This window comes from Pezoporus wallicus, unplaced genomic scaffold, assembly GCF_028554395.1.
Source record: "Pezoporus wallicus isolate ANWC-B61680 ecotype Strahan unplaced genomic scaffold, APGP_CSIRO_Pwel_v1 contig_6354, whole genome shotgun sequence".
NCBI lineage: Eukaryota > Metazoa > Chordata > Aves > Psittaciformes > Psittacidae > Pezoporus > Pezoporus wallicus.
Window position 1 is genome coordinate 1 of NW_026638688.1, and position 69,962 is coordinate 69,962.

General features: G+C 45.3%; 3 protein-coding genes across 7 annotated transcripts; 2 read left to right on the top strand and 1 right to left on the bottom strand.

The window, feature by feature from the left end:
• Positions 1–6: 6 nt before the first annotated feature.
• Positions 7–26,144, top strand: CREBRF (CREB3 regulatory factor). Of its 4 annotated transcripts, none has more exons than XM_057412079.1 (10): positions 7–90; positions 9,503–9,680; positions 10,672–10,797; positions 11,647–12,730; positions 13,256–13,357; positions 16,743–16,937; positions 18,657–18,846; positions 19,288–19,361; positions 19,776–19,898; positions 20,130–26,144. In XM_057412079.1, the coding sequence occupies exons 2-10, from the start codon at positions 9,672–9,674 to the stop codon at positions 20,222–20,224; spliced, it is 1,998 nt and encodes a 665-aa protein (XP_057268062.1). In that variant the 5' UTR covers positions 7–90; positions 9,503–9,671; the 3' UTR covers positions 20,225–26,144. The 4 variants fall into 4 exon arrangements, with proteins under 4 accessions (XP_057268062.1, XP_057268063.1, XP_057268064.1 ...); XM_057412080.1 differs by having other exon boundaries at positions 13,259–13,357; XM_057412081.1 differs by lacking the exon at positions 13,256–13,357.
• Positions 26,145–26,877: 733 nt separating this feature from the next.
• Positions 26,878–31,624, top strand: BNIP1 (BCL2 interacting protein 1). Of its 2 annotated transcripts, XM_057411977.1 has the most exons (6): positions 26,878–27,037; positions 27,178–27,270; positions 27,461–27,552; positions 28,007–28,108; positions 28,802–28,920; positions 30,975–31,624. In XM_057411977.1, the coding sequence occupies exons 1-6, from the start codon at positions 26,954–26,956 to the stop codon at positions 31,169–31,171; spliced, it is 687 nt and encodes a 228-aa protein (XP_057267960.1). In that variant the 5' UTR covers positions 26,878–26,953; the 3' UTR covers positions 31,172–31,624. The 2 variants fall into 2 exon arrangements, with proteins under 2 accessions (XP_057267960.1, XP_057267961.1); XM_057411978.1 differs by lacking the exon at positions 27,178–27,270 and having other exon boundaries at positions 26,905–27,037.
• A 21,519-nt stretch (positions 31,625–53,143) lies between these two features.
• Positions 53,144–55,395, bottom strand: NKX2-5 (NK2 homeobox 5). Its single transcript, XM_057411961.1, has 2 exons — positions 54,896–55,395; positions 53,144–54,253 (listed from the first exon to the last, which is right to left on the bottom strand). Exons 1-2 carry the CDS (start codon positions 55,176–55,178, stop codon positions 53,646–53,648), a joined length of 891 nt encoding a protein of 296 aa, XP_057267944.1. The 5' UTR covers positions 55,179–55,395; the 3' UTR covers positions 53,144–53,645.
• Positions 55,396–69,962: the final 14,567 nt, after the last annotated feature.

A 69,962-nucleotide genomic window follows, 5' to 3' on the forward strand; every position in this document is an offset into this window, starting at 1 on the left:
AGGGACATAAACAAAACAAACCCGCAGCCGCATGGAGGGTCCGGGCCCGAGCGCGCGGGGCGGCGCCCCCTGCTGAGCCCCGGCCGCGCGGTGAGTGCGGGACGCGGGGGGCGGCCGCGGCCTGGCGGGAGGGGGGTGCTGCGGGGCGCAGCGAGGACGCGGCTGCCGGCCCAATGCCCCGCTGCGGGGGGAGGCGGCGGAGGGGCGTCGCGGCGGGGGGGCAGGCGGTGTTAGCGGGTGCGCGCAGGGCAGGGGGCTGCAGGGCGCGGGGAGGGCCGGGGCAGCCCGGCTGCGGGGCGCCCCGGGGCAGGCGGCGGGGATGGTGCCCGGTTCCCACCGCTCGGCTGCGCTGGGGGGTGTGGCAGCTGGGGCTGCGGGAGAGCGGTGGTGCGCGGGGGGTGTCCGGCTCATGGGGCTGAGGTGGCGCGCCGGGGGGGACAGCAGTGATGTGGTTTAAGGGCGCGGTGAGGGGCTGCGGGGGGACGCGGGTTCAGCAGGGACCTGTCGGTGTCCCTTCCAACCTCCGTCCGTAAGGAGCGGCCCGTGCCTCCACAAGGAAAAGTGACTCTCGCAACCAGCGCCAGGGAGACGAAAGCGCTGGGGAGACCGGTCGCGCTGGCTGTGCGGGTGGAGGGACGGCTCGTCTGCCCGGGCGTACGGTGCCGGGTGCAGAAGGGCTCGGCTGTTCCGCGCTCTGTTGCTTTTCAGGCTCGGAGTCCCCTCCTCCGCTTTCGACCTGTTCGAGTGCTCGGGGGGTGGCTGGTGGGAACGGGGGGGTTCCCTGCCTGAGGCGCGTTGGTGTCCAGCGGGACGGCCCCGGGCCGTAGGGAGGAGGCGGAGAGGGGTCCCGGGCCGGTGCGAGTGGCGGGGCAAGGCGGCGGGAAGGACTCTCCCCGCTCTGACACTACTTTTATGTAACTGCCTGGGACGGGGGGTGCAGAGCTTCCCCTGCTGGCGGCAGCCCCGGCCGCTTGAGAAGGGGCTTCCCCAGGCAGCAGGGGGTCCGTTCGGAGGGAGGCCGCGGGGGCAGCGGGGCGGGGGAGCCCTCCGCTCCCTTCTCGCTGCGCGGGGACCCTGTGGGGGAGGCCGGGGCTGGCTCTCAGTGCCCCGCAGGCGGGCGGGCGCTCGGCGGAAGGGGTCCCGCGGCCGGCCCGGCCCGGCGCGGCGGAAGGGGGTTTGTTTACATGTCGCCTCACCCTAGCTTGAAAGGGCCGCTGGGCGGGTGAGCGGCGGGGGCGGCGGCGAATGGGAGCGAGCGTGGCTGGGGAGCGAGCCACTGAGCGGGCGGGGAGGGCGGGGCGGCGCGGCGCGGCGGTGGCCGGGCTAGGCTGCGCTCCGCGGTGGCTGGCGGGGCGGCCATGTTGGCTGGGAGGTGTGTTAGTGGGTCAGGGGCGGGGGCCGCCCCCCCGGTACCTGCCCGCGGGTGGAACGGGGGGGCTCGGAGCGGCGCCGCTGGCTGAGGAGGGTGCCCGCGGAACCGTCCCCACGGAGCGCTGTGCCTCAGGGGGTCTCTTGTTTCTGGGGGTCGCGCCACTGGGGTCTGCAGAGCGGGCGATCCCGGCCGGCAGCCGCGGCACAGTCCGGGGCGAGTATGGCCGCTCACTGGTGGTCCCGTTCCCCGTCTTTGAGGGGAGGATCCTGCCGTGAGACGGTTCCCACAAACTTTACTTATAAAACACCGGTAACTTCCTCGGGCCGTCTCCCGTGTGTCTCTGGTGTCTCCCCGCACGGGTCTTGGACACCTTTCCGGGTCTCGATGAAGTTCAGTCCTGGTTTGAATCAGGGCAGCTTGCCCAAAGCCCCTCATGTCACCAAGGAGACAAGCTTGAACTTTATTTCCCCTCCATCCAGAAGGCCCACGGCTTGGGCGTTATTTCATATAATGATGCGTATGGTATTCCCGGCATGCCCAAATCTCATCCCTGTAACGTGCAGCATGGCCAGCGCAGCCCACAGGGCATCATCTGGTGTCACTGATCAGATATCAAAGATAATTTAATGACCAGAATTCACTGTGTCACACTCCAGTATAAACACATGGCATTTTCCAAGCCTCTACCCAACAGTTTCAATCATCAGCTGTGCCAGCTGAAATGTTACCTTCGTGTTTAAAGAAAGCATCGTCTTTGTGGTGTTGCTGTTCAAGGATAGCTTGTTGAAATCATGCCACATGTAACCTGCAAAACATCGATTCTGACATCTTTCAAACACTTCAAAGTATTGTAAAGACATTGATAAAAAGGCTCTTTTCCTAAGGTCGCTTAACCAAGTGCTTTTAAGCAGACTTGTGGGGAGGGTTAATTATTGTTATTACACATATGTGTTCATAGTAAGGATAATAAAGAGCAGACACGGGTGCTTTAGAAACTTGGTTGATTTTTATTGTTGGCAACTTAAATGAGAAGTCAGATTTTCTATAGCAAATATATTGGGTGGTTGCTTTAGCAGGCAAGGCTTTTTGTAGAGATATCAGTGTTCAGTGATAGTACTTTTTAGAAGCATGAATAATAACTCAGGGACCCCCATACAGTAGTAGCTGGTAGTTTACCTGAGCGAAGAAAGGATTGCTTTGTGATGGGAGTATTAACTGATGAGAGAAACCTTCAGCAGAGGCATTAAGCCGTTGACCATCCTTGCCATGTTGGGTTTTATTTTTTAACTAATGAGAGTGGCAAAGAGCTTTCTGAAGGACAAAGGTTTGAAGTCCCTTCCGCATTAGCAGGAATTAATTGGGAATAAATAGAAGCTTCTGGCTGACCAGTAGACTGATAGCATGGTATAAATAAGGGAACCGGTTTAGATTTCCATGACTTGCGTGTCCATGCCGTGTGGTTTGTGAAGCCTAATTAAAATGTGGTTTAAAATAGAAGTTTGATAAAGGTATTTGGCACTGCGTAAGAATGCTTGAAAGTCAGCATTGGCTAGAAAGATAAGCCAAAAATTTTATGAAAATTGTGGATTTAAGGTTTAGACCTTGCTCTGATCATTTCCCTGCTTACAGAATTATATTAAAAACAACCCAAACCCTTCTGGTTTTGAAATCTGCTGGGGTTTGGGGTTTTTTTTTGGGGGGGAGTGTTTGATTTTGCTTTTTGGACTATTTTGACTGATGCGTTTTTCTGATGTGTTGCTGGTTTTGAAGCATGCTGTGCTGATAACCTGGGATGAAGAGTAGGCTAGATTGTACCATTCCCTTCATCATAAGAGATTTTTTTCCCCTGTGAACTATAGAATTATTTCTTACCCTGAAAGAATCTGCACTGTCAGAAAAAATACAGAAACAACCTTCCTGTAGGAATGTAGAATATTGCTGGAGATTGTCAGCTAAATGGCTGTCTGGTTTTGCTTTTGTTTTCTGTTTCCTTTGGCTGCATTCTGCTTCAGGGGAAATCCCTGGCTCAAGAAAATTCTGAATCTTAGTCTTGCTGCTGATTGTCTTGTGCAAACAACTCTCTTAACTTCACAGTGGTACTTTAATAAAAACTCATATTTTCACGGTAAAAAGTTTTTTTAAGTGATTTGAAGTACGTTCATATAGTTCTAACAAGTTCTAACATGCTGCACATCCCACTCCTGGCACTAGAACATTAAGAAAATCACAGTCTTTGTTTCAGAATGTACAGAAAAGCGATTGCTTCTAATAGGAGTACATTATGCTCTGTCCCTGCCAGTATTCAAGGCCAGGTTGGACAGAGCCTTCGGCGACACGGTTTAGTGTGAGGTGTCCCTGCTCCTGGTAGGGGGTTTGGAACTGGATGATCTTAAGGTCCTTTCCAGCCCAAACTGTTCTGTGGTTCTATTGTTATTTCTGGGCATAATTGTTATAAAACACGTAGATGCAATATGTTTGTTGGGTTAAAAGGGATAAAGGGATCACTTTTGTTCTTCATCATCTTGCATGTTGAACAGTTACTGGCATGTGCCTATTTGTTTATGCGGTTGTGTTGAAGTGGAATAACCCTCCGAAGTTGGGCAGCTGGCGTTGACACGTAGGGGTATTAACTCAAACAGAGAATGTAGTGCTGTAATTCATCGGCTCCATTACCAGAGACCAGAGCTTCTGTTTAGTGGTATCACTTAAAGATCTTGAAGTCTGTCTGCTGTGGGCAAGTAGGATTAGAAAAATAATACTGGGCAGGAAGGGGAGGTCAGCAGAGGAAAAGGGACAAAGACGGTGAAGTAGCAGTTTCCCTCTCCTGAAGGGAAGAGGCTTAGAAGAAGTGAAACAGTTTTTGTATCTTTAGTTCTTCTAACTGGCAATGCTCCATCAGACTTAGGATCTGAGCGTCTTAAACAGATTGTTGTTTGCGCTCCGCGACAGTGGAAGCAAAGGGCGTCATGTCTTGGATGCTTATGCTGGTATTTTAATACAAATACATCACTGCGAAGGTAGAGGGACATGGCTGCTTTGGATGAGCAGGTGAATGAGGCTGTGGTGGGTGGAAGCAGAAGATGACTTTTTGTAAGAGAGTCTTTGCTCATCTGCTAGGAGAAAAAAAAAAAAACAACTTAGTGCCATTGTAGTGGGGGAGAAAAGTGAACGATTTTTTGTAATCTGGCTAATAATTGAAGAATCATGTAAAAAGAAGGGGGAAAAACCTAAACAAAAAACATTGCACTCAGAAACCAAACTAAGAAAAGTAGGTTCTATGCTTGAAGACTGCGCTGAGCAGACTGTGTTCTCTAATAGGAGACAAATTGGCACAAACTGTGGAAGGGGAAAAAGTTTTAAGAGAAGTGTAGGAGAACGTCTTGCATCTTTATCTGTACTTTGTAAAATGTCTAGATAAAGCAAACACTGCATAGCACATAATAGTTCTTTTAAAGTACCTGGCATAGTGCGTTCTCTAAATTTCAAAGTTCGGTGTATTTAATGTTTTACCCTGAGCTTGTAGGTTTAGCATTGACAGCCTCTGGTGACTTGCAGGTTATTTATCTGCATCAAAAATGTAACTTGGACAAACTGTGCTGCATAATGCAGTCACCATCATGAAAAGTGTAATTGTTCATGTAGTGTATTTAGAACAGGCATTTAGCTGCTGTGATAATAAGCACTGTACAATCAGCAAAACAGTGTAGCCACGCTCTGTGTGCCTTTCAGATTGAACAAAATGCACATCTGAATTGAGACCGAAATAGCAACTTTAGTTATAACTACAGTACAAGTGATTCATGCAGGTGACTGAGGAAGACTTTCAGGGTTGTCAAGCTGAAAGATTGGATTTCTCTTATGGGGGCTTATAATAAATTGTGGCAGAAGCGGGTTTTACTGGTCTGGGGTGGTGGCACAGGAGCTGCCGTGTGTCTCCTTAATGTTGCATTTTTTGGGTTTAGGTACTACTCTGCCAGTTTAAACGTACTGCTGCATCAGTGATGTCATGTAATAGCCCACCATTACATTGTTTGAAGTTCAGTCTCCTTGGGTGTCTTGGGAGCACTATTAAACCATTCTAAATGTGCATTTTTCAAAAAGTACATATAAATGCAGAGGGTTGTGGGGTTTTTTATTAGGATTTGTCATTAGATTAATGAATTATTAACTCTATAGGACAGGTTTTGGTTACTTACTGATGAGGATTTTAACCAGCGTGTATACGCATGCCTCCATCAGTACCCCAGATTCTTAAATATTAGAACCACAGCAGTTCCTGAGATGTCTTGCCTTCCTCACGCCCAGTGAAGGAGCAAGCCTTCTCCTGGGAGCACAGCTTTGCACTGCTGTCACTCAAGAATCTGCAAACACAGAAGCAAACCCAGGGACTGGCTCCTTAATCACCTTAATCTGATTTCACTGCAGGCTGCTGCCAAAAGGCGGGTGGCACCCTGCCCAGTGCCTGCGGCTGCGTATTCCAGCTACTGTTCTTGTGAAGTAGCTACAGGATTTCACCTCTGTGTCTCCTCGTTTGGGAAGTGCTGATGTAAGGCATCAATGAAAATTGTCCTGAAGTAGAAATTTCTGCTGTATTTATCTTCAGGAATTCTCAATCTGCTATTCTTGAGGTCTGCCGTAGATCTTTCAGTTCATTCAAATCTGTATTCATTATAGATAACAACTGTACTTGTTCTGTTCTAACTCAGTCTTGAGCTGAGAGTGGCAATAATGATAAATTCTGTAGAAATGGGACTTGAACTGCAGTATACAAAGTTATTTTCCTTCACAGCAAGTTCAGATTTTACATCTGTGCTTCCATATGTCATTGATTTCTACCATACATCTTTATTTACCATTGCATGAAAAAATACTGGTAGCTAAGTGTGAACACTGGGAGGCTTTTAATGAAGAACTTGATGATCCTCGGGAATTAAGAAAGCAGTTGGAAGTAGGTCTGCTTTGCAGGGAGCATGAAGCATGCCTAGATTGTGCAGCTTCCCGAGTCTTTCTTTTTATGGACTCAATGAGTTTCCTTCATCCGTAGAGCTACCAAGAAAGATCTTATGCTGTAAAATACTTGAATAGATCCTAATGGGATTCAAAACACATTTAAATATTAATATTAGAAAATGTCAAGAATGAAATCTAAAGAGAATTACGGGAACAGTTAGATTAGCTGATACACTGTTTTGACCTGGGAGGAATACACTGTCATTCTTAGATGGTGCTGTAAGTTTATAGCTAAAAGATTACTCCAGTCTTTAAGACATTAAAAGCATTTTGAACATTTAATGCCTGTTTTGAGGGTTTATAAATGATCCAGAAGCTCCCTCGTCCTGACACTTGGAAGTGTCAGTCGGTTGTTGATGAAATCAGTGTCAGTACAGTAAGTTTCACCACCACACCTTTCCTAGTTGTGTATGAAACGCAGTGGAGTGGCTTCAGGTTCATGTTTAGCAAAAACATAGTAAAGGGTAATTGGTAAAGGAGAAGCAAACATCTCCTTTCTTGCCCCTTTATACCATGCAGTGGCAGAACTTCCACAGTCTCTGGTTGCAGATGGTGGTGGTGCTGTTCTGGTGTTGACATCAAAGTATTAATCTGATATTCTATTGAAAAAAGGCATCAATCTCTCTCACTGTACATGGAAAGAGAGTAAGATACTACTAGGGTATAGACTGGTATTAAAGATTATCTCTTTCTTGCCTCTTTCTTTGCATATGAGGACAGCATTTATTTGTGTCAAAGAACAGGCCCTTTCTCCTAGATCAGGCCATGTTGAAAAGTAAGTCATTCATGCCACATTGAACAGCAGAGGAAGGACTAGTTCTGCTGTGTTGTGGCTTTTGCTGGGTGAAAGGGGATGTGAATTGTTGAAGCACATTGCACTGAGACAGAAACATAACTTTAAATGTCACTTCAAGATAAGTGAATAGCGCTCCCTGGAAGTCTTAGAGTGGAAAGAAAATGTTCTCAGAAGGAACTGGCTCTTACTTGACACAGGGCCCTACAAGGAGTGGCTTGCTTTGGCAGTGGTAGCATGGTTTTACTGACAGCTTGCGTATAACTGCACTTGTAACTGTGGTTCTTTATGTTTTGCTTTGGTAAGTAAAGTCTTTTTTGCATAATGTCTGTTTTTACCACAGTCTGATGGTATATATGTTGAGGCGTTGCTATTCAGCCTATATTTAACAAAATAGCTGAGATACTATCTGAAAGTAGGAATAATCACGGGGATGCTGTCATGTGCTGGTGGGAGGAGGGTTCTGAGCGTAGCTTTGCTGTAGGAGAGCACTTTTACTTTACTATTTGTTTTTCAAAGCAGGAGAATAAGTAGCCTGAGCAGACTGCACAAAGTCTGACTTAGGAGCAATGCTGAGTGAAGAGCTCAAAGAAGGAAATCTGTTTTAACTGATGTCACAATTTAACCCCAACCAGCCACTGTGCAGCACCCCAGGCACTTGCTCACTTCCCTCACAGATGGATGGGGAAGAGCATTGGAAGGGCAAAAGTTGGAAGACTTGTGAGTTGAGATAAAGACACTTTAATAAGTAAAGCAAAAGCCACACACACAAGCAAAGCAAACCAAGGAATTCATTCACCATTTCCTATCCAAGGCGGGTGTTCAGCCACCTCAAGGAAAGCAGGGCTCTATCACATGTAATGGTGACGTGCAAAGACAAAGGCTGCCACTCCCAACATTTTCCCTTCCTCCTTCTTCCACCAGATTTGTGTGTTGAGCATGATGCCATGTGTCATGGAATATCCACTGGATCAGCTGGGGTCCCTTCAGTTATTGCACACCCCCCAGCCTGCTCGCTGGAGGTGTAGGATCAGAAAAGGCCTTGGCTCTGTTTAAGTGCTGCTCATCAGTAACTAGAAGATCCTTGTGTTATCAACGCTGTTTCCATCACAAATCCAAACCATAGCCCCTTACTAGCTACTATGATGAGAATTAACTCTACCCCAGACAAAACCAGCACAAGTGATAATGCTGAAGAACTGTACAAGTGTGATGGTTCAGGGGTTTGATTATGCTCCTCTAATGCTGCTTTTATGTTAAAGAGACTTTATATAAGGGTAGGGTTTATGCAGGCAGGCAAGAGAGTAAGCAAGCAGCAGCCTTGAAGACAGTGTAGTTACATTACATACTAAGGTTTGATACCATGGATGATTTTTTTATTACTGCATTTGGTATAACATTGTTCTTTTTTACTTCCTATTACTCATGAGTCTTCTGTTATGCTTTAGTGTAGATACAGTTACTGATGTTTGTGCTAAGGCGCTTGCTTTTCTACAGTTCAGTTTTTCCTTAATGTTGCTAAAAATGCAAAGATACAAAACTTGGAAGAGTCTTTAGATATTCATCTGAAGTAGCAGCAGGTCTGTAGAAACTACTAAACTGGTAAAATTACTGATAGGTAAATTGGACCAATTTCAACATGCACCTTACTTGAAATCAATCGAGAAGAATCGTGAAGAGCTCATTATTAGGCAACTCTGAATTTGACACAATTTTCACTTTGTTCTGTCGGGGAGGTCTGTCTCTCCCCTTCCTCTGCCGCTGGCCGGGGAGCACGCTTGCTGTAATCCTCTGCCACTAGATGTTGCTGTGTGAGTGATTGATAGAATCTTATCTGATGCTGGAAGGATTCATCTCTTAAGAGGAGGAGATATCGCCGAAACAGTATTAGTGCCTGCTCTGAAATTATTCTGAAATTGCGAGACGTTTGCCTGAGACATTTTTAGCATTTATTGGCTCTGTTCTATTAGTCATAAAGATTGTTTCTCTCCTGAACACCCAGCAGTGTGCTAGTCATTATTTCCAATTAGGCAGGCTTTTCTTTTCATGTGTCTATAGAGCTCCTGGTCTCCGCATGGAGGAAAAAAGGCAACAAAATGTAACTCAGCCAAAAAGGGTTTTGCAGGAGCTCTGTTCTGTAGCATCTGTGGCTTTTCATTCGATGAAAGGTGGCAAGAGAAGAAAATTGCTACACATTCCAGCATGAGGAATAACCACTTTTCAGGGGAAATTTTTGTCTTTACTTCACTTTGGCTGGTTTTAAGCAGTACCTTTTTGGTGAAGGCTTACTTACCTCCTTGGGGGTTTGCTGTGTTTATTCTACACAGAAGTCTACAAATAAAAGAGCTCCATCAGGGTGAACTGAAGTTACCCTAAGGAAAAATTTCATTACATGGATTGTGTAAACTCACTGAGACTGAAGTAAAGCTGGAAAGGAATCTACAAGTGAATAAACCAAGAAGTTTGGAATTGGATTTGGGGAATCTGGGCTTGGAAATGCCTCAGGTAAGTCGGTTACGGTTTTACTTGCTTCTGGACATAATTTTGCTTCCTTATTTACAGGGAAAAAAGGGGGGGGGGGTGGGAAGAAAGTTTAAGAGCAAATTTGACTGGCATTAGAAGGCAGAATTTAGAAGAGATTAAATGGTGTACACTTTTTAGGATCCCATTAGTGTCTATGCTTGGAAGCTGTGCTCTTCGTGCTGTGTTTGTTCACACAGCAAGACTGAGCGAAGTTGTTGCCTTGATGAGGGTGGATGCCTGGAGAGCAGCCTTTTATTACTGCAGTGATTCACACATCAGCACACCAAATGACTTTCTGCAGAACAGTGTTTCTCTCTTCCCAACCCTCGGGGCGAGTGTGTCTAGAAGAGAAAGAGGTCTGGAATTCAATGTAGCAGAAAGCCTTGCTGCCCATTCCCTGCATGCCCAGTCATCCTGTATAATGTTTGTTTGCAAAGTTCCACTTTGCTCTCAAGAGGTACAACACTCTTGATTGAGTTGAAATAAATCTTACTTTTTTTACAACCTCAGGTGGAAATGTTATGAGTTCCAATGGTTTTACAGTCAATGCTGTTTTAGTACAAAATAGCTTGTACTAGGGTCAAGGCCCTGCAAGCGTGTAGTGCCTATTGATACTCGCACATCTTGCCAGTACTCTCTCTCCTCTTCTACGAATGCTAACAGATCCCTAAACTTGGCAAATGCATGAGAATTTCAAACCCACAAAAAAGAATGAATGAGCAATGGTCTTGCAGCTATATGATGAATACAAATGTGTCCTTTGATTAAAGAGCCGCGTGTTGTTAGCTGCTCTTAAAGCATTCTCTTGCTCTGAGAAATGACATGCTTATCTGGAAGGTAAAAACCTTCCAGTTGCAAGTATAGCACAAGGTCAGAGTCTTGGATGAAATGGCAATGCTGTCTGTGTTTTGTTGAAGAAAATATTACGGCTTTTTATATCATGCTTCAAATGTCAGTATCAATTCTGTTGCAGCCCAGTGTGAGTGGAATGGACCCTCCTTTTGGGGATGCCTTTCGGAGCCATGTGTTTTCAGAGCAGACTCTGATGAGCACAGATCTCTTGGCAAGCAGTTCAGATCCAGACTTCATGTATGAACTGGTAGGTCATCTTTCTGTGTGTCTATATAACTTCCTCTCCTTCATTAATACCTTGAGTTTGTGTAGTAATAAAGGGGTATTTGTTCAAGAATGCTAGAAGATTATTCATTATTGCTAGCTGCTGATGAGGGGAGAGCCTAACTGCTTGTCCAACTAATGTCATGCTTCCTCAATAAGTGCTTGTTAAAGCTGGCCGTCAGGAGAGGCTTGATAAGTCTCAAATAGAGCTGTGTTGACCTTAGTCATGGCGCTTGAGACTCTTCCTTACAGTATTTTCTGTGAGAGCAGTTATGTGCTAGTTCACCCAAGCTGTGAGTGCAGGGGAAGGAGAATAAAAATTTACTCATGAGATACTTATACTAGCAACCTTTTTCTTTTCTTTCTTCCCTATATCAGTAGCTCATGGTTGTTAATTGACCATGTTAGAATGAGCTTTTCCAGGGATTGGTAAACTTCAGCATATTTTGTTAAACACACAGCAGAGATTGACCTAGGTTAATAGAGACTAGAACAGCTTGCCCGTGATGCCTTTCATGGATATTTGTACTAGTCTAGTTCCTGATGGCCAGAGGAATTTGCAATAGCAGAAAAAGAAGCCAGCAGCAATTGGCTTGTATCTTTTGCAATCTCTTCAGAAGGATCTGCTGCTGAAGCATTGAAGCTAGACTTCACTCTGACCCTCAAAAGAATCTTTCAGTAGCTTTTTAAAAGTGAAGTTGAGGTATCTTCATATGTTAGCACTGCTTTGCGCTTCACTGGAATTCAACTCACCGTACTAGATTAAGTAGAGGACAGAGATGATTGATGCTTTTTTTTTGTAATAATGTTTAACTTGTCTTATTATGCACAGGACAGAGAAATGGACTATCAGCAAAGCTCCAGAGACAACTTACTTTCAATGGAGGACTGCAAAGACCTTGAGAACTTGGAGTCTTTTACAGACATCCTGGACAAAGAAGCTGCTCTCACCTCAAAATGGGAGCAGTGGGACACCTACTGTGAAGACTTAACGAAGTACACTAAATTAACCAGCTGTGACATCTGGGGAACAAAAGAGGTGGATTACCTGGGCCTTGATGACTTTTCAAGCCCATACCAAGATGAAGAGGTGATAAGCAAAACACCAACACTGGCTCAGCTTAACAGTGAGGACTCCCAGCCTGTTTCTGATTCACTCTATTACCCTGATTTGCTCTTTAGTGTAAAACAAAACCCTTTAAATCCTTTGTTACCTGGGAAAAAAATTGCAACCAGGGCAGCAGCCCCAGTCTGTTCCTCCAAGAATGTTCAGGCTGAGGCACCTTTGTCAGACTGTGTTCAGAAGGCAAGCAAACCTGCAACTCAGCCTGCTTCCAGTACACAAATCATGGTGAAGACCAATGTGTACAATAACGAAAAGGTTAACATTCATGTTGAATGTAAAGACTATGTCAAAAAGGCAAAAGTAAAGATCAATCCTTTACCACAGAGCAGACCAGTGCTGAGCCAGACACATACTGATGCAGCAAAGGAAAACACCTGCTATTGTGGTGCTGTAGCAAAGAGACAAGAAAGAAAAGGAATAGAGTCCCCGCACAGTCACAGTACAACTCCTATTTTGCCTTTTAAAGAGACTCAAGAACTGCTCCTCAGCCCACCCCAGGAAACCCCAGGGCTCATTGTTGGGGAGAGCAGTCTTTCTGCCAGCACATCGGTATCAGATTCTTCACAGAAGAAAGAAGAGCACAACTATTCTCTTTTTGTAACAGACAGTTTGGGTGAACAGTCAGCCAAAGGAGACCCTGAGGAAGATGAGGATGATGAGGATGATATTGAAGATGAGGACCATGATGAAGGATTCGGCAGTGAGCATGAGCTCTCTGAAAATGATGATGAGGAAGAAGATTATGAGGATGATAAAGATGATGACATCAGCGATACTTTCTCAGAACCAGGTACCAGCAGTGTCAGGTTTTGTTAACACAGAGGTTACTGGATTTGTCTGCCAAGTGGGAAAGAATGCTTTTGAATGCTGTATTGTTACAGATGAGCAACACTGACCTTAAATTAGGAACTTCCATCCCAGATTTTCTAAGTGTTTGCAAAATACAGTTAACAAAAACTAGACAAGGTCTCTATATTGCCCTATTTCAAGAAAAACTCTGTAAGCTGTGGTCATGCACAAAAATAATAGCAGAGAATACAGGAAACCTGGGTTGTAGCCTAAGGTTGTAGGACAACTCCCTGTAGTTTTTATCTTCTTTTTTTTTTTGTGGCTTAATGATGGGAAGTGTGGAGCTTTCTAGTGCTTGTTGCTTTGAATTTATCTAGACTTGTGCCTGTTGATAGCTGGTATGAAACCATAGCCTGAGTGAAATAATTTCATCATTACTTAAGTCCTACTGTAGGTATAGTTTTCCGCAGAATCCAGAGAATACCTACTACTGAAACTAATTGAACCATTTCTTGGTGGTTTTCAGCAGTAACACTTAGTGGGTCTTCAAAGGATACTGAAATCCTCTCTTCTGCATGTAGAAATGGAGCCTTAACAACAGAAATAAGAACTAACCTTCACCTAGAAGGTAACAAAGCGGTAATGTTGTGTGAAAAGAAAATATAAAGGGAAAGGGACAGGACTGTAACCAAGTATTAGTTTCATTGTAGAAAGTGTTATAAATGCTTTGTTTTGGAGCATAAGAATTAAGGTATTCAGACATTTGGCAATATGTAACTTCAGGGGGGAAAGCAGCTGAAATTTTGCCTTTTTTAAGAACAGCAGCTTCCCTAAAGCTTGTCACTGTTTGTCATAATGAACTCTCAGATTAAATTATTTTCTAAGTAGCTTTCCTGAGTTGGCATTAAACTTATTAAGCATTATACCCTTTGTGTTATTTTTACATGTACATTACACATTTTTGTTAGCATTTTAAAACCCCTTCCTCCCTTCTTCTGAGTTCAACTCCCTCTACTTTTTGGGGCTTTGAATAGCTATTAGAGCTCTGTAATGATTGCTGTGCTGCAGAGTGCTTTGCAGCCCACGGAGGCACGTTGCACAGGAAGCCTGGTAACCTTGAGAAAGAGATGTCGTATTAAAAGGCTGGATTTCAGTTGGTGGAATTACATTAACTGTTTGTCACTTGTTCAGATTTTACTGCCAAGCTCTCTTTCTAAATACATCTACATCATGCAGTAACAGAGGAACTTGGCTTATACCAGCTTGCTAGGACTTGAAATGAAGCTATTCACCTGGAGTAAGGTGATACTAAAAGTTTCACCATATATTTTGATTCTATTAGAAGGTAATGTCTTCAGCTGTTTTAATTATGTCACTCTTGTACTTTGTGTTGTTTTTTTACCTTTAGAGTAAAGGTAAACACCGTGGATAAAGTTTCTAAAAATAGGCATGGCACAGGAAGATTTAACCTTCCATAGTGCTGAAACCAAAATCAGTTGATAAATTTAGACTTAATTCACTGAAAGGACAAAAACTCTTAGTTACTGCTGCCTCTCTGATGTATTTTATGCACAGTTGGCTTTTGTTTATTCTTCTTTGAATATGTTTTTGGAGTCCATGAAGTGCATTCTTAAAGTATTAGTGTTGTCTGAGGAGACAGTGAACTTCAGGACTTGGAGAAATAGCTGGCTGTCAAGCAAGTTTGGGGAATAGACTTTTTTATTATCATGATGATACCAATTTAGCAGTTTTGGTCATCTGCAAAGGTAATTTTTATGTGAATTATCAGCCCAGGCCTTTTCTAATAGTTAAACTTTTCTTTCCATTACTGGTATATTTTACCTACCTCATTTAATAGAAATATTTATAAATGACTGCTTCTCCCCTCAAGAAGTCAAAAGATTGCAGAAATGGGAGATGCAGCAACTGATTCAGTTTTCAGTAGCACTGGAGAAGAAAAGGCAAAAGTGTGTGTAGAGACACGGGGATTGTTTAAAGAAGCTGCGTTGCATCTATTCTGAGCACCTGGACCATCAGCTGGAGGAAAAAGACTCATAAGTAGTTTGACACAAGTCAGTATGACTAAGTGCTAAAGAGAAAGGTTTTTCTGGTTTAGTTTTGGTGGGGCTATTTTTGCTTTTAATGTGGTAAGATGCAGAAGTTGTGTCTGTTCTGTTCTCTGTTTTACTTAATTTAACCCTTGTGAATTTAAACCTAAAACCATAGTAAGAGATGTGAACAAAGACTTTTAGGAGGGAATAATGAAGGGCTTGAAAGGTACATACAAGAACTAGATTATTCTATGTAACTTTAAAATTATAGCAGGTCAATGTTAGTGTTGCAAGGCAGGACGCATTAAGTCAACGTAATTTAACTTGCTAACTTAATTATAGCTTAAATAAGCAAACAGGAAGTCTTGGGTTTAACCTTGTACATTTGTACACATCAGCTTTTCAAGAGATTTGTTTTCATCAGTTGGCTTAATTCTGTGTTATGAAGATGGGCTAAATTTATACACATCTATATAAATAAGTTACATAGCTTGACATGTTTTTTCAAGTGGAAAGTAACTGGGGGTTTTAAGAGTTTTGATACTTATGTCAAACAGCATTTGAGTAAAATGGAAATACAGTAGAAATATTTATGGTATTTGAAACTATATTGAATGTAAATTGTCATAATCATTTTGGCTGTACAAGAAAAAATGTTTCATAAACCATGCTTCATTGTTTGATTTGCTTTTAAAATGCTGCCTTTTTACTAAACTAGAGAATCAAAGTGAGGGAGTTGATGAAATTATTAGAAACAGAACTTTAGAGCTGGTTTCATCCTTCTGGGCACCTAACTTTTAATCATACTTTTGGTTATGAGGCGAGAGTCGGACCAAAGCAAGAAAGTTTGTTTTTTCTCTTTCAACTGTTTTTTCAAGTGCAAACATACTAATTGAACGGTCTGTTTTAAAAAGAAGAAAGTCTTCTTTGTCCTACTGTTAAAGGACGAAGGCAGGGGTCAAGGCTTGTTACACTTACAGTCCCTTCAGTGGTTGGCTTTAACCTTGTTTTTAAGCTTCATCGGTGTATGTGTTTTTTTTTAACGTAAACTATTATATAGGATTTTAGCGCACAAGGTGATGCAATGATTTGAGGTTTCTTAACCTTAATATACATTGCCTTTATTTTCTGAAACTCACATTGGATTTTAAAAGCTGTGGTTTGTGTTTACATAATTATGGTATAATATTTATGCAGTGTGGATAGTGGCATTGCAGTGTCCATGCGTTTCATGACCAGTGCATCATATCAGATGCGTCATAATGTACCTCTAAAGTTTCGTGTAGCTTTACTGTGGATCATTTCATCCCACTTAAAGAGGTGAGGAAGAGATTGAACAGCTTGTGTCCAGATACCTTCAATTTAGATGGTCTTTTCTTAAAGGCTTTAGGTCATTGTCCTGATAACACAGCCCCCTTTCTCTAGTCTGACAGAGAGGGGTGATCTGATTTATTTCCCAAAAGTATTCAGACTCAAGGAAGAGCAGGAGTTGGGCTTAATAAGCCTAATAGGTCCCTTCCAACTCAGAATATTCTATGATTGAATAATTTTGCTTTCTTTATTAGTCGTTTGCTAATTCATCTTTATTATCTGCTTCTCTTCCATACTTTTTGATTAGAGATTAATTAAAATGGAAGAACACTCTCCAACAGCTGTTGTCTGTACTCTGCAGTGGTGGGATTGTGGGGGAGAACAGCAATAGAGCTTAAGGGGTCAGAGAACATAAAGGGCCTTTCAATGCATAAATAATTTGTCTCTTTTCAACTAATGAAGCAACATCACTGGCTCAATGTCTGTCTCTGGATTTAAGGCAAATACCCGATGATGAAAACCAAGTCTGTTAGATAATGTAAAACAGGCCTTGTATGTGGTTTTGCTTTTAACTTGAATACTCAGTCCACAGTTAAAGGGCTAGAAACAGTTTTGTCAACTTTATATAAACAATGCAATGCATCCTTTTAGGGTATGAAAATGATTCTGTGGAGGATTTAAAAGAAATGACTGCAATATCCTCCCGGAAAAGAGGCAAGCGAAGATATTTCTGGGAGTACAGTGAGCAACTAACACCATTGCAGCAAGAAAGAATGCTGAGGCCATCTGAGTGGAATCGAGATACATTACCAAGTAACATGTATCAGAAGAATGGTCTCCATGATGGTAAGAATAGAGTCCTAGTTACAAGTGAACGTCTTTCGTTCTGACACCTTCAGTAGCCCAACTCCCATACTTGCAATTGCTGAGAAGTTGTATTTTGGCCATGAAAATAAATCATTAAAACACTGGAAGTCTGTTGCTCGATTAGCAGAGCTCTGCAAAGTGTCCAAGGAAGGTACAGTTAACATACAGTAGTAACTTTCAGTGTGGTTTCTTCACAGGAAGGTCAATGAATTGAAAATTGTAACTTCCAAGGGCTTTCAGTGGAAACCCCAAAAGTTGGCAATTTTCTCAGTACAATACTGTAAACATATTGGGAGGGTCGCTTGACTGGGATTTGTTCCTCATAGCTGTTAGTTTAAGTCTTGCTTGAGTTAGAAGTAAGCTGGAAGTGATCTGAAATGCAAAATTCATGTTAACCGCAGTATGACCCAAAGGACAAGCAATAAGGCATGACTGTCTCTTTTTGCTCCTCCCTACTTGTTTCTCCTACCTATGTGAATGCAGCACAGTGAAGCAGTTACTCTTCTGTGAATAAACTATTTCTTTAAAATACCCCCTTAGAAACTTGAACCAATTGGTCTAATAACTGTGTTTTATTCCCGTAACTTTTTGATTAGCAATTTGCTAACCACAGACATGACTAATATCACCCAGAACAAACCACTCTTAGGAGTAATGTTTGCTTTTTTGTCACAGGACCTCTTTGGTAGGCTGCTCCATTTGATTTTGGCTTTGAAGGAGAAAATGAAAGCAGCTTTCCTGGTTGTAATGTTAACATTCCCTTACAGTTGTAAATTACTGTCTTTAACGTGGCAGTTTACCTTCTGTTCAACCAAAGGATTTTTTTGTTGCTGTTACTTGTAGATCTATTCAGGGAATAAAACTTGGGATTTTTTTAAAGTCTCCATAGTTTTTATATTCTTATTTATCTTGTAGTGAAATATCAGTACCTAAAGTCATGTTACTACTCCTTCTTCTGAAGGCTTATATCTATACAAATAGCCAGACGTGCCTTGAGGACTCAGTCCCACCAGATACTTGGAGGAGCAAGTGACCTTTAAGTCAGGTGCATATGGAAGAGATTTTTAGGATCAGTCGCTAGAAAAAGACACACAGGAGTGGCAGAGAATCTTAAGAAATAAAGATTTGGTCTTGAATACTTGTATTTCTGTAGGAAAACCAGGCCTTAAATAGATTCAGATACACACAGAAGGGGTTAACTAACCTTTGTGTGGATCATTTAAGCTCAGTATCACTGAAGATCATTTCAATACCAGGCCTCAACACTATTTCTTAGTACAGAACTTTAGCAATAAGATTATTGAGGCATTTCATAACCTGAGTCTGCAAGAGGATATATTGGCTGAACATGTAAGTTAGCAAGTTACAGTTGGGGCAAAACAACTGCATTTGAACTTGTGACATATGTTCTTCAGCAGAGTTGTGTGTGAATACTGTCTGTGACATCCAGTAGCTTGTCCAGCAGTATTTTCTCTTATCTGATCTGGATACAATATGAATTGTACAGAGCAGTTTGTCTGGAAATGTTCTTTCCATTGTGAAAGGCCATAGGGATCACATGATTCCAGTGCATTCTCTTGCAATGAACAAAGGAACTTCAGCTGCACCCAAAAAACTACGTATTTAAGAATGTTTTTCCACAGGTTTGTGTATGTATTGTGTCACTTCCCAACTCAATTTCCTGCATATTTAAAACAGGAAAATATGCAGCAAAGAAGTCACGGAGGACTGATGTAGAAGATCTGACTCCCAACCCCAGAAAACTTCTACAGATTGGTAATGAACTGAGGAAACTGAATAAGGTGATCAGTGACCTGACGCCAGTCAGTGAACTTCCCTTAACTGCCAGACCAAGGTCAAGAAAAGAAAAAAACAAGCTGGCTTCCAGGTATGTATTAGATAATGCTACACGGATGAGTAAATTTTGATTACTGCAACTGTACAATTAAGATCTAACTAATTTTTGGCTCAAGAGATCCTGCTTCATCATGGCAGTTCCTGCAATGGGATAATTACCAAGTTACCAAAAAGCAGGGAGACTGGCACTTTGGAGATGTAATTTGCCTGTTTCCTAAATAATGTGTTTCCACTGGAAGCTGGCTTGCTTAGCTGCAAGGCAAATGATTGATACAGTGATAAAATCCACTAGTGTGAAGTGTAAGCAAATACAGGTAGCAGAGTGCTTTCAGTGAAGCTGAGTGAGTAGATAGATGATTTTGTACGTCACAGCTCTAGGAGTGCTGGTTGATAAGTTCGTATGGCAAACAGATGCTCTTAGTATTCTGGAATTTTTGTTAGTGTTCTAATTCTTCCCCTCTTCTTACTATAGGGCTTGTAGACTAAAAAAGAAAGCCCAGTATGAAGCCAATAAAGTAAAACTCTGGGGTCTCAACACGGAATATGGTAAATACAACTCTTCACATCTTAATTTTTCTTTTGTTCAGACAAGTCTGTGTTTTGCCATCATGTAACTTCGGTCATACCTGGCAGTTTACAGAGAAAACAGGGTTGGTACAAACCAAACAGTTTTGTTGGTACAAAACCACTCACTCCATGAAGTATATGTAGATTGGGTTACCTGCAGTGTTGAGCTACTTTACAGATGTAAATTATGTAAATGTATATGTGTAATGTCATAGAGTCATATAAATCTTTGTGAAAATATGTTTACAGATGTAAATTATTGCATCTTAGTTTTACAGTAAGTGTGATGTGACACCTTTGGCACTTTCAGATAGTAGTGTGTGGAGAACTGTGGATCTCTTTTCCTCCAGGAGGGATGTGCTGTAAATCTAATCCAGGTTTTCTTCTTTGCAGATAATTTACTGTTTGTGATCAACTCCATTAAACAAGAAATAGTTAACCGGATGCAGGTACCTAAAGATGATAGAGGAGTCAACATGGAACAAAAATTGAACATACTTATTAAAGACACTCTTGGTAAGATGTAAACTTAATGTATTTGCATGTATGTGAAGAGACAAATAGTCTATGATACTTTAGATTGCTATTTCTGGAATAGAGAAGAAAAAGCAGCTTCCTGATTTCAGTTATTTGTGCCTTTTGTTGGTTACTAACCAAAGCATTCATTGGCTTTGTATCACATATAGGAATGCATGAGTACATGCCGTGAGTAGCACCCTTACAGCACATTTTCTTACCCTTTCTTAGGACTGCCTGTAGCTGGACAGACATCAGAATTTGTGAATCAAGTTTTAGAGAAGACTGCAGAAGGAGACCCCACCGGTGGCCTTGTAGGGCTATGAATACTGATGTCAAAAGTTTAAAGACACGACTTCAGCTGTTCTCATCGGTCAGATTCTACCTGTGTTGTCAATTACTTCATTGTAAATTGCATTCTGGTCTGCATGTCAGTTTAGCATTACGTACGCACTTACAATTAGGTTCCATTGGTTTTCAATAACAAAGTAGTAAACCAAATCAAAGCATGATATAAAATGCTTAATAGCATTTTTGGACCATAAACCAGGTAGTTTCAAAGCTGCTTTAAACTTAAATACAGAGATGAGGATTCTTTTGAAAATTAAGTTCTTTAGGACCAGAATATATCACTTTTGATTTAGAAGCAAAAACATGGGGTTGCTAGTAAAAAATGTTAGCATATGCCAGATATTCTGACAGGTTTATGCTCCAAGTAAAATGAGAGGAAGCGTTTTTCTGGTAAAGCTGTCAATTTAGGGAGGTTTTTGTTCCTTTTTTTTTTGTTTTGGTGTTTTTTTTTTAATAATTGGATTTTCATTTGTTCTTCTTACAAACCAGTAAGCTTTCTTTGCAACCATTAACTTGTACATAGCACACATGGCAATAGAGCTAGTGTGCCATAGAAGACTTTAATTTTCTGAGCTTAATAGAGTATTTAAATGTCTGTGCAAGCAAGAGAAAAAAAGTATATTCTTTGTGCCTTGTATTTTGGGGGGAGAGCTATCAGTATAAGCTGGTAAAGTTTTGTATGAAGAAAACCCTGAGGGGAAAAACCAAGATGTATAGATGGTAAGATTATAGGTTTTAATGTATTTGTTCCAGCTCTTACAATTTTTTGAATGTATATAGGAATATGTTGAAAATGTAGATATATGCCACAGAGTCTATGTATTGTATAAAAGATGGCTCTAGAAAACTCAATTTCGGTACTTTGGCCGGAAGAAAACAAATACTTGCACATTAATGCGATTGTTTATTTTTGTACCAAAGACAAATGCAACTGATATGGCGAACTGCCAGTCTAAGTAAAGTTTTGCACAGCTTATATGATACTGTACTGAATGTAAAAACACATGAAAAAAAAAGAAAAAAATTTAAAGGTCAGGGTTAGGGATCTTACTGAACTGTGAATTTTTTTGTTTGGGTCCAATTATCTACAGAAGGAGCATTCATACATAACGATATTATTTTGCTGTTCTTGTAGTTCGCTTCCATGGTAGATAAGTTGGTGGCCATCTCGGAGTCTTTAAATCTTTTTTCTCTGCACTTACTGTAGGAGATTTTAATATATTTGGATTTTAGTAAGCTATTGGTAAAATAGTTTTCAACTTTGAGAATTTAAAAAGAAAAAGATTATTTAGCTTGTTGTAGTATACTTCCACCAAACAACCAAAATAAAATTATTTTTATTGTAACATGTATATATGTAAAGAGAAAAAAAGAGCTACAGATATCTAATTCCTTAGTTGCCACTTTTCCAGTTGATGTATTATTATGCATGTGATGTTTCCAAGGATCAACACAGGCTTCAAACAAAACGAAACAAAAAGAAATTTATAGACTTTTATATTTTTGTACAGGTATTTCGAAACTAGCTTCTTCAAACTTCTATGTGACTTATTCTTGTTGATTCAGTAGTTTCTATGATTGAGGAATATTAACACACAGTTCTTATTTGCTCTTCTGCTAATAAGACTTGGCTTTGTAGTCAGTGTTAACGTACAGATTAAAAGCTTTAGCCTTTGATGAGAAAGTCCTTTATCTCAAGGCAAGATCATTCTCTGGTTTCATGGACCCCCTTCCTTTTCCTCCCTGTTCTTTCTCTCCCTATTTAAAGATGACAAAACACTGTTTACTGAAAATAGAAATACCAAATATTTTCAAATGTAGCTGCTGAAAAGAAAAATGCAAAGTCCATGAAGGCTTTTTCCCCGCTCCCTTTGGGGAATTTCTCCACTTCATTTCTAGTTTGTCTGAGTTTGTATTGTACTGTGATTCCTTTTTGTTTATAAGTAGATTATTTTTATATCCAAGCTAGTACTATAAAAACAAAGTCTGGATCGGTAATAGCGCAGTAAGAGTGGCCGATGAAGGTGGCACTCCTGCCACATACTTGTGAGCGTGCACACAGCTTACTTTATGTCTAAATATTTTGGAAGACTCAAAAGGGAGGAGGAGGCCAAAATACCACTACTGAGCTGTAGAGAAAGTTTTTCCTACAAGAGACTAAACAAATACCCAGGGCAATTTAGGCAAAACTTTGTAAATCCACTTAAGACTTGCAAAATCTGAGTGGAATGTGGGTGGTTTTGTTTCAGGTGTTTTTGTTGTTGTTGTTGTTGTCGTCGTTGTTGTCAAGGTGAGGTGAGAGTTGGCTGCTGCTTTACACAGTGGGTCAGATGTATTCCTATTGTAATTATTGCTGATGTTGCAGTTATTCTGGAGATACATACGGCCCATAAAACCCCGACAAAGAATGTCTCTTGTGAAGTTAAGGCCATGTCTGTACCAAGATTTGAATACTGTTGTTCCTTTCTGATGAATGGTGTTGCCGCACTGCTCAGATATGAGAGTTCCTTACACTATATCCAAACAGTGTAGGCAAGGCAGTATTTCTAAATGTTGAGAGCAGTTTTGCAATCAGGTGAAAACTTCTGTGACAAATTAAACTGACAAGGTATTAAAAAAGCCCCTTTTTTACTGCTCAGAAGTACTGGGCAAATACAACTTTATAGCTTTTTATTTTTGTCTGAAAACCAGAATATGATTTTGGTCTAGCATTTCAAAGTAGTCTTTGAATCTTTAGTGAGTTCCATACCTTTGCATTTCGTGTTTTCTATGTATTATTTTAAGTTAAAAGCTTTTAAATAGTTGAGCTTTTTAATGTTGACACTTTATTTTGTAACTATTTATATGTATGTATATCTTAGAAAAGCACTTTGTTTAAAAAAAAATACAAAAAAGAAAAAAAGGAGAAAAAAGCAAAAAAAAAGAAAACTGCGTTTTATATGATTCCTGCCACTTGCTGCTAACTCTGGGCTGGTCAGAATGCTGCAGCGATACTTGATATAAATAAAACCTGGCAGTAAAATGTAGAGTAAAGATAAGACCTTTTGCTGGTTTAACTTTATCATAAAGGTGACATAGGCAAGCTGTGCAGCTTTACATTTTAACCAGGGGACTCTGTGGCATTTAAACCGTCTAGAAATGGTTGTACTTTAATGCCAGTAACAATCTGCTTCCTCTAGTGTCATTAAAATATATACATTTAGTGTATACTTATCACAAACAAAAATCTTATAAGGGTATAAAAACCAACAAATGTACATGTTCTGTTTTTTGGCAATTGTGGCATGCATTTTTGGATGATCTTTAGAGAAGACCATTTTCTAAAGATGTTCAGTGTTCATACATGGTATGTGGATCTTAATGAAGTCCTGGATTTTTTGTTTGTTTTTGAGTGTAGGCATTGTGAGTATTCACTTTTAATCCTATATCCAAAAGCAATTATATATTTTTGATTTAATATAAACAAAAGCTCTTCCTTTTTCTGATACACTGGATTCTCTAGAATTTGTTTCCATATTAAAAGCATGCTGTCATAACTGCTCTTGTTGAGATCTCGTCAGTCTGAACTTAGGTGCCACACTTTGAATTGATGGACTGCTTGTTCTACTGTACCATGTATGATTCTTGTCCTTTCCTACTTCCTTCATAACAGATGATGATGTGGCTTTATATTGTGCCTTACTTGTACATCTAGAACTAAATGTTTTTCATTCCCTCTGAACTCCTCAAACCTAACCCTTCTGAAATTGAATCAGAACTCATAAAAGCATCCTGAAGAAAGTCTGGATAGATCTGATTTCAGTTTCTCTCAGTAGTAGTCCTTTTCTATTTCTATGGGAGACCAGTTTTTGAACGGCCTTGCAAAATGTGGGGGTGCTCGTGAAGGGTGTTTTTTTAGCCCGAAGCCGTTTTTGCTAACGCTTCCTTTTATGGTTTATTGAACACATACACTGATACCTGGTGAGTACTTCTTTTTGGATGAGAGAGACTTACTACTAAAGCTATGTTTACGTGTGGATGGGCTGGATTTTCTTACCATACCAGTTGAAATCATTGTGATTTGATGAAGTTGCATTGCTGTAAAGCTGATGTGAGAGTTGGGCTCCGCTGTGTTGAGTTCCTAATCTTTATAGATAGATGTTTTTTCCATACTGAAAGGGCCAGGAAAAAGTGTTTTTTAAAGGAAACAAACAAAAAACTTAAAATGGGTAAAGGGTATTTTGACTCATCTAGAAGCAACCAGATACTTCTGAAATACAGTGGTGTCAGTTTTGATTTTATTTTAGAAAGTCCCCTCCCCCAATATTTATCTGATATTTGCCTTCATTAATAAGACATGTAGCTTATTCACAAAATAGACTGGATGTGCTTTTCTTCTCGATAAATCATTTAAACATAGCTATTTTTTTAAAGCTCTAAAAGACTTTATCAGGAGAATTTCAAAGGGTTGTATACAAGTTGCCTTCAGCAGAAATAGTAGATGCAATTCTGTTCCTCAAACGTGCTTGCAAGTCTTCCTGAACGTCTGTTGAGGCATAACCCAATTATGTACCGTGAATGTTAGGATCTGGTTTTGGCCTTGAGACCTGAATTTCAAGGATGCATCTAATCATGATTTTCTTTTCGAGTCGGAGGCTTCAGTTGGAATCATCTAGTTAAGTGTGCTGCTAGATGTAGTCTTGGCTTATTGACACAGCCTTGCACATAGCTGAGGTTTATTTTGCTTACCCCAGGGATTGTGTGAAGTACATTTCAAACAGTTACTGCTTCAGTGACTGATTCTTTGTGTAACTGTATTAAGGGCATTAGTATGTTGAGAAAACACCACTCTTTAATATCTCCCAATATAAATTGGGATTCTTCAGTGTCATTAATGAAAGATGGCACTTTTAGGTTGTATCTTCTTTGCAGCATACAAAAATGTCTCTAACCTTCTACAATTTACATTTCACAATATGCCATGTTTTTTCCCCTAATGCTTCTAGCATGATAAGAAGGTGTGTGTGCGCACTGAATTATAATCCTCAGCCTCTTAGACATTCATGAACTTCCACAAGAGCAAATACTGACTATGCATTTATTGTCTTTCTAATGAGCTGTGGAGCTAAAAGTGGAGCCAGAGCTATTTTAAGCCACACTTTCTTCTTTTTCCCATTAAAAAAGAAAACCAAACCACCTCCAAGCTTTTTAGAGCACATCAGTCATGTTCAGACTTCTTAAGAATATTTTGCAGTTGGGTGTAAATCAAATTTGGGTGAGTTAACTAGCTGCTGTGAGGAAATCTGGATTGGATTTGTTACTGGCAAGAGCATGTTCTGCCCTACCAAAATCTTCTGATTAAGAAGCAAAACCTAGTAGCAACACTTAATTTTTACTAATGTTTCTTATAATGATGCAGATTCATACATTCTGATTGGAATCACCGGTCCTTGCAGAACATCATGTCCAAGTAAAATTTGTTGCTCCGTATTTGTGGTTGGGTGAACTCTGAAGGCTGATGACACGTGCAGGTGTAGGTGGTTGACAGGTAAAAAGATAAAAGCATTTGAAAACAAAACATGGCATCCTATTCTGCCTGTGCTTGGGGTCATGATTGTAATGCTGTCCTTGCTATTCTATAATCAACTTCCAACTGGAGCTCAGAAACACTTACTGAAAGTCTTGTCTCTGTTAGCAAATAAATTTACCTTGTTAAAAGCATGATCTGTTAAAGAGTTGCAATGTTAAATGTTGGTTAATAGTTGTGCAGTTATTTTTTTTCAAAGAGGCACAATTAAACTCTTGACTTTGTTTACTCTGTCACCCCCCATCCCTAGCACTTCTATTCAGATACGGATTCATCAATGTATGCAACATCCTTTGTAATTTAAAATAAAAATTGTGGAGGAAATGCCATCTCGAATCATTGTGTGACCTGACAGCGGGCGGCGTGTGCGGCCCTGGGCCTCCTGGTATTGTCAGCTCTCCTTGCAGGGGAGCGGAGCAAGTCAGGGAACGAATGTGTTCCCCCTGGTCAGCGACTCTGCCGTGAGCTGCCTGTCAAGGGCCAGCGTGGTGGGACCATCGGGAGAGCCCGGGCTGCAGCCCAGCAGCTCCTTTGGTTGGTCTCCATCTTCAACACCAGCTTGCGTTGTCCAAACCTGGTGTGTCCCAGAGCAGGGTCCGAGGGCAGGAGGGGAGCACAGCACCGGGGAGGGAGATGGGGAAAAGGCAAAGGGGCTGCTGTCGCGTTGCGTTGTCTTCCCGCTCCTCCTCTCCGGGGCACAACCGGAACCTCCTGTTGTTCCCCCAACATGGACACCGGCCACCCCTGGTACTGAGGGTCAGAGACCTTCCCATCCACGCAGAAACCCGGGGCGGTTTGTTGGGTGCAGAACTGTGCAGCCACGCTGCGACCACTGCTTCTCCCAGTGCATTGGGCAGCACTGCTTTGGGGCCTTCCTCTGGCCTTATGAAAGGGCAAAGGGGCCCGCCTTAGCCCCCCTCTGCTAACGAATCGCCTTTCCACGCTTTCAACACAGCGCCTGAATTCAGGGTTTTCCTTCCCCATAACCACAGATAGAACCGGCACCACCGGCAGCGCTACGGTTCCGCCGCCGGCGGGCGACCCCAGCCAAGCCCCGCCACGCCTGTGCGGGGCGGCGCCCGCAGGGGGCGCCCGCGGGCCGGGCGGCAGGGCCGCGGCCTCCCCCTCCGTTCCCAAGATGGCGGCGGGCGCTTGCGTGCCGGTGCGGGTGTGCCACCAGGAGATCGTCAGGTTCGATCTGGAGATCAAGGCGGCCGTGCAGGTACCGCCCCGCGGCGGGTCTCCGCTGCCAGGGCTGCGGGGCGGCCGCCGCCTTGTGCGGGAAGTCTCGGCCGGGCCGAGCCGAGCCGGGCGGGGTGATGCCCGCCGCAAGGCCGCGCTGACCAGGCCGTTGTCTTCCAGGACATCCGGGACTGCCCGGGGCCGCTCAGCGCCCTCACGGAGCTCAATGCCGCCGTGAAAGAGAAGTTCCGCCACCTCCGTGGCCGCATTCAGGTGAGGTGACCGGCCTGCACCGTGCGGCCTGCCGCGGGGCGGCTGGTGTGGGGTGGGAGTCCCGGCCGCGGCTTGTTAGTTTATTGCAGCGATCCGCTGTTAACGCGCTCCCTGGCCGGGATCGCGGTGTGCGGGTTGCCGGTGGCAGCAGTTGTTGATCGGGCTTCCGCGTTTCTGCTTTCCACCAAAGGAGCTGGAACAGATGGCGAAGGAGCAGGATAAGGAGTCAGAGAAACAAGCCTTGCTGCGGGAAGTGGAAAACCATAAGAAACAAATGCTCAGGTGGGTCGGGCAGCTGGTCCCCTGAAAACGGAGATAATCTGCCTTCTGTACAGCAGCGACTTTCGGATCCCTTTTGCGAATGCAGTTGCTGACATGATGCTGTTTTGCCCAAGACCAAGAAAGGATCAGGGATGGAATGCGTAGGACTCCCTTTTCCTTTCCTTTCTCTTGTCCTGACTCCCTAACTGTGGTCTGTCCCTTTGAGCAGGTGAGAATGTAAGTAGGTGGCTTGAGAGTCTGTCATCTGCCAGCTGGCATAGTTGGCTTCCCTTGCTCCATAAACAATACACTTAGGAGCAGAAATGACATGATGGGATATTGTTACTCTGTGGTGTAACATAAAGTCCATGTGCATATCTGGGTGCTCAGTTACAGTGGTAATTGCTTTGTGAAAATTGTTTTCGCTTGCAAAGCGATACCATCATGTTATAACATTGTGCTCTTGTGATTTCAGCAATCAGGCAGCTTGGAGAAAGGCAAATCTAGCATGCAAAATTGCCATTGACAACTCTGAGAAAGATCAACTGCTGCAGGGAAGAGACTCCTTAAGGCAAAGGTATTGGACCATCCCACTGTACGATCTGAGGTTTAAACAGCGTGTGCTGTATTAACTGGTTTTAAATAGAAGTGACATAACAGTTTTAAGTTACTTAATTGTATCTGGAACATAGCTTTTATTTATGAGTACATTTACCTTTGATGGAGATTTAAACTGTTAAGGATTGTGATAACTTCAGGTTTTCTTGGCATTGTCATGTCTAGGTGGAAGAGGGCATAAATTAACCTTCAGAGTTGTTCTGACTATCTTTTATGTTAATTCTAGTCAGGATTATAAACAAGTAATGGATCATTATACAAGCTGTTCTCACATGCAAAAGTGGACGTAATCATATATCATTTTTGTATTGAAAGCAACAAATGGGATACCCAGGATAATAAAGTTTGTATCAGTGTTTCCATACCAGCTCATGAAGGTGCACAGTCATGGAGGAATAAGTGGTGCAGTATGGGCTCCCATGAGATTCTGAGCCCCTAGCCACTGTTTTGGCTTGTGGCCTTAATATTTTGTAATTTGTTTTGATTATTTAGTGAAGATAATCTGAATTTATTACTCAGTAAAAAGTAGTTGTGTCTTTTGTACGCTGGCAGAGATGTGTGGTGCCAAGCTCTGTTCTAGACTCTGTGATAGCAGCGTTTTTCCTGCAGTACCTGGGGGCATAATTCCTGCTTTACTTTTTCACTTTCTCAGGAAGACTACAAAGGAAAGTCTGGCAGAGAGTGCAAGTAACATCACAGAGAGTCTGATGGGCATTAGCAGGATGATGTCACAGCAAGTCCAGCAGAGTGAGGAGACTGTGCAAACCCTCGGTATGGATGTTATTTGGGTGTTTGGGTATGGTTTGGATCATTGAAGCACCTTTCACCAGTCCTGTTAACATGGGTAGGGGCAAACTGACATGGTGTGGAGTATAGTGGAAACCTGCTTTGCTGTAGGAGAATGTACTAAGATGATAATTAAAGGATCATCCAAAAGAGCTCCTCTAACAGTTGGACATAAATGCAACATAATAGTGTACAGTGTGTGGAGCTGTTGGGGATTTCTGTTTTGTGATTATGAAAAGGGGGCAGGATAAGGATCTTCTGTTTTAGTTTCACATTAAAGCAATTGTAAAAGCACTGTGAGCTCACACAGTGCTGAGAGCGTGTTTGGTGTTTCTCAGTGCTACTGTCGTGGCATGCATTTGGTAACAGCAGGGAAAGTAAAAGCGTAGGTACAAGTCCATACACAGAGGAAACTTGGTATGGCTGGAAGACTGTTTTCACCCAGTCTCCAGCTGGGATGACTAAGAGACGAGGAGATCAAGTGACTTGAACCCAAGGTCACTTGCTCTGTCAGCAGTGCATCAGGGACTGTGAAACCAAGATTTCACCCAGTTCTTTGGCTTAGACTCCCAAGACCATAAATCAAGTGACCTGTCAGAACTGGTGATTCATGAAGCACTTGGATGTTGGATCTGTGTTGCCTGGGCCTCTTACTAGCTCGCTTTTGGGCAGGAGAGGGAACAGTTTAAAGATGAGGATAAATAACACAACTTTTTCCCTCCTTGTTTTCTGTCCCTGTCTGAGGATGGCAGCTGGGCACTGGTTGTTCCTGCAAAAGTAGCATGTTTCTTCTCCCATTAAAAAGGCAGTTTGGCAGTCATTTTTTCATCCTGTTTCTGACTGAACAGCACTTGGAGTTCATCAAGGGAAAAACTGCCAAAGGTCATTTACAAACCCCAGCTGCAAATTCTGAATCAGTAGTTAGAATTTCCTTTTCTTATCAAGTCCTTTCCTAGCACACAGTGAATATGCGTGGCTGTGAAGTGGGGAAGCTCTGCTTTGTCATTAATGATGAGAAACAAGTTTTCTATTTTCACTTGGATCAGAATGCTCTTTTAAGATGTAATGGTTTAAAGAACCTTACGGATGTAGTTCTGCTGTGCTTGTTTTTGTGAACCAGGCAACATGCTTGGAGTTTGACTTTTCTTTCATCAATCAGTTCAGCACAGTGATGTACCAGCATTTACAGTTGTACACATTCTGTATGTATGCAATGTGTGGGGTGCATTCCATAGTTGAAGAAAAAGGGAACTCCTGGGCTTTTGCTGTCATTTAATAATTTGAAAGGAGGAAAGCTGAAGAGTTTGGGGTATTTGTTTGTTTTCTCACAGGGAAAGAGAGGTTGAAAGGGGCCAATGTGCCATCTTGCTGTTTTGGCATATTCTCAAATTCTGCCTTTGGTTGAGACCAGTCATCACTTTTCCTCTAGTTAATTTCTTATAAGGGAAAAAAAAAAAAAATTATGTCAAAATAATTATTAAAAACTGTTTACATTGAGCTGAGCAATTAAGGATCTTTGACTGCTGATGCTGCTTTCTCACTGTCAGCAAGCTCATCTGAATCACACTGATTTACTGCTCTGGCAAGGGGGAGCAGTTTGAGTTGTGCAGTTACTATACTCAAATACTGATCTATCCCATTGCTGCTTGAATGGATGCTGACAGTGATGGTGATTTCTCTATTGGTGTCTCTGGCACCAGTGAGCTCTCGGGTAGCACTGATTTTTTTCCCATTAAATATGTGAACTGGATTTTATTTGGAAAGCAAAAACTTGAAAAATTCAGGAACAGGACATAGAGCCTTTAAGCCATTCAGTACTCTGGTTTTGCTTTGCATTTTTCCTTAGCACATCAGGACTACTGAGGTGTGAAAGCTTCTGTAAGAGCAGAGTCTGCATTTGTCTTACCTATAAGTCAGTCTGACCCAGAAGGAGCTCACAGGCGCTTACCTCTATTACCAAATACTGCATCTTTATATCCGTTGTCAGGTATTTTTGAAATACAACCAGCTGATATTTTCTTTTTTCTCCTCAATTTCAGCCAATTCTTCACGAACCATCCTGGAAGCAAATGAAGAATTTAAGTCCATGTCTGGGACAATTCAGCTGGGGCGGAAGCTAATAACCAAGTACAATCGCAGGGAGCTGACAGACAAGCTGCTCATCTTCCTCGCCCTCGCCTTATTCCTGGCCACAGTGCTCTATATTTTGAAGAAAAGACTCTTTCCATTTTTGTAAAATTCCAAAGATAAACTTAATTGTTACAAAAGATCGCAAAGAGATAACAGTAGGGCTTTTGAATTTAAACCAAAAAGGGATATTGCAATAGCTGAAAGAGCGTTAGCGCAAGCGTGACTTTATACTGTCCTCATGGAGCATGTGACCTGTCTAAGAAGAGCTTAAATGAACACGAGTCAGGAAGAAGGAGGTAGATCAAGGTGTGGAAAGAAGAAACACCAATTTGCCTGTTAGTCTGAGGAACCAGATGAACACTTGAGGAACTAGGTACTCAAAGGTGCCAGTCTTAACTTTTAACCTCTCTTCATTTTGCCTTGAAATTAACTTTGGTCCTTGGCTTGGACTTGAAGCTCCTTTGACATCTGTGTGTAAGGTGCTGAGAGTAAGAGGAAAGATGGAAGAGAGAAACTTGCATACATTCCATTAATAAACTATTTATTGTATCCACGTGAACTGACTTCTGTTTAAAACCAAAGTCCAATGGAGTGAAAGAGCCTGAATAATTCCTAGTATAAAAATTCTGCTTAATACTTAACAGCAATGGTTGATTATGAATTATGTTTCCTGGGAGTGTGGCAAACGCAGTCTGGTTCTGTTCCTTTGGCCTTGGGAGGGCTCTGCACAAAGCAAAAACAGGAGCTGTACTTGTAACTATTAATTCATGCAACCTATTTGAGAATTACATTGCCCATCTGCTGAAATCCAAAGCCTTTTTTCTCCTTTTCTTCCTAAAATTCTACTTAATACTCTGTATTTGCAAAATACTGCCAAGTTGTGCAGTGGAAAGTTTTTGTTACTAATATAGTTGGTTGATCTTTTCTCAGTAAAATCTTCTACAGTGATTACCTTCCCTCTCTCTTACGCTTTAGTAATGGCAACTGATTTAATATCATAAATACCAAGCTGCCATACTCCATGTAGTGCCTTGAAGTACCAAAACCTGCACTGCAGTGTTCTTAAAACTGATGTCATCTTTTCTGGAAATTGTTTCAGTATTTCTCAGAGCTGACTGGTGAAGTTGACATTGTGTTTAGGAAATTCTCACACAATGCTTAAATACTCCCTTAATTTAGTAGTTAGAAATAAACTTTTTTAAAAGGCAGGGCTATAGGTACCCAAAGAAATACATCATCAACAAATTGCAGTATAGGAGTTTGTGACAATTGAGACTAGGTTACCCCTGTAGTTCTCAATAGAGTGTTCAGAGAGGTCAATCAGTTTGTCACTGTAATAATACTAAGTTGCTAGATCTTGTCAGTGATCATGATTTAACCTTTTGCTGGCAGCTGCTGCAACCTTGGTTAAATACTGATGCGCTGGTATGTTGTAGTAATCCAAACAGGAGCACAGAGCAGTTGAAGTGGTGATTGTGTGGCTATGTGCACCAACAAGAGAAGCTGGAATTTGTAATGGAGTTTGGAATCTAAGGCTTTGCATGAAGAGTTGATACCTGAGCCTCTTCTTGGGGCAGTAACACAGGGTCTGGAAACCTCTGCACTAGGGTTGGTGCATCCCACAGAGGGCACCACTGCATGGGATTCAGGAGCCTAGGAGCCTTTTCTTGCCCTGGAAGTCATGTAATATGCAGACAGAATGGATGTGGCTTTTTCTGATCATTTATTCATCGTAGTTCAGTGCAGCCTTCCTGCAGCCTTTCATGGGACGCAGAATTACCTATAGATTGAAATAAACTTGACAGTGTGCAGATTATCTTTTGAATAAGGGAGGAATTAGCTCAAAAAACATACATTGCACAAAGTCAACACATGTGCTTTCTAATAATGGTAAAAGCCTTGCTTTGGAGGAAGTCTGATGAGCAGACTGCTAACCAAGGAGAGCATCATGTAGTCTGCAGGTCTGGGCTACAGTGGAGCAAGTTTCATTCAGCTCAGTGATATGGACCATTGCATTTCACACTTATCATCTCTAGCATCAAGTTCCTGCCCTTGCTGGAGCCCACTTGCCCCTGTGCCCCTCTGCAGAGATGGGTACAAACATACAGAGGGTGATAAAAGTGTGTCCACCTGTCCTCCCGTCTGGGGAAATACAGTTTAAACACAGTATTTAAGACAGAAGGTCATTGAGATTATAAATATATTTCTAATGAATTGCTGCTCAGCAGTTCCCATTTTCCGTCTCAGCAGTGCAGTGCTGTTTTATGCAACTCCAGAGACATCAGTAAGGTTCCCTTTTCAGGATTTTTTCCCTCATTGCAGGTGGTTGGAACTAGATGATCTTACGGTCTTTTCCAACCACAACCATTCTATGATTCTAAGACTCCTTACTGCTCCTAGGTCAGATACAGCAGCACCGCTTTAGCTTTTTCAGCCAGCTCGAAAACAGTCTCATCTTTGTGAAACACTGTCTCTGCAGGTGGTCAGGCACTGGCTGCCTCAGTGTTTCCTCCCTCGTGTGGATGCAATGTAAAAATAGGTTGTTGCTAATCTCTGAGATACCGGGACGCTCAGCAGCAATGCAGCACGACTGTCTGCAGGAAGTTACACTGGGTTTATCTCTGCAACGTGCTCCCCTCAGAACAGATCAACCTTAAAAAAGCAGCAGCAGCATTCTCACAGCACTCAGAATTCCAGTAAAGTTTGTTTCGAAGGGATGATATTTTTGGGTGGGGATTGTAATGTGGGAAAATCAAAGGTCTGTTGTTGAATGTCTTGGGTTCTGCTCTGCTCTCCTCTTGTTACTGAAATCGTAGCTTTCAGACCTTGACCTGCTGGAACACTGAGGGCAAACAACTTCTGAGGACCCTCCTTGTGGCATTTGCTTTGTGTTGTATCCGGATTTCATTAAACAAATAATCTAGTCCTTTTGCAAACACCTGCTCTGTCTAAACTGTCAATTTACAGTCCTTAGAGACAGGGGAAATAAGTGAAAAAAGATCAAGGACAACTGGACAATTTGGGAGAGGGGAAGAGTTGAAATAATCCGTGTTGATCTGCAGCACTTGGTACTTGACCCATTTCCTTCCATCAGCAGCCACAAAGTATCCAGGCTCCTGATGGGCCACAGAATGGAAAGAAATAATTGGCAGAGACAAGAAGATAAATGTTATTTCCTCTTTGTGGTGGGAGGGGTGATTTGGTGAATCCCCAATGTGTGGGGCCAAGCACCCCAAGTGGTATCTCAACAGACACCCTGGCCTGATGGTTGGGTGCTGGAGCAGAGCCAGAGCTGGTGGTAGGTGCCTTGGGTTCCTCCCAAAGCACAGTGGGATGCCTCAATCAGCCCATATAGCTCAAAGCTGGGGGTGGTTGGGTTGGTGTGCTCACAGGGCATCCCTGCAGGCTGCAGTATGGTGTCTGGCTTGCTCCTCGCCTTGTTCCTGGCTTCAAGGTAGGACTGTAGATCTGATTTTTTGCATAAGTGAGTGGGAGCAGTACCATGGGAAGAGGAGGTGCTTGTGTCTGGGTTTTGTTGTCTGATATTTGCAGTGTTTGTTCATGGAAAGTTAGGCTTGTGCAGTTCTTTTGTGTCTACAGGGGGGCTTTGCTGCCTTTGGGGCAGCACACTGGTCTCTGGCCAACTCTGATGATGAAGATAGGGTTTGAATCACCCAGGTTGGTGTGTTTTAAGGTCTTGCTTTGCTGTATGCCTGAGGTTGTGTTGTGAAGGGTAAAAACTGGCATCACACTTGTTTATTTGGAAGGGGATAATATTTTCTTAGGTGTTTTACTCTTCAGCTTTGCCCTGACAAGTGTCTCAGACCTATCAAGGATGGTGAGAAAAAGATGGCCTCTGCTCCCTCTGCCCTTTTGGGCTCAGGCATGACTTGGGGCTAAGAGTTGGAGTCCTCCTGAGAACAGGAGCTCCATGACTGCAGAATGTATATGAGGAGCTTCAGAGGAAGAAAGAGGGCTCTGCAGAAGTGTTTACGGCTGTGCGGGAGGGTTCGTGTGCAAGCAAAAGCAAACAGGTATTGGATGTGGTCACTGCAAGCTGATGGTGGGATTCACTGTAACAGAACAGTTGTAGTGAAAATTGTTTTCCTTCAAAGAGTAATGCTCCTTCAAAATGAGGAGCAAGGAGCTGCTGTGAGTTTAAAAATGGCCTGAAATCTTGCTGTGGAGTTCAGGGTCTGAGACAAGCAGCTGGGAGCAATCAAGCAGCTGTGGGTTAATGAACTCCTGCTCATCAGCTGGGTGGTGGTGAATTGTCCTCCAGCAAAGGGGGCTGAGGCCATTTAAAGGACTATGGGTGTTTTGCTGTGCAGCTGGAGCCACTTGGGGGTGAGGATGGGGCAGTTCTGATGCCTCAGCACATTTAAAGGTTTAGAGCTTGCTGGTTTGTGAGAGTCTGCATCAGCTCCTGCCTATGGAGTCCAACCACTGAGATTGGTTTGCTGTTTCTGAACACCTATGGAAAGGGGAAAATGATGGGGAGTTGACCCCCGTGTGTCAGGAGCCAAACAGCATTGTTGGATATTTAGCTGTGTTGCCAGTGTGTGGTTAGCAGGCTGTGGATGTGGAAGTGATCTTGGTCTCCATTCCAACACGGCTACAATGGAAAGGCCAAGGAGCGGGCACCTGCCAGGTATCCGTGTTGCCATAGCTGGTGTTATGGATATCTCCCCAGTACGTCCCTGAAGGTCAATTCCTAAGCATCTAGTTACATGTGTGTTTTCAAGGAAAGTTGCCTTTTTTGTTTGTAGTGAAACTTGAATCTGAGGGAAAGAATTTGAAATAGTTCTAATGTGTGACTGTGCTGAAAAGACTGATTTGACTTAATTGTGTTGTTATCAATTATAGCATCAGCAAATACAGGAATAATGCAAGATAACTCTGTGGGAAAATAAATGAGTAATATTGTTGATTTTATTTTTTTTAATTATTTTTTTCCCTCCTTTCCAAGAATTGAGGGGAAATCGAGTCTGTATTTGAGGTCCTGCTTTGGAAATGCTTTCCACATAACTGGCTTTACCAAAATGGAAGGGTGAATTCATAGCTTGGACGCTTCTAAAAATGTCTCTGCCAAATGTGCATGGCTGCTATCACATGCCAAGTGGTCCAGAGCAAGTCAGGCTGGAATCTTTGGGGGCTGAGAATATCCAGGGGGCATGTGCATGCTTGTCTGCAAATATGTGGGGCTCTTCTTTGGAAGGGGGGACAGAAATCAGCTTACCATGGCTTCACCTCCCTGTTTGTAATGGTGTGATTCCACCAGAAGAGAAATCTTAAGCGAGTGGTTTAGCAAGATATGTGGTGTCTTTGTGAATGCTTATTGATGCAAAGTGCACCAAGCCCTTCATGTGATTAGTGTCTGAGTGCTTGCTCTGTTCCTGTCCCTTAAAGGTGAGATAAGTGCTCTCCAAACAGGCAGCAGGCCCTGTGTACCCCAACCAAGAGCACTCAATGCTGCCAAGAGCAGGTTGGCAGCTGCAGTATGGGTCAGTCCTGATGCTCTGCAACATAAATGCCAAGTGTTCCCCAATTAGTTTTCTCTAATTGCTAGAAGATTGGTGCAGTTCTTTCTCGAAGGGAAGTTGGTGAGGAGGAACCTTGCTTCCCAACTCAGCCCTTTCAACAGGGCTGGAAGCTTTCTCTGATGCTGTTCAGTTTCCCTGGTTATCCATGTTTCTCAAAGTCACAAGCCAGTTGAGGTTGGCAGGAACCTCTGGAGGTCTGAAGGTTTAAGCTCTCTCAGGCTTATTTGTACTTTTAAATCTTGTACTTTTACATTGGTCAAGAAATTATCTTAACCTAAAAGAGGTGGAAAGAGCTTATACTTGTGCTTTAAATGTTAGTACAAAATTTGGTTCTCTCTTCTAACGCAGCAGTTGATATTGCTGAATATTTCTCAGTCATGTACATCTTAAGGTACACTTATTAGGGAATAATGGGATCAGTTGATGGTGATGTAATCTTTCCAACATTTGATGGCTTCCAGATTTGTCATGTCTATAAAGGAATAAGAAGGTTAATAGAACCTAAAATGCTCACAGGTGAAGTCAGACTTCTCGCCTTTCTCTGCTGTGTATTGCATTGCTCAGAGCTTGGTAGGAAAATAACTAAAATGCCAGTGCTTTCTAGAAACAAATCTCACATCACGTCATTTAAATTCATATTATGCTTCTTGCACAACTAGCTCCTGCACCTCCTGGAGCAGTATCATCTTTGTCTTTCCCGTTGCCCAGTGTGCTGTGAGTGTCCATGCTCACAATGAATAAACACTTCCCAAGCAGCTGGTCAAGCAGGGATAACCCATTCCTGAAAACTAATGCTCTGGTTGCAGGCTGTGCTGGGATCTTTGTCTTGTGGATTAATTGCAACTGTGAGCCACCAGTTATTACTCCATCTGCTATCTCTGCATCTGTCCCATTGCACTGTTGGGTTTTCAGGTATATAAAATACATCGAGGGCTCTTGTGTGATCCTGACACTATCTAAAGCTGTTTGGGGACTGGCTTAATGCAGGTGTCTGTCCCTGCAGATGATTGTGGACTTGTTCAGGCTGCGGCTGTTACACTGAATAATAAATAATAATAAACTGAACTTCATTGTCTGCTTGCTTGTATAAATGGAACAAACAGGATCTGGGCTGCTCTAGCAACAGGGCAAATGATGAGCTTACACTTCAGTTTGCTCACAGGAACATGTGATGGAAGAGTCTGTGACAGTTTGTTTGGGTGATGTCTTAACAGAGGTGCTCTGGATGTGACTGTGCACTGTAGATGTGTCTTGAAGACGTGATCCTCTTCCATAGGAAAAGAGAGCAACAGTCTGAGGAAGGAACGGGGAATCTTTATTGACTTAACTGCATTTAGGCCCTGGCCCTTCATGAGGGTCACATGGAGGACTCCAGGTTAGCAGATACACAGCCTGTATCTGTGGTTAATACTGAAGTCCTCTACTGCCTGTAATTATTCACGCTTCTGCAAAGCCCCTGGAAGAGGATACCTGGGGTCTGTGTGTCTCCATGTAGATGTGCTTGGTGAAGGGCAGCAAAGCCAGCACTGCTTTTCCAGGCTAACATCCCTCCTCTGTGCTATGGGCCGGGGCTGCCAGTCCACCTGTGTGAGCAACTCCCAGCTCCTGGCACTGTGTGATGATGAAAAGTATCAAATTCTGCTTGAGCAAATACATGGTCTTCGCAGTAGCAAACAAACAGGTTTAATGTGAACTTATGGAATGAATCATTAAGAAATCAGCTTTCTATTTACCTCTGGTTTGGGGTTTGCTTTTAATGTCACGATTTTAAGCCTATCGTGCAAGTGTTGAGTGCCTGAATTGGAACCTTGGAGTGTTTGCAAGTGCCGGTTCCTCTTTGCCTAGCTACACCCTCACCTAATGGCTATTCCCACTTACTCTGTGAGCAGGAAGGGCCCAGCCTGGACTTCCTGGGCTTGTGTGGTGCTGAGGTTCCAGCATGGACCTTGGGTACTACTGTAACACAAAAGCTGCAGTAATCGCGCCTGTGTGTCTACCCCAAAGTGATGTCTTGGGTACTAAAATGCTGGGTGAATTGTGAGGCTCCTGCAGCCAAGCAAAACCATTAGGAATAATTTGATGGGAACTGAGGAGCAAATCTGGTGAGGGTTTTCTCGCTGGGGTGCTGCGACATCCACTGCAGCCTCCCCTTTCCACTTGGGCTTCCTTTTATTTTTAACCTCGCAATGTGAGGCCGATCAGATGCTATCGCTCCTGACCTTTGTCTGTGCTGCACCATCAGAGCTGACTCGCATATCCCACTTATCTGCTGCTTTTAGAGGCTGCCAGGCAGGGTCGTGGGCTGTGCTGCAGCGCTGCCGAGCGCTTTGCCCCGCGGTTGGTGTCGGTGGCTGCATGAAAGGAAAATGCCACTCGGCTGCTCTGAGCCTGGCCTGGTGATAATGCTGCGTGCGTCCCTCTGGTCCCGCGATAAGCGCCCAAAGGGCAGGCAGGGAGAACGTCTCCATGGGGATCAGCGCACACCAGGCCCTATAGATAGAACCACATATATATAGAACAACATGAAAGCTTTTTGCTTTCTTCTTTTCAACAGCATGATGGCTAAGTATCACATCCATGGATGCTTTTGGACCTGACCTCTCCAGGGGTCTGGTTTTGTACCCACAAGTTCTTCGGTTTGCATCATCCCAATGGGAATGGAGATTTGAAACTGAAACCCCCATGGGCTGCAAAGCACAATTTCCTAGTCCTGATAAATGCACAAAGGCCAGGAGGGGTGGATCGGGTTCCCTTTATCTTCAGAAAGGACAGCAGGACAAGATTTTTCTGTTTGGGTTATTGGCTTTTCCATAGGTGTCACCCAACTACCAAAGAGTTATTGCTGCTGATGATGAGAGATAACTCTGTCAGTGGCATCTAGGTGCTGACATTATGGCTAGCTAGTCAGAAATGAAGATAAGATTTTTCTATATTAAGTCTATTGATCCATTTGGCCTCCTGTCCTGTGTCTGATAATAGCAAATACTTGATGTTTCCAAGAGCAGAGAGCAGTCCCCTGTTCTGTATATTGTTACATATTGTGTGTAGATATATAAAAATGATCTATTATATGTGTATCAATGCTGCATATTTTGGATTAAACAATGACAAATTCCTTTCCGAGACATGTTCTTAAAAGCATGCTGCTTTTGCTGCTTTTCATTTGGACATAAAATTGCAAATGTTGCTAAGGATCATTATGTTATTCCCATTTGTTTAAATGTCAGAGATGATATTTGAAGATAGCTGAAGCAAAAATGCAAGTAGCTCAATGCCAGTGACCCCTGGCTTTCACTGACTTGCTTGTGCCAGTAATCTTTCTGCTCATTCAAAACTAAACAGCCAAAAAAGGGGGGGGGGGGGGGAACATGGGACCCACAATTCTCTTTATCTTCAGATTTGTTTAAAATTGTCTTGTCTTTGCCCCAGTATCTTGGGTAATTGCAGACTTTGACCCAAACTTAGTTCCTGAGTTACGGTAAAAAACTTTGTAGACAATAGGGTAATAGTCATGCTAAAGGACAGCAAGGGGGAATTTACATCCTCATTACTGCAAGTTAATTAAGTTCTATGAAGATGTGGGTGAATGTTTAGGTTTGCAGATTTCAACAAGAGCTTCTGGTTTTATCACCTTGTCAAAAAGCCATTACATGAGTCTGTTAGAGGATTCCAGGAAAGATAGCGAGCTCTGGGAGAGAAACTGCCAGTTAGGAAAGGCTTCACGCCTGGAACAACAGGCAGTAAATAAGGAATATTCCTCTCCAAAAGAAAAAGCTGTTATGTTCAGTACTAAAATCGAGGTGAAGACCTTGCCTCTGCCTCTGCAAGAGGCGAGTAGCAGCAAAGCTATTTTTGTGGATTAAAGCCAAAAGGTATTAGCAATCCTTTCTGTACTCGCGCACAGTGCCCTCAGGCACTGGATTTAGTGCCGGTGTAATACTAACCACACGTGTATTGTTAATTAACATATCTGAATCTCATTCCTGTGAGCTACCTTGTCTGTGACCCTGTGTGGGAGAAAAAGCTCTCCTGGGTGAGTGGAGCTGCAGGGTCCCTCGTGGGTCCAGGCACAGCACAGAGGTGCTGCAGCTTCTCTAGGAAAGTGGTCGTCAGCCCCAGACGCTGCTGGTGACAAATGACATTTTCTTTGCCTTTGTACACTGGGGTGCAAGAAGTGACGTTAACATTCAAGATCAATTATTTTTAACTGGAGAATGATAGCCCTGCAGCTACATTATCTGGAGGCTTAATTCACATCAGTTAAAGCTTTTCAAAGGCTTATTAAAATTCCTTAAGTGTGTCCAACTTATCAGCAGTTGAGTGTCAATGGCATTATACAAATGTTGCTATTGGAAATAACTGTTAAGTATTGTTTGACTATATTATTCTCATATATATATATTGTGCCTGTGACTATTAATACTACTTAGTACTTACATGACTCCTTTCATCTGGTGATCATAGGGCATTGCCCAGGGAAGCAAGTACCGTTCTCCTCTTTCTAAATATGGGAAAACCATCATGGCCTGCAGCTGCGTCTCGTACTTGGGTTTAACATCTTCCACTGAATCCTGCCAGGCTTGTCTCAGTTTGCTCTGTCAGTTTTTAACAGGACTTCATTTATTTGTGCTGCCGTGGCACCTAAACCTGGCACGCAGGCAGTGCTATTTTCTGTGTGGGCATACACAGGATAATAGCACTGCTCCTTTGCCAAGGTACTTGGAAAATGAAGTGCTATAGATCTGTATCAGTATATAGATCAATATAGGCTGTCAGATGCACAGTGGGGAGGAGGTGATACTGAGCAGTGCAGAACAGTTTTGCAGCCGCTGTCATTGTTACAGAGCAAAGGAAAGTCTGAGAAGAGCATGGAAGGGTTTTTGGAGGGGAGGAGGTTTTGTTGCTCGTTCTGATGAGTGTCCTCATGCTGGCATGAAATCTGGGAAAATCTAATCACAGTCTGGCATTAACATCCTCGGGTGCTGTGGGAGAGGATGAAAAGGGGAGGAACAGTCTATGATGGGTCACGAATGCCGCTAGTTCCACGCTCTTGTGCTAATCCTTGGCAACGGTGAAGGGGGAAAGATCTTAATTGTTGAATAAAGGTGCCGCCTGTCCTGGCATCCAATGCAGCTGCGGGAGGTTGGGATGGGGTTGTTGATGTGCATGTGTGGATGAATATCCAGTGAGAAAAGCTCAGAATTAGCTTGCTAGTGTTCTTGCTTACTTTTTGGCTTCCTTTTTTTTTTCCTTCTGCTGTGTTAATATATAGTCCTACCCATCTCGGGCAGTGATGAAGGTTTAGATTTTATATGCACTTGTATGGTTTCACGGAGGCTCTGTATGGAGAATGCACTTTGACAAACTGATCATTTATTCCAGAAACCACTAGGTAGCACTGTGAAATAAAGTTCTACCGAGTCCTGCACCACTTCACCCCTTCCCTGCCCAGCCGGCCCCAGCACAGCAAAGTCAGTGCAAATTCCAGAATGTTTGGGCTCAATACGGGTAAATGTAGCAAGGGTGGGTTTAAAACCTTCTCCAATATTGGGCCCACAGTCACTCATGGGCGAAACCAGCCATGCTACAAGCATCACTATATCTGTTCCTAGATGTTTTGGGCACTATTCAGCAAAATACTCCCGCATGTCCCTACCCAAGGTGTGCAAGTTGCCTGCAAGTGCCTATGGAGCAGACCTGGGGCTTGCACAGATGAAAGCCCCACTTGGAAGCACAAATACATGTTATGTTTTATTCTGCTTATAAATGAGTGTTAGCACTGAAACTGCCACACAGATGCTGCAGACGTTTCTAAAATTAATCTTTGTGCTTTGATGGCGACAGCTGTGTGCGATGGCCAAGATGTACTGGGCTGTACTCTGATTTATTGCACATTATTCTCATAATAAGCATTTTTCTCTCATAAAAATTCTCTGTATTGGAATGTGATTCTCTTTTTTTTTATAGACAAATTATGAAGAGTAATATTAATTTACAGTTCGATAGTTATTTTCAATTAAATTCTGGGTTTCTTCTATCTCAATGGGATTTATTGATTCCCATGAGATCCATTATATTTCTAACTTTCACTGGAATATACCACAAAGGAAAATGTGTTGTCTTGATTTAATATGTTAAGAGTTATTCTTCCAAATCATGTAAAAATTGGGGGTTTATTTATTAACTTGTTTTTATTAAAATTACTTTATCTAGATCAGAGAAGTGCTTTGGATTATGGATCTCAAAGCGACTACCAAATAAAATTGGCAAGTCACCTATTTTAACTGTTGAGCTTCCACAAGTTAGTAAGTTTCTGCGTTTTGTTGAAGTCGTCTCCATATAGTCCACTGTGTAATAGCTTAACTGAAGGGCAGCTCATGCACATTTATATTTAAATACCCAGCCACAAACTGGAACGTGTGTGACTGCCGCAGCACCGTATCACTGCTTTTTAAAATTAGACCTTGCTCTGGCTGCCACAGGGAGAGGAGACATGATAAAGGGATTGAGCATCGTGCTCTGCCGTAACTGCTGGGCTCAGACGCTCAAGTTATGGAAAGCCTGAGCTGCCACTGGAGAGGTCCATGGGGTCCCTGGCTACAGAGCTCACGGCATGGACACTGGTCTTGTCAAATGCTTTGGAGAACTTCATCATCAGCGTTAGCTCAAGAGCTGGGAATTAGGGCGAGAAGATTCGTTTTACATACCTGGCTGTACCTAATGTAATGGCTTTTCTATCTGCAGAATCGGGCAATTGGACTAGATGATCATTGGAGGTCATCCATTCTTCCAACTGAACTGTTCTATTCTAAAGTAACTGTGCTCACTGAAGTGTTTTTGAGTTAGGTATAATTCACATCTGCCAGGGAAAGGCATGGGAAGTGCTGACCATAAAGGGCAAAGTGTTTGTCTCCTCTCCTGCAAGTCAAAGATGCCCTGATTGAAGTCGAAACAAATGTCCTTATTTTGCCCTGACAAAGGCTTGATCTGCTTGATGTTTTCACCTTTTTATAGGTTTGGCCACCCTGGTTTATGGCAAAATAACATTGTGGCATCACCTGTTGCTCTAGCTGTGTCTGTTAACACTTGCTGGGCGGTTGCTTTACCTTATCTGGTTACTTCTGCAACATCTGCAAGCAAGTTATGTGGTATTTTCATCCCCTTGAGGATTTATGGTGACCTTTCAGAGACCTTCATCCTTGGATCAATATGCCTCTGACACCTGTAGATCAACATAAACTTGACCCTTGGTCTTGACAAATCTATCACCACAATTCCCTTTTTCGAAAGCATCCCTATTTCAGGGAGTGGAGGGGGTTTGAGCTGGATGGAAACGGTAATGGTGGCAGGGCAAATCCCCTTCCATCTCAAGGTCAAAAGTCAAAATGATAAAGGAAGCACCCTCCTGTGGTACCCAAGCAGAGCATGGGGTAATGGGGAAGCTGCTCCGAGAAAGGTCCCTCCAGGCTTTTAGGGTACAGCCAGGTCTCCGGCAGGACCAGACCAGCAGCTCACAGATTCTGGCACTGTGGGTGATGCTTGTGAGGGGAAAAGAGCTCTAAAACACCCTATTCAGTGTAAGCGCCATTCCCCTCCTTGGGGACTTGTGATAAGAGGAGATCTGCTGCTTTAAAAAGCTGCTGGTTGAGCTCATCCTATCTTTAGCTCAGGCCATCAGAAAGTGTTTTCTCTTTTGAAAAGTCAGTTCCTCTCTGTGCAAAAGCTTTCCCCCACTCACCCCCTCCCCATCCGTTTTTCCATCCAAGCACTTGAAAGCAGAGATTTCTGTCCGTGTCTTTCAGCCTGCCTGTGTTCAATGGGGGATGGAGGACCCTTGCTCCTCACCTGAACTCCCCACCTCTGTAGTGCAACGTGTGAAGTTAAATGACCATCTCGAGATTCCACATTAAATGTCAGTTACGATCAAAACAGGGTTTTCCCAGTTTCAAGATCTCACCAACTTGGTGTTTATTGATATAAGAAAACCAAGCAGTGCATGCTGAGCAATGGTAAAGAGCATTCTGCAGAATAGTAAGTACAGCAAGACTGTGTTTTCAGAGTCATTTTTATTACTTTTTTTCCCAAAAATTCCCACAAAATGTCAGCAACTCAAAAATTCCCAAGTCATCAGTTCTGGTTTTGAGAAAAAGTACAAATACAGAACGAAGCCCTGTGGTTTGTTCTTTTTCTGAACCGATTTCGAGCCTCCTCTCAATGCTTTTATTTTCCCTCGGAAGCTGGGTGGGATGCTGCTATCTTGGTTGATAAAACAGGAATGGTCTCAAAGGAGACTTTCTATTTGAAAGCATCTGGCTAATGCATTTTGAAGAGGATGATGCTCTTCAATTGGCACATGCCAAAATGTGCAAAATTTGTGTGATGTTTCACCTAAAAGAAAAAAGAGCAAGCTGGTGTAAGTGGGAACTAATTGCTTGAATTGTAATTGCTTGAACAGCCTCTTCAGCCCCAGACACCTGTACCTCAGTCTAAACTTTACTCCTGTCACTTATGCTTCCTGAGCATGTCACATTGACTTGTGGATGAAAGGAATGAGTAGAGCTAATGAGTCCCAGTGTCTTGATTTCAGCTGCAGTTGGGAACAGCTGTGTGAAGGGAAGGAGCCTGCCTAGAAATGAAAGGAACGGCCATCTGGGAGGCTTGGAGAGGAGGAAAAAAGTAGTTGGGAGATATTTCCTTCTGCTCTGCAGCTGACCAGGGTCTCTGTCCTTCAAGACAAATCTTGGAGGACCAGTTTAGCTTTCCTGGAGAGGAAACTTTAAACCAATTAATTTTGTGCTTGTAGTAAAGTGCATTTTAATATGGGGAGCAAATAAGTGTCTGATTTTGGCAAAATACCCCCTCTATTCGGTTTTTGGTTTTACACTGAGGTTTCAATGGATCTACCCCCAAAATACATTTCTAGACAAGACAAGACGAGTATTGACTTTCACCAGGAGAGCATCCTATGTCACCAGAACTGACATCATGGCTTCTTTGTGCTACAAAGAGCCTTTAACTCAAGTTTGGGTCTGAATTACATGATATTCAGGAGCATATTTGTATCCAGCCTTTGCTCTGGGAGCCCGCTTGCTCATCTAAAGGTTTCTAAGGCTAAAAAGGACAAGTAAGATGGTCTAGCCTGATATCTACAATAGAGTTTGAAGTTAGTCTTCCTCCTTGTGATTTCTTCCCTTTTCCCTGTTTGAGTAGGTAAAATAGCAGTATGGTACCTATTATCCTGTGTAGGTATCCTTGCAACAAACCTGTGTAACTCTTTCCGTGACCAAGAAATCAGCAAATCAAATGGATTAGAGAAGAATCCTTCTGTATCATAGCAATGATGGGTGTACACGTTTGCTAAGCATAAGTAGATGGATTCAGGGTGAAACTGAAGTTCCTGTCCATCAGAAGTCCAAAGCACTGAACTGTCATCTTCTAGGGGGAAAATAAGGGAAGTTCTGGCTGTGTAAAAGGAAAACTGTTTATTCAGTGATTTTATGTGATTTAAAATAAGATTGGCATCTGATCTGAATTCTTTTATTCAGAAATCATCGCTCTGCCAGGGCTCAGCCATCTGTGCAGGAGCTTTGATGTGAGACTTTGGCATTGCACCTCCAACACTCCCTGATCTTCTAAGTAGCTTAAGTCCCTGTTTCTGGATGTGTGAACTGGTGGTCCTGGTAGCTTGTAGGGATGGTGGTGCTTGGGTAAGTAACAATTTGTGTGTGTGTGTATGTGTGGTGCTTTGAAACACTCCTTTAAAAGAACTGAAGAAGCATAGTTCATTGTTATTTTCCAATAGGAGCTAAAATAGGTATTTGGTGTCTGAGCCATCAGATGTTGTGCATGCCCCACTGATCCCCAGCGCAGGACAAGTTACTGCCGCACAGGTTGATTTGAGCATGTATAATCTGGATGTGCACTGCTGAAAGCCATCCATCATCTCCTGTTGTGACCTTGTACCACCTGTCTGTCCCATGCAAGGCAAGCAATTAAAATGTAAGGTAATGAAGACAGCAAGACATGAAAGGGCTTTTCACTAGCTGATCAAAGGGACAGAGCACAGTGTTTTTGCAACCAAAATATTGAGGCCAATAGGACTGGAAATGTGGTTAGGAAAGAAAGAAAATCAAAGAGGATATTTGGAAATTAACCTATGACTGTCCCTGTCATTCCAGTGTGCTGTGCTGCATGATGGGGGATTCTTTCATGTGCTCTTACTTTTTGATAGGGAAAAATACCAAGTATTTATTTTCATCTTATTACATGGGAGATAATCTTTGTGTGTATGAAAATGAAATGCTGTAGATAATGTTACCTCTGAGGACTGAATAGAGAAATCTGGTTTCCATTTCTAACGCCTCATTGAGCAAGAGATCATTTAGACTTACATTCTCAACATGAAATCCTGGTGTGCTCTAAGTTGGTGTCTAACCAGTGGTGGTCACCTCTGGCCTGGCTCTCAGAGATGGAGATGACCAGCAGCTCTCACTGATTCTATTTTATTTTGTGTACATCTAAAAGGAGAAATGAGCCTGAGGTCCCAGATGAGCACGCTGGATGCCTGTGAGTGTTGGATGAGAGATATGACAGAATGTCTCTTTTTATAGCAGCAATTCTGCTTTCATGTCTTTAGAACAAGGGTTAGTAAAGCAATTTTTCTGGCCTTGCTTGAAAAGGGCTGTCTATAAAGATGCCAGTGAGAAACCTGCATTCTGAGCATGGCTGTATGCATGGCATCTGTGTATGTTTAGTGGCTGTAGAATGGGGACTCTTGCAATACCCACTGATGTACAGGGTAAGGATTGCTTTCTGAGCACGTAATTGGAAAGAAAAACTCTGCTATAACCCATAACCCAGAGCAAGTATGAAAGCTCCCCTAAGCCTCACAACCAGAAATAAACAGCAGAAGGATACTAGAGCTTCAGCATGGGAGGATGCCAGAAATGTAGTGAAGTGTCAGCATGTCCGTCTACTTCCACAGTGAGCCCTCGTACACTGTGTTGGTATGAGAATCTTCAGTGGGATTAACCACGTCCGTAAAGTGAAGTGTGTGTAATTGCAGGATGGATCTGGGCCGGTCTCTGTGGGTGTGAAGCAGAGAGGGAAGCAGCAGCTGACACTGCAAGATGCAAAGAGCACGACATAAAACCTCAGATCAGCTAAGATTTATATTTTCCTTCTCTGAAATAGCATAAATCATCTCCTGGATCTCATTCGAACTGAGTTTGCAAGCCAGGCAGTAGGACTTTAATTATTTTTTTGCATTTAAAAATACAAGAAACTTCTTTATTGGACTGAAATGGGTTTGGATGGGTTTTTGTGACCTGTTCATTAATGGCTCCTCTTGATGACAGCCAGGCAGCGCTGTGCCCATGTCTGTGCGTGCTGCACCTCCTCTGACTGCAGTGACTGCTCTCAGAGCTGCTTTTCTTTTTCACAGATAGGTGGTAAGGAGTACAAGAAAAACCCTGGCCAGGAAAATGGGATCTGGGGGCAATTTCTAGGAGCCAGTACTGTGACTTATTCAAAGCTTGTGTTAGAAGACAATGCAGTCTATTTAGGAAATGTCTGCTGTGCTAAAATAAACGATGATATATTCGTGCAGCAAATCCTATTCCCAATACGTAGAACACCTAGAAAATGTTTGAGTGTTTTTAACTGTGGAAGTTAATAAATTGTTAATCAACCAGATTTGTTGCTTCTAGGGCTAAAGCTTTACTGTTCTAAATTGTTAAGTTTCTTACTAAATAGTAGTTAGAGCAGTTCAAAGAATTTGACAAACTTGCTTTTCTTTTCCTATTTGAGCCTGTTAACTCCTGACCTTGCCCACTGTACAGTAGTGTCATTCATGCTTGTTTCTCTTTCAGCCTCTCCATCTCCAGAAATAGTAATTTAGCTCCACGATGTCTCCCCAAGACCAATTAACTTTACCCAACCTTAAATGAAATTATTTTGGCCACCAAGAGCATTGCCCTTTGGCAAGTTATTTTTTCTTTTGGACAACTGATTTTTTTTTTCAGCACATCAAACTAAGTGAGCATTGAGTGAGCCCTGTACTTGCCTGGCCCCTGCTTACAGCTTATAGGAGTGAGGGTCTGCCTGTGCTGACCCAATGGCAAATGTGATGCCGCTCTCTAATAGAGCTGGGAAAAGTGCCGAGATCTCCTGCCTTACAGACCTGTGTTTTAGCCATTCACCCATGCTTCTTTGTTGACACCAAAAAAAAAAGTTATTTTAAGCAGGAATAACTTAACAGATGTTTTGCAGTCTCGGTGGAGTCAGTGCATCAATTGCTCAGCACACAGAGCTGTTTTAAAAATGCCCTGCTTTGCTTTGCTACATTTTCGTCTCTCTTGCTGGACTTCTGTCAGCTTTTTCCCCTTGTTCAGTTTCTGGGAAACAGTTTATTTTCTGTCTTATCCTGCCTCTTCGTGTATTCACCCAGACTCCATTGGCATAGCTTGTATATGATTTGCAGTTCCAGTAACTGCTTTTTGCAAAGACAGAGAAACTCACCTATTTTTACTCAGTCAGCTCTAGAAGCCATTTCAAGCCACAGTCTGCAGTAAGTCTGTGCAGTACTGCAATACAAACGGTAGAGATGCTTTAAAATTAGTCCATTAGCTAAGGCACAGCACTACAACCTTCACTGTAGCTAGAATGACAGCAATATCCTGGTTCAGCTGGTGCTTTTGCTCCGTGTTTCCTAAGAACTGCAGTGGGAAGTGAGAAGAGGTGAGTTTGAGATCCTTGTTCGTACCTAGAAGGAAAAATCTGTTGTGTTCAGTGCACTGCTCGTGAAGTGGAGGAAGCAGCAAGGATGAGACCTCTGCTGAGGCTGGATTGGAGTTTGTACTAAAATAATAAAGCAAGCTGTTTCGAGAGAGGGAAAGCTGATGGAAAAACACCTACTGGAACTGGGGAGAGGTTATGAAAGGCCTGTGTCCGATGGACTGCTCTGAGGATGATTGTGTTGCTAAATGGGTCTTTCTTACTGGATGAATCTCTGCAGTGACAGGGTTTAAAATGCCTGCAGGAGACGGGTAGCGATTTTCAAGTGACTCACTCCCTGTCACTTTGCTAAACCTTGATTGATTAACTTTCACAAATGTATTGCCAGAGCCTGATCTTTTCTTAGGGGAAACCTCGACTTCCCTCTCTTTTTGCACTAAAATGTAGCATTAAGTTTGTGTTGTAGTCGAGATCTAACCACCCAGGAATGAAAAATCGGACTCCAGGCTGAAAGCCCATCCCTTTCTCATTTCGAAGACAACGTGGAGTAACATTTTAAAGGTGTTGATTCTTCTTAATAATCCCTATTAACAAGAAATCACTTACTGCTGATACTGATCTAAACTGTTGCCAGTGAGATGAATTAGGGAGAGAGAGCTGTTGATCTCTTGTTTTCCTGCTGGGCTTCTCGAGAACGTTGAAACATTTAGCTAATTCCTTCCAGGACCGTATCTCCTTGTTTTCTGATTCCAGAGAATAACTTTCTATGTGAAAATTCCTTGAATTAAGAAATAAAATTCTGGCCACAGATGCACTTTAGGAATTGCAGGGGTGTTATTTGGGAAAAACAATTACTTCAGTTCCTACAACGCTGCTAAAGGCGAGGGATTTGGTATCAGTCCCTTACAGCTGACAACTTATTCCTGTACAAATTGTGTGAATTCCAAGAAGTCTGTATAACCCTACCATGTGCAGTGTGTCTCAAGTACAAGCGGTGCTGAGCTGCACTTGCCCTGTTACCTGTAGGTGGAGTCGGAGCACTGACTTCTTCTAAAGGCTGGTCTGACACAGAGAAATGATACCAATACCAAGCTGCATAATCCAAACCAAGCCAACTGAGATCAAATCTTATTAGGAAGTCTTTCCTACACTCCTTAGCATGCCTCCGAACACTGAGAAGATGTCTGATTTCAGGTTGCCTTGCGGAAGTGCCTGTATGCTGTATTTTCCTCCGGAATGATGCTTCCCAAGCACAAGGCTTTTCATATTGCCCTGTAGATGGGAAACACTTTGGGCTCAGGCAGAGAACTGTGTCAGGGTTGTCGCGTTGAATTGTTCCTTGGAGAGGACTGGGCGCAGGACAGCACATCAGCGTGCCGTGGTGTGTGCCAACAGCCTGGGTGCTGTCAGAAGTCCCAGGAAGACCTTTTACCGCCACCTGACCCTGTGGCTGTGCTGGCTGCAGAGGCTGTTCTTTCTGTGGGGCTGCAGAAGGGAGGACTTGTAACAATGGGGTGTCTGTGCATGTGAGCCCCCCTTGGCCAAAATTAATGTGCTGGGGGTTAATTCCTGTACATGCTCTTGCACTTCCCCTTAATCCAGCTAATGAAAGGTTTAAAGGCCCTGCCTGGCTCTGGGCTGCTGGAGCCTCTGCCAGAGCTGGGCTGTGGTACTGCTCAGCCTCAGCCAGCTGCGGTTGTGTCCTCTGTCCAAATCGCTTTCTGAACTGGCTCCAGGGCTCCAGCTGCTGTTCCAAGCCGCTGTCTTATCCTGTCATGCATCTGCTTGTGATGCAATTCCCACAGGAATGGTGAAGTGTGGGGAGGAGGGGAACATGAGAGCAGCAGTGTGGGCTGTAGTACATCTACCCCTATTGAGAATGAGCGCAGTGCAGTCCTGGGGTTTGGACCCAAAGCTGGTGCCCAGAACAGCCTCTGGAAAGCAACAGCAGCAGGTTGAATCCCACTGGACATCTGGATTCCTTGATAGCTGTAGCTCTGAGATATAGGAGGAAAATAAACAGATCTGAAGAAGTTAAGGGATCTGAGGAAGGGAAAGGATGTTTTGAGTATGTGGAGAGGGGTGCTATGTTGATGTGTGGAGTTACTTCATCCTGTGGCTTTTCCTGATCTCTCAGTGCAGACCATCTTGGTAGACCACCTAATAAAGAGCCCTAGTCAGAGCCAGTTTCTACAAGTAGTGGTTCAAGTTTTAGCTAATTTTAATGCTTTCCCTCATGTTAACTCAGGACTGTTCTGCCTGTTCAGGGCTCCCTGTGACCATGCCAAACTCTGCAGTGCCAGTATCCAGCTCCCTGTGACACCAGTGTCACGGAGCAGTGTGGCAGCACTGTGCCCATTGTATAGATCAGGCCAACTAAAGCACCAAACTGCATCCAACAGTGGCAGAGTTTAAACCCATCTTTTACCTGCCCTCTCCTGTAATCTTTGTGTGGGTCTCTCAGACCCTCTTAGAGCAGAGTATTTTCTGGCTAACCTGCTGTCTCTCTAACATCGGCTGAAGTCTCTGCGTCCTTCCATGCCCCACCCTGCATTAGGGGCTTTGTGAGCAGCACCCAAGGGGTCCTCTTCCATTTGCAGGGATAGGAAGGAGGTTGGAGCTCCTTATCTGTGCAATCCTACCTTGGGGTGTGTGTGAGGTTGGTCCACTTGGGAAGGAGGGATAGAGGCTGCAAGCAGCTTCCATTCACCCGCAACCTTTCATCCTATGTCCCAGGGCCACAGCCACCCTGTCTCCATCCCTGTTTACTGATGGGACCGATATGGCCGAATCAGGAGAGGTTGCAGGTTCCCTTAATCGCCTTGTCACTGGGCCGGACAATCTCAGACACTGAGAGGATGTTTTGACTGCGCTGAATTACAATGTTTGTTGTTTCTCACTCCCAATAATTGACATTTGATAGCGACTCCTGTAAAAGCGGCCGGGAGGCTGGGGCTGAGGCCGAGGAGAGGCTGGGAGCCGGGCAGCGGGAGCCCCGCTGGCTGCCGGGGCAGGCGGGGGGGTCCTTTCTCGTCTCCCTGGTAGGCACACAGTGCGGAGGGGCTGTAGCAACCTCCCGCAGATGGACTGTGCGCGGCTCCCCTCCAGCAGAGCCCTATCCCCTCGGCTGGGGAGGGGGTGTTTTGATCCTCCCTTGCATCGCTCTTCTGTGCGGGGAAGAAACCAGCCTCTCGCTCCCGGGGACTCGGAGCGACCGGGCCACGGCCCAGGGCATTGCGGGGCTGCCCGGGCTGTGAGCTCAAAAAGCGGCTTTAAATTGTATATAAATATATATATATATTTTTTTTTTTTTAATGCGTTAAAATACAAGCAGCGTTTGCAGGCTTCAGAAAGCGAATTGTTTGAAATTACGGGAGGGCTACGCAAAGCGGGGGGGGGGACCGGCAGGCCGAGGGGCCCGGAGCGGACAGGTGAGAGCCCCCGGGAAGGGCGGTCGTAAGCCGGGGGATGCTGGGGAGGACCGGGTGGACCGGGCCGTGCAAGGAACGCCAGGGACGCGTAAGGTTAAGCCACTCTCTTTAATGACAACTCGCTGATCTCCATCAGCTAGTACAGCAAAGGGAAACACGTATGAACGGGCGGAGGGGCAAGGGGCGGACAGTGCATTTCAATACTAACGGTTTAGTGCATAACCCTACGGGGACCTGGCAGGTCGCAATGTCTGTATTCTCGGCCGGGGTGTGTGTAGGGGGGTCTGTCCTCCCCCGAGCGCTGACTGGAGCCGCCGCAGGCCCCTCTCCCGGCCCGGTACCGGGGCGAGGCCGATGTCGGCTTCGGCGTGAGAGGTCCCGCGAGTGGAGACCTGGGGGCTTGGCGGGATGCTGAACTGGCCAGACACCGGGGACAGGACTGGAAGTGCAAAAATTAAATGTGGATCTCGATAATAATTAATATAGAGTAAAAATTTATAAAAGTTGCAGGGCTTGGGTAGCTGCTGTTGGGATCAAGTCAAGCGAAATGCCCGGCTGCTTTAGAGGAAGGAAGGAGGGGAATTACCGGGGATAGCCGGTGGAAGGGGGATCCGGGAGCTGCGGGAGGCTCCCCGCTCTGCTCCCGCCGGCAGCGCAGCCGTCGCACGAAATACTGGAGACCCCCTCCCTGTGGAAATGGCCGCCAGGCTAGTGACCTCCGCCGGGATGCTGCATTGAACTGTCCTCACCCCCCCGTAGCCTGGATATGTCCCGAGACCGGCTCGCAGGCGCGGCCGGGGCCCCTTCATCACCGGCGCCGGGGTCTCGCCGGTGGCCGTGGTCCACGGAGGGGAGCGGGGCAGGGGCGGCTCTACCAGGCTCGGATTCCGTGTAACGTGGAGATCCCCGCGTTTCCCTGCGGGATGGGTGTCTGCACGGAATTCAAGTCCCCTACGCTGAAGTTCATGAAGTTGTTGCCGGCTGCCGAGGGCTGCATGGTCTGCATGGACGGGTAGTTGCAGTTGTAGTTGGCGTTGCAGGCGGGGCTGTTGTAGTTGGTGTACGCGGGGTAGGCGTTGTAGCTATAGGGGTTAATGCTGACATTGTACGGCGAACTGTAGGGAGAAGACTCCCCCAGGCAGGGCTTCCCATCGCGGACCAGCACCGGCACCGCTATCCGCCGGGGGGGAGGGATGCCCACCATTTCGAGGGTCTGATCCTGTCTCTGCCTTTTGCATTTATACCTTCGATTCTGGAACCAAATTTTCACCTGGGTGGAGGTGAGCTTTAGGACGTTCGCTAGATGGTCTCTCTCGGGAGCCGAGAGGTATTTCTGCTGCTTGAACCTTCTCTCCAGTTCGTAGACTTGGGCTTGAGAAAAGAGGACGCGAGGTTTCCTCCTTTTCCTCTGTCTGGGGCGCTCGGGATCTTCCAGGTCTCTCTTCTCCTGCTCCAGGCTCTTGTGCAGGGAACACAGTTCTGCAGGACAATAAACGGGCAAAGGAAAAAGGAGAAGGGGGGGAAATGCGCAGAAAAAACATAAAGCAACATTCAGTAAACAGCCTACACCACGACTGAGCCCCGGCTCTTTCCCAGCAATTGCCGGCCTCACTGTGTCTCGGCCCCGCAGGCCGCCGCGGCCACCGGCCCTGCCGCACTCTTTAAGTATCTCTTTAGCAGTTTTCCGTCGGTCTTTGCGTTTGAAAAGGATGCTCGTTGCACTGATTTTAGTTGCAATTGCTTCTGCCGCAGCCTGGGTTTATCGCGGTTGGTCTTTGTACTGAATCCCACCCTGACCCACGGGCGCAGTCAGCAGAGCGAATTAGGAAATAGATTTGTCGCCTAATTTCTGGACTCGAGGCCTGACTTATCATCCTGCAGCCTTGCCCGGCCCGTCGGGCAGCCGGCATGGCAGGGGCCCCAGCCACAGCCGTGGTCGGGGACCACGGCAGGGGCCTCCGGGCCCGGTCAGGGGACGCTGCCCGCGGTGGCTCTGCCCGCTGCTGCACCACGGGCCTGCGGGGGGGAGGAAGATGCTCTGTCCCCGGGAGCTCCAGGCTGGGGATCCCCTTCCCCCCCTCCTCCCTCTTTCTCAGCTCGGCCAGCACCGATGTTCTTTACCTTTCTTGTCCGCCTTGGCCTCCTTGGCTGAGTCCATCTCCACGTAGCTCTTAACGTAGTAGGAACCGGGGAAGGTGGTTTTGGCTGCTTCGGGCAGCTCCTCTCGCGGGCCGGGTAGGGTCGGGGGTTCGGCGCCGAACGCCTCTTGCTTGAAGGTGGCCAGCATGCAGGATGGGGAGGCCAGCGAGGAGAGCTCCATGGAGGCCAGGCCGCTCTGATGCTGTTCCAGGTTCAAAATATCCTTGACCGAGAAGGGCGTCGTTGTCACAGGGCTAGGAAACATTGTGGAGGAAAGCAGGGCAGCGGCGGGAGCTCAGGGTCATGGAAAGGGAGTTGAGAAGCAGCCAACCTGGAGCAGTGGTGGAGCGTGGGCTCACGGAGGGGGCACATAGCATTCCAGCGAATAGCCTTGATTTGTGCACTGGAGGCAGGTAGGACCAGACCATAAGGGAAGGGAAGGAGGGACTAGGCAGTTTTTGGGTGACTTTAGCTTTCTATTGGCCATCATTGCAGTGATGGTATGAGAGATGCAAAGTTCCATGTCACCTAATATAGTAATACATCTCAAAAACATCTCCACTCATTTAAAGGGGCGGCACTGTATTTATCCAGCTTTTCCCGGCTGAGTTTGTTGATCCATTAAAAAAAAAAAAAAGAGGAATCCAGAATGGCCTAATGTGTACAAAGCCACTATCTGATGCCATCTATCATACAGTCAGATTAAATAAACAGGCCGGGAGGAAACCATCAACCAAATATGTGCTGATTTCATTTTTTTTAAGCGAGGGAATGGAGGTTTCGATTTTACTGTTCTACAATATCCGATCGCAGGAACTAGAAAACGGGAGTTCACTGCTGTGTGGAGCGTGCTTACGGTTTATATAGATATTCTGAAGCAGTGCCTGCAAATTCTGGCTGATAGGAGAGAGCCCCTAAATAGGGGGTGTTCCCTCCCCCCGTGAACCTTTCAAACAAACCCCCAGCACTGTCTGGGGAAGAAAACGTAAAACCGCGGTTTGGAGGCGGTGTAAAATATACAGGGGTCCTGGAGAGCAAGTCAAAGCAACCGGCCGCTGAGCTGCTGCCGGGAGCGGGGGTGAGTCCTAGAGCGGCCGTGTCCCGCAGGATCCCCGGGCAGAAGTGGGACCTCAGTGACTTAACGCATTTGTAGTCGCTAACATAAACGTTAGCGACAAAGTCTCAGGTTGAGAAGGGGCGTTACAGTGCTTTCTGGCTTCTAGGGGCGAGGAGCAATATAAGCATATAAAATCAATCTCCTCCAGCGCTCCACTGCCCGGCCCCGGGAGGCGAGGGACCGGCTCGTCCCCTCCGAGCCCCGGTGCAGCTGAGGGCCGGGACCCGAGTGGAGGAGCCCCGCGACATTGCGGTGAGTTGCGGGGTCCCTCGGCAGTGCCCTGCTCGAGTTCCTCCTCCCCCGGCAGACGGAAGAAACCCTCCGAGGAGAGAGAAAAGGCGGCACCTGCCCTCTCTGGGCTGCTCCTTCCTGATGGTACCTGCTACTGCTCCCCTCCCCACTTCTCCCTTTGTGACTCGGGCTCTTGTTTGGGCGATTCAGTGCAGGATATTCTGAGGGGCGATGCTGTGGCTTTCTCCCGCTCCCCGGAGACCGCCGGCCGGTGCAGCAACAGCCCCAGAGCTCGCAGCCTCTGGCTGCAGCCGTCCTAGGATGTCCTGTGCGCGGTTTCCTGGAGAACCGGACCTTGCAGTGACAGTTGGAGCGATTATTGGGTACTGGGAGGCCTGAAATATTGTTATTTAATGAGGAGCGGCCAAGAGGCCGTCTCGTTCTTCGCGGCTGTGCTTCCTGCAGAATTCCCTGGGAAACCGGGGTTTTCCTCCATTGCAGGAGAAGGGGTGAAGTGTCCGGGGAAGGCGGAGGCGATCTTAGTCGCCTGGCTCAGGAGAGGGGTCTGTGGCAGGACTTTGCCTGGTGTCAGCGGCACCCCTTGCAGTCTGCATCCCCCGGGGGTCTTTCTAATGGCGTTTCCTCTTTTTTTATTACAATCTAATAGGAATAGGTTAGATAGATACTAAAATATCGAAGCAATCCCATTGTGTTGCGTGTTCCTCCCCCCGTTCCCCCCCCCCCCAATAATCCGTGGCATCCACCTCCCTCGGCAAGTTTCAAACAGGTTCCAGCGCTCCCGTCCTCCATCCTGGGCCCAAACCGCCCTTCTCGGGTCGGGTCCGGAGCCCACAAGGCAGTGCACAGCGAGCCCAGAGGGGAAAGTGGCCCCCGCCCGGTGGGGATCCCGGTACCTGCCCCGGAGCGCGGTCCCGGCGGCGGGCTCTGCCTCCAGCGGGACGGGAGCTGCCGGCCACAAACTGCCATTAATCGAGGGCTGACGGGCTTCCTCCAGACCCCCAATCACACGGCGGCTCCCGATCGATGTGGGCCCGGCTGTAGAGGGTGGAAGTGATTAATTGAACGATAAGCCGGAGCTATCATTTGGAATGTCATTAATGCGTCGGGGAGACATTCATTGGAGACAGACAGCGTTATCTCCGCTTTATCTTCAACAATGCATCACTTTTAATACTGCGGTTTAGAAACAAATGGGGGCTTTAGCCTTAGCCCTTCTCTTCGTGTTTATATTTTTGGAAGAATCACAACTAGTGGGAGTCCCGGGTTCGGCCCCCTGATAAATGAACATTAGCACTTTTTAGAACTACTGTATCAACAAAAAGAGCTGCAGGGCCGCAATAATTGGTGAAAAAGCAAACACTCTGAAAAGAGAGTCCAGGTCTGCTCTGTGTCCGGTTGATTGATGTTACTGACATACAGCAGCTCACGGACTTTCCGGGTCGGGGCTCGGCACCCGTTCCCCTCCTCCCCGGTTTTCTCCCTTTCCCGGTGCTCCCCGCAGCTCGCTGAAGGCAGGCTCCGACTGCAAACGACGTCTTGGCCGAGGGCAGCTGAGCAGAGGGGACATAAGGGACCGGTTCAGGAAAAGGGTTCCAGTTCCCTGAACCCACGGGCAGGGGCGAGGGAAGCCCCCACGCGGCCTCCCCCGACTGTGCCCTCTTTGGATCATATTTTAATGGCCGGTCCATGGATGAGAAATCATAATCGCGTTTAAATAACACGGGAGAAGGAGTATATGGAGTCAGGGACCCCGGAGGAGCGCCCTGAAGCACCTTCTCCAATCCACCCTGGACCCAGGCCCCTCGGGAGTTCGCGGGAGAGACGGGATGAGCAAAGCCGCTGCTTTTTCTGGCTGCAAGGAGAAAGCGTGGGGTGCCCTGGCCCCCGCCTTCCCCCCCCCCCCCCCCCCCCCCCCCGTTTAGAGGTTGCTCTCGCTGCCCCCGGGCCCCCGCACCCAAAGAAAGCCTCTCGCAGGCGAGGATTGTCTTCCTCACCCGGTTGCTGCACCTCTCCGGGATTGCTAAATGCGTTTTTCTTGCTGAAAACAAACAAACAAAAAACCCCACCCAGCCACGCCATTAGCTCCGGAGAGCACATCCTCTGCCCCTGAGCTTTCGACACCTCGGACTGCTCAGAGAGAAAGAGAGATGGGGCCTTTTAAAAAAGTTTTCCTCTTAATCCCAGTCGGTTACGATGTCCAGGGCCCCCTCCCGCTCTAATTCCCGGCTATCTCCCGAGGACTCTGTTTATACCTCACCAGTAAACGCCGGGATTTGAAACCTTGTCACTAATTGAGTGCTAACACTTCAGGTGCTATAGATTTGTTAAGAGGCAGTAGCCCAGAAATAGCCTATTAGGGTTTCCTTGAGGAGAAGTTGTGCCAATTCCCCTGTTCCCATCGTGGGAGGCAGCAGCCGCTGGGACGACGGGATCTCTCTGGGTCCCCGAGGGCTCCCCAGGGTCTTTTGACCAGTTATTTATTTCAAACGATTATGAGGGATGCTATACAATAGCGAGCCCTAGTTGAATAAATTCTTCCGGCGCGGTCGCTGGGCTACCGTCCTTGTCCGCCGTGGCGGGTCTCGCCGGGGTGCGGGGGGACCGCCCTGAGGCTGGGGCCGAGGATGGGTTCCTTTCTGGATTTCTACAGGGAAAAACGGCTCTGGAGCTGTCCAGGTGCTCCACTCTGCTGCAGCTAAACGCTTCTTTTCTTGCTTCTCTTTTTCCTCCCCCCTCCCCCGTTTTTCCTTTCTTAATTTCTATTTTTATTTCGGTTTATTTCCATGATTTTCTTCCCCTGTTCCTCTCGGGCTCTAACGAACCCGCGTTTCACGCTGCCCCGCTCCCCGCACCGCGATTGCTGACGGCGAAAGCGGCTTCCCCGTCGTCGAGCATTGCGCAAGAAAAATAGTTTTGACCTTGCAGTGAAGGCGGCCTTGGCGCGGGGCCTCGGCTCTGCCCGGTGCTCAGGACCGCTGCGCCGGGAGCCAGGGGGTGTGCTCTGCCGGTACAGCCCCGCTCAACTGCGGCGGGGCAGGTGCGAGGCGGCCGCTCCGCCGCTGCCGGACCCCAGCTCGTACCTGCCATGCACAGGGGACGGGGGACTCGTGGGCCCCTTTCCTCCATACAAACAGGGGAGAGAGAGGTGGAGAGCAGCCGAACGATGGTGCCAGGGCACAGCAAGCAAAAGCAGCAGCCAGAAAGCACCGGAGCGTCTTCTCTTTGTTTCAGGACAATTTACGCAAAGGCCGGATAAACCCGTCCCGTGTGGTTTCGGATGGCCACACCCGGGCCCTCTCCTTGAGCAAGCCGCAGGCAGCCCGGGACGCTGCTCGGTCGCTGCTTGCCGCTTCCGATGGTGTCTGGGGCTGGGGGACTTGAGCAGCAATTGCCACCGTGGATTTTACCCTCCTGCCCTGGGCTCCGTGACAATTAATCTGACAAATTGGCTTTTGCACCTCGGGCGCTGGAGGTGGGTTTTTCAACCCCGGGGTGAAGTGAAAGCTGGGAGCCAGTCAGATAAATCAAAGGCTTTTATTTTACCCTGCCTATAACTTTTTCCGCCGTAACTGTGCTGGGTTCTCTGGTGATGGGAGCGCAATGGGGGTTTTCGCCGTCCTTCCCGGTACCCCTTCCAGCACCTGCGGCCGCTGGCCCCGGGTCCCGCAGCGTTTCCGCGCCCGAGGGAAAGGTTTTTAACGCGGCCAGTTCATTACAAAAGCGCCTGTTCGTTACGTTTCCTAGGGGAATGCGCCCAGGGCAGAAGCGATGCGGTTATTAGGGACGGGGAAAATCAAACGACCGAAGAGACTTTCACGTGTAATAAAATTGCAGCAACGGTTTGACAGGGGCGTCCAGTAACCAGGGCGTAACAGTGTCTAGCGACGGTCAAGAAAACTGAGTTAAAAACGAAATACCTTCCAGGCACTATGAGGCGTTTGTTTGAAGGACAAAGCTCTAAATGCGGCGGGGCTGCCTTGCCCCATCCCTCGGAGCTTTGTCCCGATTCACCTCCCGCCGGCTCCGGTGGGAATAGGAGCCGCTCTTGGCAGGGAAGTCTGAAACCGCCGCAGGATTTCAGGGTGTTTGCAGCTTGTCTGTCCGCACGATGTTTTCCAGAGGAGATAAAGGTCTGACTTCTCGGATACTTCCTGCTGGCCGTGCAAATCCGATCTGTCTTGCGATGTCACTATGCGCGCTTTGCGCTCCCAGGGAACCCGGGGAGGGGGGGCCGCAGCGGGCAGGGCCGGGACATCGGGGCCCTGCTCCGACCTGACACAACCCACTCCCCAGCCCCCTCGGGATTCGAGTCTGCCCTTGGCTGCGTAGTGAGGAAAAGGGGAGCGCAGCTTGGAGGTGCAGGTCGAGGAGGAGCCTTAACATGAGACGGTGTTTGGGCTTTAGTTGTCTTAAAAGTGATTTTCCCCACGCCGGGAGATGAAGGATCGGCAACGTTCCCAGCCATCGCCCTGCCCGGAGGTGCCGGCCCTCAGCCCCGTCGGGCTGCTGCAGGATTCCCCACGGGTGTCCGTGCAGTAGGACCTATTCCGGACCCGTAGGGAGAGCCCGAAGGGGTCAGCTCGGCCGGGACGAGCGGACGGATGAACCCGGGAGAGTAGAGTTACAGTCACCCCCGCCTCTGCTCTGGCGTCTCCCGGCGATGTCCCCTCTGCTCCGGCGAGGCCCCCGCCTGTGACCCACAACCGGAGAGGCATGAAATCGGCTGCCCCGAGGGCAAGCCGCTGGACGGGTCAGAGAGGGGGGTCCCTGTCCCCGCCGAGCTGCCCCCGCTGGGCCTTTACGGGGTGGCTGGGTCTGCCTTCCTTCCTTGTCACCCCGCACCGGGAAGGCGGCTTTCCGGGACGGCCCCGTCTGTGTCTCCGCACTTGCCGCGGTGCAGCCGGGCTGCCCGGGGGAGGCGCGGGGCGGGGATGAGGGTATCACCCCTGTCCTGCGAAATTCCCACCCGTCCCAGGGTGGCTGCTGATCCCGGCGGGGCGGCCGGGCCTCTTCCCTGTGATAGCATTTTTTTTCCTAAATCACACACAAAAAAAACCAAACAACTCAAAAAGAAAACAAAAAACAAACAAAAAACCCCCACAAAACCAACAATAACAAAAAAAAACCCCAACACCCTCAAAACCCTAAAACCACACCAAACCCCAACGAACAACCCTCCCCAACTCACAAAAAACAGCCAATAAAGAAAAAAAAAAGGGGGTATGTCTACCCCGGGACTTTCGGACCAGCCTTCATTTTTGGCTCGAGGAGCCGGTTACTACTTTGCTATGCTTGAACTCTGCAAACAGAGGCGCCGGGAAACGAGCCTGCGGGATCCCTGCTGCTCGGCCCCGGGAGTGGGATCGGTCCGTTGAGTCGTGTTTTTACCTCGGACCTGTTCGGTTTTGTGGCGGTCTGATGGGGAATGGGTCTGTTTCTCCATCCTCTCCGTCAAGCTAAAGCTCCGAGTGCTCCCGTGGGCGGTTTTGCAACGGTTGGGAAGAAATCCGTGCAAAACTAATATATATGAAAGAGAGAAACTGGCAAATACATACGCGGGGAAGAGTTTTCATCAGCCTGATGAATATATAATTCACTGAACGTAAATTACGATCTATTTCAAGTGTGTGCCAAGAAGAAGAGTGAAAAGAAACGAAAATCCTGTAAAAGTTCTTCCAGATTATTACTTTTTTTTCTCGTTTTTTTACCCTCTTTTTTTTTTTTCCTGTGTAAAATCCCCAAAGTTCTATAACTTCACGAGTCTGTCTTTAAATTTCAAAGGAAGGTCGCACAAATAAAACTTGATCTGCATTTCCCCCCTAATTCCTGCGTTAATTACCAGCCCGTTTTTCAGCTGTAGAGGGAAAAGCACTATTTAAACGGCAGCCCTATTTTTTCCCTTGGAGCCCCAGCAGTACTGTAAGAAGAAAGGGAGGGAAGGAAGGAAGGAGCATCCCCCGCGGTGCCTGCCTTGTTCCTGCCAGGTCGGCGCTGTTTGCCGGCCGTTCCCAAGCCACCCGCCTATTCTATTTGTCAATTAGAGAACTAAAAGACTCAAGTGAAATGCATTCGACGTTAAATACCTTTTTATTTCGCGGATCGAGTTTATTTCTTAAAGAAATTGGAGGGATTTGGGTTTGGCTGTTGGCGTTTTCTTACGGTTTTGCGCGCTTTTCTCCTTGGCGGTCCTCGGATGTCACTTTTGGGTTTTAATCGCACCGTATCTTTCGCTCCCGAAAGCTAAAATTAGTGAGAGGTGCCGGCGGGGAGCGGGGCCGCGCTGCTTTTGGAATGGGGGAGATCCGTGGGGAGGGATGAATCCCGAGGGAAGGAGTTCGCCGTATTCTGGTGCAGCCTGCTGAGATGCCGAGGCTGAGAGGAGCCCGGAACCTGCAGGGGACGCGGAAGGGAGAAAGGAAAACCGGGAACCTGCTATCCCCTGAGGCTGAAAACTTGGCCCTGGGTCTGTCTGTCTCTTAGGTGTCTCCCGATCTTGTTTCTAGCACTAAGCCAGGGGCTTGGGCTAGCACAGGGGTGCCTGGGGCCAGGAGGCTTCCTTCAGGGATGATTTTATAAGCGTTATTGGTTGCATTATTGGTGTGCTCAGACTCCTTGTAACCACAGGGCTGTGTATCTCCAGAGCTATGCAGCTCTAGAGTTATGTGGGCCTGGGGCTGCACAATCCTGGAGCAGCACCTGCTGTAGCTGGAGGGATGAAGGAGCACTGGGGGGACTGGAGAAGCATCCCTTGAGCTCATCTTTCAGGCCTTGTCTCTCCAACTCTCTAGGAAAGCGATTTGGGAAAAGATCCCTGGGGAGGCAGTGCAGCCTTTCCGGTCACCTACACACGGAATGTTAGAGCAGGGGTCAGGAAAGATCCCTTCCTCCCATTTCTGCTGTTTTTTGACCCTGGCCCGTTGCCGTTTTAATATACAGCCCTGATCAGAGCTCAAGAGGATATTTCCTCTTCCAGCGTTTCTTTGGGCAAAGAGGCACCAACAGTTTTTTTTCCATAATGATGAAAACATCTGTCTGCCTTCAAACTGTCAGGCTGTGCATTGCTTCTTCCAATATGCCTTCTCCTCTAGAGCCCTCCGGCCACCCCAGTACAGCCCTTCTGTGCCCGGGGCACTCACTTGGGTGCTCCATTCCCAACCTCCAGCTCCAGCTAAGATACTCAGCCCTGTATCTGCACTGAGAAACTGAAACCTCTAGGATCCTCACTGCAGCTCCCTGGGTTTAGAAACACAATTTGGTCACAGCCAGCTTGGGGAGGTGGAAATCACTATCCCAAAGTGATTTTTCCCTTCACTGTGTCCAGCAGAAGTTGTTTCCCCCACTGCCTCCATATGGGTAGCTCAGGATTAGTTGCCTTGTGTCTTCCAGTTTGGTAGAATCCATCGTGAAGGGAAGGGCTACATGTGTGCTTTCAGCCAGGGCTCTGATCTTCAGTGCTTACGCTGTCGAAACATACTTTGGTGAAAATGTGCCTTTAGTTGTGTGTGTTGTGTGGATCAGAGCTGGATTATGCATCTGCTTTTAAGAAAAGTAAAAAGACAGTAAACCCATGAAAAAAGAAATGAGGAAATATATGTGCTGATTCAGTGAGACCCTGAACTGCTGGTGAAATTTTAAATATCTGCATTACAAGGATCACTCATGTGCTTGAAGTATCATATGAGACCTGAGGCCCAAACTAGGAACTCTATTGTATACTGTGGTTTAAAAGAAGAAAGTCATGAAACTAAACTACTCCTGGAAAGTGAACAAAGGCACATCCGAGTGGAATGACTGAAAAAGTAAATGCTTTCTCAGCCCACAAGAACACACTCTGAAAGATGCATTTGGCTCCAAGCAGTCAGAGCAGCCTGAGCCCTGTCTAGGGTGACTCTTAGAATTTCAGTATTTAAAAAGGAAAGGGGGGATGTCCTATGTTTAAAAATATGACTTTACTTAGTCCCAAAGAAGAATAAACAAAGCAAAGGCAAAAACCTAGATGCCTCTAGAGAAAAAATGTGTTTAACCACAATTCCAAACTATCCTTTTCCTTCTCCCTCCCCACTTTTTAAAAGATGGACAAGTAACAGCCAAGCTCAAAACCATTGTGTCATATTCCAGCCTCTCTAGCCTTGCTCTCATTGATGCCAAAGTTCATAAAATAACAATAATATTTACAAAATATGAACCTGATCCAGTAGTTCACATTCAGGCAGTGCTCTGCACTTAAGTGATGGGAGTTGTGGCAAAACAGAGGGGGAAATGGCCATGTATCTCCTGTCCTGGGAACTTAAATTTCATCAGGGATGTGAAACCTCTGCTAGTCTGATCCTTGGCTGTGTTAGTGCTGAGACTTTTGGTGTTGTGCAGGAGGCAGCAATGGACTCATCACTGCGAGTGTAACTTTGTGGTGATCTAATGGAAATGGAGTAAATCCGTTTGCTTAGTTGACTCTTCTGTCATTCTCACCACATTTATTCTGAATGACCTGTTAGCATTAGCTGGATTAAAGTTCCAGTAGGATAATACGTCGCGCAATACAGATTTCTACTCTACGTTTGATGCGAGTAGATGATGTTGGCTCTGTGTACTTCTTTATGATAAGCTCCAGCAGCCCTGGAGGAAATCTGAATTGTGAAAAAGCCCCTTGTATGACTGGAGTCACTCTGAACTACTTTTTGTATGTATCACACTTGGGCAGAAATGAGGCAAAAGAGACATTGTCTGAGCTGCAACATCAGACACTTGGCAGTCGGGCTCTGACTCCCTAATGTGTACATTCCACATCCAGCTTTTGGTTTTATTTCTTCTTTGCTTTTTATCCTAAAGCTTCTGTCTCCCAAAGTGCCCGGGATGCACAGTGCTTATGCCACAAGCAGCCACTCAATATTTAGTTTTATCCTTCCTGGTAAACTCCAGGCTTATTGCTCCACAGTAAACTGCTAAACCCCAGAGACAGATCTTTCCAGTTCCTTTCATTTCAGAGGTGTCTGAGAGCTTTGAAAGTACAAGTGGTTTTGTCTTCGCCTATCCCTTATGTTGGGAAGAAATAATCCAGGAGCTTTATCCCTACTGCCTAAAGAATTTAAGGTGCGGAGTTTGAGGTTAAAAGCATCCATTTGTTTGGGGTACACAGTGTGAGATAGCTACAGTGTGAGTTAGAAGCATTTTTGATGTTAAAAGATACTACAACCTTCCAAGTAGGTAGGAAGCACAGAGAAACTGCTATTTAGCAGGGTGTATAACTTGGCTACATTTAGGGTGATTCTCATGTAGGTGACAAAAATGCATCTTCCTGGCACAAAGGTCAAATCTTTTCCTACAGACAGAGGTGTGCTACGATTTCTCAAAGCAAAGACCCCCAGGACTTTTGTGATGCACCGTTTTCCAGCCTTGCTCTCCCCTGGGGTTTTGGAGAAAGTGGGCGGGTACCATTTTGGCTCAAAAAGGGCTCAGCAGGTGGAAAGAATGGCAACAGGGGCAAATCTCCATTAGGCAGGAGAGCCTACTTGGTCCAGAAGTAGCCACTGGCTTTTTGCAGGAGCTGCAGCCCTGCCTGGGAGCTTCCAGGGTTTGGGGGAGCAGGGGTACCCAGGCTAGGGATGTGCAGAAGGCTCTGGCTGCTGCCCAAGAGGTTGAGTGTCCCCAGGAGCACCTGAGAACTCCACTGGAGAATAACCTGGGGCATGAAATCAGAAAAAGCCCAAAGAAGGGCAAAAAGTCATGAAGGCCCCAACAACCAGCTAAATCTTGTGGTTTTGTCTAACTGAAGGCAGATTTTATCCATAGCCATCAATCAATATGGATGAGATACTGTTGCCAGCTGATGAGCTTGAAAAGCTTTTGTGCATAAAAAAGCATCAGGCTTTAGGTAAAGTGCCCTGAACCGACCATTTACAAACTGCCTTCCCTCAGGCAGACCCTTTTTTTTGTGGTGAGACAATCTAAGGCAGGCAAGCGCCATTAGCGTGTGCATCTGCCCAATTTGCAGACACCAGGACTGCTCTCAAGCTAGGAAAAAAGTGCTTTTCTCTTGCTTTCTTTTTGTTTATTTTCCGTTTTGTGAAAGTTAAATCTGTCTAATTATGGTTCTTCAAGTGAACAGTCCATTTGTGCAAACTTTTAACCATCCTGCCTACTCCTTTTTACAGGGAATACTGTCTTGGTCTGCTTTGTATCAGCTCTGTCTCGTTTTGGACACCCCATCCTTGAAGTGGGTTTACTTATATCAGACGCAGTCATACATTTTTCTGATGGGAAGGGCTATCCTTAGGAACAGAAGCTGTTACTTCATCAGAAAGGTGTTAGGCGGGCTTAGCTTTTGATCACTTTATTAACTCAGACTGGATGGGGCTGCTGTGGCAATTACATGACCAATACACCAAGGCATCCTGTCAAACTCATCCCTTTCTCCTTTCTGCCACTGAAGTCTTCAGATAAGCAATAGTGAGATGTCTGTCTGGTTGATGGAACTAGCAGTGTCTGGTCTAATCCACGCTGAGCTACAGCACAAGTGTCTACCAGGGATCACAGAGTAGTATGTTTTATACAATACATGCTGGTGAGTAAATTTAGAGTTGACAAGTCCCTTACACAGTTGGAGGACTCAAGGACAGTCCTATCAGGTGGCAACTGGCTGGGGGAGTATTTATAATCCATTTGCTGACTGGAATTAATATGAATCTGTCATCCCTTGTGTCACTTGGGAAACCACGTAACCGAGGGCTGATGATGCCAATAGCTGTTGATGATCTTTTTTGGCAATAGCTGAACATTTTGCTCCCAGCTGGTTTCAGAAAAGAAAGTTGTCACCAAGATAAAGGACTGTCTGAATCCTCTTTTCTCTGAGCTCTGCATACTTGGGGAAATGGGACATTTAACACAGCTGGTAGATTGATGTCAGAACAAAGCTAAGGGGAGAGCTGGTTTGAGCGAAAGGGCAAAATGCTAGTGCTGGGTAGGATGTACAGAGTGATGCGGCTTCTTTGGGGTCAGGATGTCAGAGGAAGGGTTAGTAAATTAGTTTCTATGGGGGGCACTAGTGCTTGGAGCATATTCCCTTGGAGCAGACAGGTTTAGCAGGAGTCAGGAGAATAGGTACTGCCTTTTGTTTTCTTTTCTGTGCCTGTATGCAACAACCTATAGATGATGGGACCGTGAAAGTCCCGAGATGAGTATCCTCTGTCTGTGCCTGCCCTTCTCCTCTGCCAAAGCACTTTGACAGGCCAGCCTTAGCACAGGTAAACCTCTCCTGCTAATGTGCCCATATGTCCAAATTTAGGATGCGTCTAGATATGAGTGTGCCTGATAATCTGAGAGCAACTCCTGCAGCAGATCTGAACACTGAACAACCTCAGGATAGCTGCTTGCCATCTGACCTGGCTGCTTCTACATCTCCTGGAGAAGTGATGCAGTTCACGTGACATCAGGTACACCCACAAACACTGGCATACACCTCCTGGATGTTTGTCCAGGGCTCCCTTAGAGCTTGTCAGATGGCTAAGCTGATTGTATTAGTTGTCTTCTCCTAAACAAATTGAACCAAAATAGCACAGATAGCTAACCTTTCCAAAGGCTCCAGGTCCATCCCTTCTCTGCTGCTCCTCTCTATCACCTTGTTTATTTTCAGCTTGAACCATTGTATTCAGTCAGTCGTTCCCTACCGATTTGACATGAATGCCTTGCTGTAGGTTCTTACCTTTACCATTTGGCTTTTGTATATATTAAAAATAGCTGAGTTTTATCAGCAGGAGTCCCCTATAAGCAACATGTACCCACAGTGGAGAGGTCTGTAAGCTGTGGACAGCCAAATACCCACAAGCTCGTGTTCAACAGCCACAGCAGGGCTGGAGCTACTGCAGCCTTGGGAGAAATTAAAACTGCATCAAGGTTTCCTGACAAATAACATCCCTTGGCTTCACAGTTGGGTAACCCTGTGCTAATGGTTGTGACCCAGCACACATCCTCCTGTATTTCAGCCTTTGTACACGTGTATGAGGAAGGTTGACTCAAGAGGTGCTGTGGAATAAGTCCCAGCCTGTGATGTATCTATGGTGGGTGCCAAGGAATTGGCAGGAATTGAGGAATGATGCTATGCAATGTGACAGTAAAAGGGAAAGAGCGATTGCTGGGTAAAGCCACAGGGCGTGCGATTAGATTACAGCCTGTCTGGCAGAGAGGCAAAACAAGCTGCTATTAATTTCAGAGGGGGGAGTAGCCTTTATTTACTATTTGGCAAGAAGCAGTCATGTCTGCAGCCATAGGCAGCAGAAAGCATTTGAGAAGCTGTCCAAAAGCCAACTCAGCACCCTATTTCCTCCATGGCTAGGTCTAGGAGCCATGGGCACGTACGTATGGAGGAATATAGGTGCAGAGGAATTCAGGTGGTTCTTGTGTGAATAGAGATGTTTAAAACTTTAACAACTTTCCCAGAATAAAAATGGAAATAAGGGAGAAAATGTACAACCCTTTGAAGGTGAGTCAGTCAGCAGACTGTATACTTGCTCCACTTTGCCAGTGACATTAGCTAGTTAGAGTAGATTGAGTGGCTGTCCCATATTTGAGTACCATGTGCTTCTGATGCTGTTGTTATCTCAATAGAGCTACTATATTCTCATAGCACAATGCTACTACACTGGGAAACACACCTATTTGCTGGATGTGGCTTGCTCAGTTGCTGCTAAATAGGACAAAGCCCTCACAGACCTATCACAAACAGGAGGATGTTCAAGGTGTAGGTGTCTGCTCACCACATATTAGGAGCCATTGCAGAAAATCCTACAGGTTACTAAAAATGACATTTTTTTCTCTGTTGTTACAAGGAAAGTTCATCTTATATTTTAAGTCCTGGAATGTCTTTCAGAATATCTAGTTCTGCTCCTCAGTCTTCTGCAGACCTGGCCCAGGCTCTCTACACACAGTCCATCGAGGGGTCTGATTTAGGCAATAGGGCTGGCTGTCCATGGTGCAGCTCCAGCAGCAGGAGGGTGATGCTCTCAGCACCTATCCTGACCTTAAAGCTTTCCTCATGCACCAGCTGAATGGGTGCCTTGCTGAAGGGATCCAAATTTGATTCTGCTTCACCTACAAAATGGTGACAAATGACTGCTACTTCTGAACCCAGGACACCTGTGCCATTGATGGGAAGGTCTCTGGGGAAAGATAAAACATAGGTAAAAACTTCAGTGAAAATTGTGGGCTGCTTTTTGGGCTGTTGGAAAAGAAGCAGTGTGATTTCATGGGTTTTAGATTTTCCTTAGGCCTCCTACTTTAGTAGGTCTAATAGATGGGAACAAAAGCCAGGGCTGTTATAGCTGAGAGGAATTTTAAAAAGTCATGAATTTCCCCTGGTTTTTGATGTTTATTTTTGCATTTCTTTCTGTTCACAAAGGCAAAGAGACTGCTTCCGTCTTTTCCCCTACTTGGACACCAACCTCTTCCCTTGGAATTACAGTTTAGCCGCATTTTATCCCCAAGCAAAGATAGTCAAGATATTTTTTCAGTTTATTACGTACTCTGAGACTGTCCTCCCAGGTTTTAGACCCGGAAAGATGAGATCTTTAAGCAAAAGGGTTTACCCAGTGTTAGCTCCCTGGAGACTTTCCTGGGAAATAATGGGAGGCTGGTGACATTCCCCAGGGAGCTGCACGCCTGTCCTCTGCTTAATCCTCCGGTGACCCTCAG

Coding starts and splice junctions, on each gene's coding strand:
- CREBRF (XM_057412079.1), top strand. Junction 16,938..18,656: donor GAAGAATGGTCTCCATGATG/GTAAGAATAGAG, acceptor TATTTAAAACAG/GAAAATATGCAGCAAAGAAG. Junction 19,362..19,775: donor GGGTCTCAACACGGAATATG/GTAAATACAACT, acceptor TCTTCTTTGCAG/ATAATTTACTGTTTGTGATC.
- BNIP1 (XM_057411977.1), top strand. CDS start 26,954: ATGGCGGCGGGCGCTTGCGTGCCGGTGCGGGTGTGCCACCAGGAGATC. Junction 27,553..28,006: donor CATAAGAAACAAATGCTCAG/GTGGGTCGGGCA, acceptor TTGTGATTTCAG/CAATCAGGCAGCTTGGAGAA. Junction 28,921..30,974: donor GGAGACTGTGCAAACCCTCG/GTATGGATGTTA, acceptor CCTCAATTTCAG/CCAATTCTTCACGAACCATC.
- NKX2-5 (XM_057411961.1), bottom strand. CDS start 55,178: ATGTTTCCTAGCCCTGTGACAACGACGCCCTTCTCGGTCAAGGATATT. Junction 54,254..54,895: donor GGCCAAGGCGGACAAGAAAG/GTAAAGAACATC, acceptor ATTGTCCTGCAG/AACTGTGTTCCCTGCACAAG.